The 72089-nt window shown below is 35.2% G+C and overlaps 5 protein-coding genes and 1 pseudogene across 9 annotated transcripts in view; 3 read left to right on the top strand and 3 right to left on the bottom strand.

The window, feature by feature from the left end:
• Positions 1-6923, bottom strand: part of LOC143541094 (uncharacterized) — a 19290-nt gene extending 12367 nt beyond the window's left edge. Inside the window, exons 1-3 of the mRNA XM_077034004.1 lie at positions 6439-6923; positions 4798-5524; positions 1-4620 (exon numbers count right to left, since the gene is read on the bottom strand). The exon at positions 1-4620 is cut by the window's left edge and continues 1256 nt beyond it. Coding sequence (XP_076890119.1) covers positions 1-4620; positions 4798-5524; positions 6439-6794 — 5703 coding nt within the window. The 5' untranslated portion in view covers positions 6795-6923. The remainder of the gene's footprint in view (positions 4621-4797; positions 5525-6438) is intronic.
• Positions 6924-11993: 5070 nt separating this feature from the next.
• On the top strand, positions 11994-17623 carry LOC143541093 (uncharacterized). Of its 3 annotated transcripts, XM_077034002.1 has the most exons (8): positions 11994-12170; positions 13135-13239; positions 13300-13583; positions 13678-13863; positions 13994-14101; positions 14184-14384; positions 14747-16479; positions 17089-17623. In XM_077034002.1, exons 1-8 carry the CDS (start codon positions 12095-12097, stop codon positions 17588-17590), a joined length of 3195 nt encoding a protein of 1064 aa, XP_076890117.1. In that variant the 5' UTR covers positions 11994-12094; the 3' UTR covers positions 17591-17623. The 3 variants fall into 3 exon arrangements, with proteins under 3 accessions (XP_076890117.1, XP_076890116.1, XP_076890118.1); XM_077034001.1 differs by having other exon boundaries at positions 13135-13583; XM_077034003.1 differs by lacking the exons at positions 11994-12170; positions 13135-13239 and having other exon boundaries at positions 13436-13583; positions 13678-13711; positions 13797-13863.
• A 17077-nt stretch (positions 17624-34700) lies between these two features.
• On the top strand, positions 34701-42219 carry LOC143541092 (uncharacterized). The gene is made up of 19 exons (XM_077034000.1): positions 34701-34794; positions 36779-36857; positions 37050-37094; positions 37350-37427; positions 37880-37966; positions 38056-38151; positions 38556-38667; positions 38983-39028; positions 39127-39198; positions 40063-40125; positions 40229-40383; positions 40465-40529; positions 40608-40758; positions 40822-40927; positions 41010-41142; positions 41274-41338; positions 41420-41584; positions 41960-42032; positions 42117-42219. The coding sequence occupies exons 2-19, from the start codon at positions 36854-36856 to the stop codon at positions 42158-42160; spliced, it is 1560 nt and encodes a 519-aa protein (XP_076890115.1). The 5' UTR covers positions 34701-34794; positions 36779-36853; the 3' UTR covers positions 42161-42219.
• A 2929-nt stretch (positions 42220-45148) lies between these two features.
• On the bottom strand, positions 45149-49318 carry LOC143541065 (uncharacterized). The gene is made up of 3 exons (XM_077033979.1): positions 49151-49318; positions 46954-47084; positions 45149-46287 (listed from the first exon to the last, which is right to left on the bottom strand). The coding sequence occupies exons 1-3, from the start codon at positions 49316-49318 to the stop codon at positions 45513-45515; spliced, it is 1074 nt and encodes a 357-aa protein (XP_076890094.1). The 3' UTR covers positions 45149-45512.
• Positions 49319-54371: 5053 nt separating this feature from the next.
• On the top strand, positions 54372-57719 carry LOC143541091 (protein PAT1 homolog 1-like; annotated as a pseudogene). The gene is made up of 4 exons (XR_013136697.1): positions 54372-54524; positions 55165-55221; positions 55338-55413; positions 55510-57719. The product of XR_013136697.1 is annotated as a protein PAT1 homolog 1-like (transcript).
• A 1152-nt stretch (positions 57720-58871) lies between these two features.
• On the bottom strand, positions 58872-65363 carry LOC143541090 (protein FAR-RED ELONGATED HYPOCOTYL 3-like). 2 transcript variants are annotated; one of them, XM_077033998.1, is made up of 8 exons: positions 65186-65363; positions 60882-63036; positions 60736-60792; positions 60156-60224; positions 59982-60050; positions 59827-59895; positions 59696-59758; positions 58872-59263 (listed from the first exon to the last, which is right to left on the bottom strand). In XM_077033998.1, the coding sequence occupies exons 2-8, from the start codon at positions 62991-62993 to the stop codon at positions 59207-59209; spliced, it is 2496 nt and encodes an 831-aa protein (XP_076890113.1). In that variant the 5' UTR covers positions 62994-63036; positions 65186-65363; the 3' UTR covers positions 58872-59206. The 2 variants fall into 2 exon arrangements, with proteins under 2 accessions (XP_076890113.1, XP_076890114.1); XM_077033999.1 differs by having other exon boundaries at positions 59696-59743.
• Positions 65364-72089: the final 6726 nt, after the last annotated feature.

The raw sequence follows: 72089 nt of genomic DNA, 5'->3' as shown, positions 1-72089 counted from the left end.
AAACTTTTCGACGTGAGGTTTCGGGATCGTTGTCATTGGCAAACCCGCATCAGATAATGCATCGATAAGATCACTTGCATTCTCAAAACTAAAATCAGGGAAAATGGCTTGTTTGGTTGATATCCATTGACCACCTCTTGCTTTAGTAAACAATACACGAAGACCAGAATCAGCAATGAAGCTATAAAGGTTCTGCATCATTGAAGCCCATGGGCCTGATGTGGCGGTTGTGGGCCAGAAAGAATAGAATGAATCAGAATACTCGGTTTCCATTGTGAGTTTTTCAAGCAAGTGACCATAAGCCGGTGCAGCAACTTCTTCTAGAAGGTACATGTTCCATTCTGACCTTTTTTTCCCACCACCCGCCATGTCATTTCCAAACCATATATCCCTTCGGTTAGATGATAATTCAAAATACGCATTAACATGCACCGGAAGACCCGTACTTACTGGAAGCGGAAGAAAACAGAACGCCTTACCCACAAAATTCCTTTCAGCTTCCATAGTTCTTAAACATGATGCCACGCAAGCCCATGGAATAAACTTATGAGATTTGCTGTCTTTAGCTTCAGAGGTTCGTTTACCGTGTTGACCATCAAAGCATTCACTGGTCAACCAAATATCTGACTTTTCTTCAGAGGATCTTTTCTCGGTCAACAAAAGTTTTTGACTTTTCCATGGGAGACCCACTTCATTGTTTCTTCTCAATTTGTCAAAGAAATGATTTTTATCTGATCCTCCTCGGTTTTCATACATATGATTTACCATAAGCTGAAATGTGGCGCTTTCAGCTCCAGGTTCACCAATATGTTGCTTGTGGACTTGATGAAGCAACTGCATCTCACTACCGACCCCGTCTTTTGTGTAAATGGATATGGTTTTCACATTGCGTAAAAAAAGCAGTGTTTCCGAAACGACATCAGCAAATGATGATAAGAGTAATGTCACATCTTGAGGTGAGTATGCTTCCTTTTTTATTTGACTTTTTGAAGCAACTTTAGCATTTCTTAAAGGGAATCGAAAGAGTGTACCCGGAAATGATTGTTGCATGTTACAACCAAAGTGAAGAAATGGAGAAAACTGATCAGGAAATTGTTCTAAAATCTTCCTGCCAGCAAATTTAATCCGTAATCCAGGATGAGAAGGTGAGATTCCCGGTAAATTGCACGCGTGAGGATCAAATAACACGATATTCTCCCCAGAAACAAACGTGGGTATGTCTGTAAAATGGTAAACACAATTAAACCCTAAACCGAATCTTCCAATCGCAAACGGTTTCTCGAGTTTACTTTCTTGACCAATTCGAGAAATTGCATATAAATCTTGTGGACTGAAAACCGAGTTATTGAAACAGTACAAAGCAGGCCCCTGCCAATCTGCCATTTCCGGGGATAAAACAGATGAAGTCCCATAATGAGTGTTATCCAAAAGAAAAGCCACCTCAGTAGCTTTAGCATCTTCAGCATTTTGCACAAGCTCAAAAAGTGCGCCGGGCCCGTCTGCATACATCTCAAGAATATGTCTAAGTCTGGTGGTCAAAGCTTCATGTTGACCGAACGCTTCTGCAGCTCCAGATAAACTCACATTCATTGAATCCGCACTCTCGGCTAGTAACATTCTGCGAAGTGAATGAACACCAAGCTTTTCCGCCACATCATTTGAAATGTTACCATGCACGTACTTTTGCACAGTTTTTTTAACATTTATGGCCACATTAGATGCATCAGTTTCTGAACCAAGTAACCATGGAGCATCATTATAAACTAAATCGGTAGCATCAACTAAAATGCATGAAACATCTGGTAAGAAAATCTTAACTTGCTCTTCGTACAATTGGACTTCAGCCAGATGTTGTGCAAGTAGTAAAGCTGCCCTTAGCTCCTCTGAATTCAAAGGAGCTGACCCTTTAATAGTAGACATTCTGCATAAAATTTTAGCATAATCTGAGGGTTTCAAAAACTCCCGGATCCCGAGCTCGAGAAACAAATCCTTAAAAACTGCTAAATCTACAGGTATGACACGTATATAAGGAGCTAAATGCAGAGAACCGTTGATGACAACTTCTTCTGGTGTCGCAAATCCATCTCCTACCCAAATCCATCTAGAACCTTCTAGAACTGCCTTCACAATATCCATCTCATCTGAATTTAACATGTGGATAAGAATGGAGTATATTCTAGGCATTGCTAAAGCTAACTCCTGGCGAAGCTCAGGATCTGTTACAGTCTCACTATTCTTTCCAAGTTCAAGAAGTTGGGCGGCAATAACACTGCCACCTGGCGGTAATGACCACCCGAGGCAATGAGATAGTGATGTTGAAGAACAATCACCATCCAATATCCGCATGCTGGCGGAAACAAGCCATAAATCTGAGTAAAGTCTCACGAGCTTTGGTGGTGCAACCACTGATGACACAACAGGCCATGGTAATGATTGAAATGGAGATGAAACGAGCACCGGGCACCATGAAATTAACCTTAGATCATTCCAGAACTTTTCCAAATCAGATTTGAGATTGCGTGCCCTAAACGCACTTGCAGCGCGTGAAAACATCCGGTTCATTGTTCCCTGATCATTAAGAAAATCAGGTACCCATTTTAAGGCGTTTACTTCTAGATAAGAAAGAAGCACCTTCCCTCTAAAATGGGCCCGTTGTGGATCACTGTGCATTAACCGTTCAACTTGTCGAGCACTTTGTATGATAGCATCAGGAGACACATAAGTCCTTAAACCCAAACCATGTAAGATGTCTAAACTGCTAGATTCTTCAAAAACGCCAGCTGGAAAACTATCAGAATCTTCCAATAGTGCGTATAACTCTTCATTTCTAGGATCATAAAGCTGTGTTGGGCTCTTCAACAAACCACTGGCGCATGGGACAAATTCCAAATTTGCCAGCTGTCCCCTGAAAGTCGGGTCTTCTGCTGACAAATATGGTAACTCCTGCAAAACTGACATCATGATGATGTCACGAAACTCGGGTGGCAAATTTTTAACTTTGTTAAACGCGTATTGCTTATAAAATCTGGCCTTGCCCATGCGCTCGATACCATAATATTTACTTAAAATTTCATCTTCTGTACCAGATGAAGTTTTTATAAAATCACCACAAAGTAAGGATTCATGACACTCAAATGGGGGCAAAAACTTCTCGTCTTCTAATTTAGAGTAATAGATATTTTCAACAGATTCCTCGTCATAAATTCTAAAGATTGGAAGTCGAATACATGATCGTTTATCAAAATCGGACATAATGTTTCCAATATACCATTTTGGATCAAGAAAAAACACACGAAGCTCATCCCTCTCAGAAGCTTCTAGGGTATGAAGAAAAACTTCTTTGATGTCATCATTAGAAGAAACGACGTCAAAAATTGACTTCAAAACACCTGCACCGTCAGCATCAAGTATATAGTTGACCAAATCCGGGTGATCAACGCCATGCTTTGTGTCAAGTATCCTACACCCCACTTTCTGAAGAACGCCCTGCATCTTGTCAGACAATGTATCAACGTTTAACAGTTTCAGTTGACGGGATGGTCTATAGAGGTAACCAGAAACTGAGGGCAAAATAGGAAAATCACCAAAAATGGACAGACTTTTACAATTACCACCAAGATACTTCCAGAACAATTGGAACCATGCTTTACTAGGATGATTATAATTTGATTCTGGATCCCACAAAACCGCGGTTTTATACTTCCAATCAGCAGGTACCACTCTAGTGAACAATTGTAAAAGGAAACCAACATCAAACACGAAGACGTTTGTGGACGGGATCTTGGCAATAGATTCAAGCCTGCTTAACATATTCTGAGGTGTATTTTGATCAATTAATCTATCGGGTACCTTTTGTAAGAGCATATATTCCAATTCACTGCAGATAAAATAAGATACCCCTTTTGAAGCATCAAAGAATGATCCAAACTCACCATTTGCTAAAGGAACCAAAGGCAGATCATATGCATTTGTAACAACATCATCATCAGTCAAATCTTCAAGACAATACTCCAACAATACAAGCTTCAAAGATCTACTTAAACTGTTAACAGCTTTTGATTTCCTTAAAAGATTCCGTACTGAATCAGGAGTGACAACTTTTAACCGCACACTAGATGCAAATTTCAAAAGCATATCCCGCAAGGGGATAGGCAAATTTACAACAGGTAATCCTAGCTGGACAAGAGCTGTACTGAGGTCCTTACTTTTAGAGAACTCATTATCATGAAGAAAAGCCTCTGCTAGCGGGACCCACCTTCCTCCATCAAGATCTGAATGCAAAACTGGACTATCACTAATGTTTTTATAAATTTGCTCGACTAAAATGTTCCATGGCTCCTCAAACGAGCCAGTAGGCCATAAAGAATAATATGAGTTGGTGGGACCCAGGATCGGTTGGACTTGAAGCAGTAAATTAACGAAAGAAGAAGCAACCACATCTTCTAATAGACGCCTGTTCCAGAGAGACCTTATTCTTCCACTTCTGTCCATATCAGCACCATACCAAATGCCACGTCGGTTTGATGACACCTCAAAGTATCCATTGACTTGCACAGCCATTCCAGTCTTTACTGGCAAAGGGAGGAAACAAAATGCCCGACCATCTTTAAGAAGATCATCCTGTTAGACAGAAAAAGATTAAAATAACTTCACTAAAGTTTGAACATTTTTTTAAAGATTTATGGTATTACAGATTAGCATAAATAAACATTCAGTCACGCTATAGTTTTCATTTCATTTAATTCCTTCTGTGATACCATCATATAAAATGTTACAATAGTATAAAGTAAATATTACTCTGGAAGAATTGTCTGAGATGCATGCTGCTACAGCTGCCCAAGGTAGTAGATGAATGTCATGGTCTTTAGACAATTTTGCAGCAAAAGAACCAATGCTGCTGGATGCTGCAGCCATAGTCTGCACTATATAAAATGTATCCACCCTCTTTTGAGACTGATCTCCATTTGCATTTTCACTCAAGAAATCCAGCAAAAATCCATCTGTTTTATTATCTGAAAAACCCATATTTTTGGATAATCTAAGAAGTGCTTGGCGATGCCAAACAGTATCTTTATCAGCTAAACTGATAGAGCAAGAATAAGTTTTTCTAGGTTCAGGCATATCAGTATCCCATACATACATTTCAATAGAAACCACACTTTTCAGAAACAGAAGCGTGAAAACGCCTTCTTCGAATAGATCATTAAACATTGAAGAAATGTCATCCGGTAAATAAGCTTGCTTTGACAGTTTACTGGTTGATGCTTGCTCTTTATTCCTTAAAGGGAATCTGAATATGGTTCCTGGAAAACAAGTCTCCATGTTGCAACCGAAGGCGATGTATGGAGTAAGTTGGTCTCGGGATTTAGTGATGGCTGATGAAGTGACATATTCGATTCTTTTTCCGGGGTTTGAAGTTGAAACATTTGGAAGGTAATCACCTTGAGGATCAAACAGGACTACATATTTGTCACTCACGAAAGATGGCAAATCAGTCAGATGGTAGACCGAATTGAAGCCAACCCTAACAAACAAACAGTTACAGATTTAGTAATAAACAATTAAATTTAGCATAAACGAGCATATATGTTAAGACAATATTGCTTGTTGCAGATTATAACTTAAAAAACCATAATTAGACATTTCAAAACAAGTACACTAAAATATACATTCTTAACATCTTGTTCTTGTAATTAACTTTCTAGTAAGATGACAACCAATAGAATCTAAGAGACGAAAAAAATAATCAACGAATTCCTAATTTGGTTATGTAGTAAATACTAGGGCTAGACGTTTCGTCATAAAGTATCTCTCCGTCAAACAACCCTATTATTTTAGCTCAACATCATTCCACTTCATTAATCAAACACAAAGTAAACACATAACACCACAACACAGCAATCACATAACAAACAACAATAATAACAAATATTAATAATAATCAACATCCATAACACTCCCATGAAAGTCCATTACCTTTATCTTATTCATGTAACATTGTAACCTACTCTAGCAATGTAACATCCATAACACTCCCACAAGCAGATGTCTTTTAGCCACTAACAAAACCTTCAAAAGAGCAACTAATTCATCCTAATTCAATTTGTCAACATGAACTAATTCTTCAATACCATCACTTCATCAAACAATCCTAATTTTCTAGCTCAACATCATTTCACGTCATTCAACTATTATCAATAACATAATAATAATAATAATAATAATAAATATAACCATAATCCTAATTTTCTAGCTCAGCATCATTTCACTTCATTCAACTATTAGCAATCACATAACAAATAATAATAATAATAATCCTAATTTTTAAGCTTAACACTATCACATAACAAATAATAATAATAATAATAATATTTAATAATTAACCTATCCAAATAAACTACATCAACTTATTAGCCGTAACCGAAACCGAAAGCTCACCCGAATCGACCAGTCTTCCACGCCTCACTCTGCTTACCACTTCCACCAACCCTAGAAATACTGGCGAAATCACCTTCAGTAAACACGGCATTATTATACGCCAGTAACGCCGGTCCTTGCCACTGCGCGAGCTTCGGCGACAACAACGAGTCCGTCGAGTGCGTCCGCCGGTCCAGACACAGGCGGACCTTAGTAGCGCCAGCGTCGTCCGCATTCTGTATCAGCTCTTTTAATACTGTTGTGCCTTCGGGATAATTCAATAACACCTCGCGGATTCGCCTGGTTAGATCTACCTTCTGGCCGAAATCCTCCAGCAGCAGTGAATTTGAAATTGAATTTGATTGTTCGTGTTCCATTGTTTGATGATGATGATGAATTGAATTTGATAAGGTCAAAGTCAAAGCATGAGAGGTTGTTATATTATATAAGTAGTTGATATGATTAAAGGAGGTGGGTTTTGATTTTGGTTATTGGTTGTTTCAAGCGGTTGACAAAACACCGCCTTGGTATCATCAAACTTAACTTCACGATTGGGTAAGCATCCAGGATTTATATATTCTTTTTATTTTTTACTTTTTATTTAGTCAGCATATTATTTGTATTTAATATTTAATTTAATTTAACGAGTTTGTTGTCCGCTCTGTCACCTCTCTATTGTAAAATTTAGAGTTCGTTGTCCGCTTTGTCACCTCTCTATTGTAAAATTTATACTTTTGTTCAGTAATTAGTTTATGCTTCATTATTCTCAACTATATGTATGATTATTAACAAGTAGTTTTAATCAAATCATATCTCATAGTTATGGTAAAAATAATAATAATAACGAACTAAAATGAAGATTTTGAGTGGAGACCACAAACTGTCAAGTTCGATGAAAACTTCATGATTGGATAGACATTGAGGGAGGATATATATATAGGGATGGATCTTGCGATAAGTGATATCACAACGAGAAGTGAATATGTAACTCCATTAATCCTTAATTTCACTCAATTTCTTATGATGTTACCTATATGTATGTAGGTTGGTTGTATTTATGTCTTAGCTACATATATTCAAACCTACCTACACACAAATATATGCGTACCTACACACATTCAAACCTACCTTCACACATACAAACGTACCGAGCCACATTCAAACCTACATACCTACACATACACAAAAATGCGTACCTACACACGTACATACGCACCTACACAATAAGAATGGAGTGAAATTATGGATTAATGGAGTTACACCTTCACTTCTCACTGTAAAAAAAACTTATGGAATGATCCAATACCTATATATATATATATATATATATATATATATATATATATATATATATATATATATATATATATAATTACTGGTATTTAATTTAATGAGTTGAAATGAAAATTTTGATAGAGGACATAAGGTCTCATGTTTGAAATTCGGATACGATTTCAATCGAGATTTATCATAGTGGGCTTTCAGGAAACGGGTTTAGCCGAAACATGAGATTATGGGTTGGGATACCCAGTGTTGTTTGCGATTGCAGGCATGTAGGGACAGGGGTCACCTTTGGTTAGTTGGGTTATCACTTGGAATCTAATTATACAACGGGTCTTCAAGAACAATATGTCTCGAGTAAGACAAAACTAGATAATCTACGACCCTTATTAACCCACAGACTGATCTTTGGATTAGGGACTGAGATTACAATTAAATGTTGACCTAAACTTAGGTAAGGAGAAACAAAGCAACGAAACCACCCCGGGTAACATCAGCAACAACTTATTTACTACGATGTGACACGTAACAACAACGGCGCAACGCGTCATGGAAATATCTAGTAGTTATATGACAAAATCGCATTGCCTTTTAGTAATCCTTGTTTTAAATTTAATTATAAAAATTAATGCGGTTATATAACTTTTAGTATATCTATTAAACATTAAAATATATACAAGTATATCGTATCTTTGTTTATGCTGTTATATAATTCTGATTTAACTTAAATTCGTTTTAAAGAATCTCACACTAAGAATATGCATGGTGGTTTAATTAAAAAGTGCATAACATCTTGTAAGATCAATGCATGTATGCAGTGGTCTTTAAATATCACACTTTTTAATAAGCTCGTTATGGTTTAACTAAAAAGATAAATAAAAGAAAAAAATTAGAACAAGTGTGGATTGGTTTGAGATGAAACATATCTCATAGAAACAATTTGCACGTTAATTGGTTGGCGCCGGTGGGTTTAACGCCCAACTTTAACAAGATTGTTGTAGCGTTGAGCTTAATGAAATTAATGTGGCACTTTCGCGATGGCCTTTAACGCCGCCGTCTCTGATAATCATTAAATTTTTTGGGCCGACTACAAAAATTTTTTTGGAACTGTAGTAAAAGGATTTTTATTGAGTTTAAATAACTAAATTTTTAAAGGACTTACTTTGTTATGATTTGGGTTGTGCAATAAAACTGTGTTTATAAAAATAAGCTTAAATGAGTTGAGTAATTGAATTTAAACATTAAAATATTATTTTTTTCATAAAAAGATATAAAAAATTTACGGGTCTAGTGGGATGATCGGGCCGGGGGCCGTCGACCATCTTGCCCTCCTATCCAAGTCGGACATATTAATGAGGTGAGTCCCTCATTCTAGTCATCGTTTCTCTTTGTGGTTTCCATTTGTTCGTTTGAGCTTTCATTTGTTCGTTTGAAAAGTGTTGTTTATGTTTTCACTAAACTGTATTAACAACGACTGGTGGGTTTTTGTTTTCACTAAGCGGGCCCTATTAGGGACTCGTGGGATTATTAAGAAGGCGAGTACCTCATTCTAGTCTTGTTTTACTCGTTGTGGTTTTCATTTGTTCGTTTGGACTTCCATTTGTTCGTTTGAAAAATGTTGGTTTTGTTTTCACTGAACGGGGTTAGCAACGGCTAGCGGGCTTTTGTTTTCACTGATTGGGGCCATCAAGAAGTCGTGTGATGATCAAGTAGGGGATTCCCTAATTCTAGTAATCTTTTCTCGTTGTGATTTCCATATGTTCGTTTGGCTTCCATTTGTTCGCTTGAAAGTGTTGATCTGTTTTCACTTAATTGGGCTAGCAGCGACTGGTAGGCTTTTGTTTTAACTGAATGGGGCTATCAGGGACTCATGGGATGATCAACGAGGTGAATCCTCACTCTAGTGTTCTTTTACTCATTTTGGTTTCCATTTGTTCGTTTGAAAAAAGGTCGCTTATGTTTTCACTGGACTAGGCTAGAGTTGCGACCGGTGGACTTTTGTTTTCACTGAGCGGACTTATCAGGGACTCGTGGGATGATTAAGGACGTGGGTCCGTCATTTTGGTCTTTTTTTACTCGTTGTGGTTTCCAATTGTTTGCCTGGGCTTCCATTTGTTCGTTCGATAAGTGTTGCTTATGTTTTCACTGAACGGAGACAACATGGACCAGTGGGCTTTTATTAACTCTGAATGGGCCTGTCAAGGACTCGTGAGATGATTAAGAATGCGAGCCCCTCATTCTAGTCTTGTTATACTCGTTATTATTATTGAATGATTCTATGTATTACTTAAATCATATTTAAGAAATTATTTCATATAAACTTAACTTGAAAGTAAACCAATCATTCATTTAATTTGTTTAAAGTTTTAATTGTCGGTCTCAAGTAAATATAAATACTTCTTTTTAGTTTGTTGTCTTAAGTTGAGTAAAGTATCCCTCGTTTTAGCTCATTATCTCTTAGAAACTTAAAACCCCACATATGAACCAATTAAAAATAATATTCAATAAAACTTGACTCAAAAATACCTGAAAAGTGTAAGAAATATTTATATACAACATGTATATTTTAGACCATATCAATGTTGAATCATGCACGATGGTTCATGTTGATGAGGGACATCAATAAAACAATAAGTACAACATAACATTCTTTACTCACGACAAAATAAAATATAAAATTCGAAAATAACATAAAGGAAAACAAAATAATAAATTTATTATAGTTTATACTCTAGTTTAACTCTTGTACATAAATTTGATTAAAACTACCGTGTGCTTGTTTGAAAAATTATGTTATAAATTAAAAAAGAATAAAATAATATAACAAACAACAACATAAGAATTGAACCTAGGTGATCAGTTTAACAACCCAACAACCTTACCATCACACCAACTATATTATTTAATTAATAACTTTAGAGCATGTGTTTATATTGAATAACTGTGTTGGAAAAAAATCAAAGTTAGTGAATGACATGTGGTATAAAAATCTAAACTTTCAAATGTACAACACTTGATGCAGGTTGTACAACTCTCAAAGCCAATCCTCTCCCAAAATTATATATACATATATATATATATAAAAATTCGTATAGCAACCTTATAATATGTGTAATAACATATTTGATATTTATCTATCACTAAATCAAATATACTTTTATGATATACCATTTTGTTCTCATTTCCTTAATAAATGGTTGTTGTATTCACAACTACTTCGAGTTTAGATAGTTAAAGTTACTAGATTGAGTTATGGTTGGATTAAGGTTTTAAAGTTAGGATATGAGAGTTGAAGATAATGAGAAGTGTAGAATGTTTATATTAAATATGTATCGAATTAAAAGCGTATATATATGAAGGTATATATATGAAGGTTCCAATATTACAAACGAGTATGTAGTTAATTAAAAGCGTATATATGATTGTAAAAGACCGAATTCAAAGTCACAACAAAGAAACTGACATGCTACAAGAAGTATGACTAGCTCCAAACGTTTTCTAGTTTCCACAATCAAACTCTATATGAAAACAAGCTTTAGATCAATAAATTTTAAATTTATATAAAATATAATTTCTAACATAAAACTAGAAAACTCGTATATAGCGTTAATCTACTTAGAAGTACCTAAATTTCTTCATTAGTAAGACAAGTTTACATATAAACAAATGATAAAACTAACCCTAAAATCAACTAGAAGCAATGAAAATACCAAAGGTGTATGTTAACAAAATTTGATAAAGCCCTCACCCTTTTGGGGAGGTTGCCATAAGAGTTTCTTTAAAGTTTTCTGTTACATGTTTGATTCATGACTCATGTATGTGCTCTGAAGTATAAGCAGGGTGGAGAGACACTAAGGTCATCACGACAAATGCGGTTTGGAAAAAAATAATTGCTAAAACAATAAAAAAAGTACCATTAGATTGCTTATTATGGGGCCTCAAAAGTTGACGTGGCCTCGCCTTAACGTCGCACACATTACATCAGGGCGTTAAGCCCTGCACGGTAAAGGAGGGGTTTCATTGGAAAGAGAAAATGATGGGGCCCAAATGCTTTAACAAGAAAATGTAGGATTATAATTAGTTTTAAATCATAATTAGGTGTACAAACGAGCCAAGCTGCTCGTGAGCTACTCAAGACCTGCCCATTAAAAAACTCGATCGAGTTGAGCTTCATCGAGCCCAAACCCAAACTCGAGCTTAAAAGTAAGCTCGTTTAATAAACGAACCTGAGCTCGAGCTCGAGCTCAGTGTAAGTTAAACGTTTGATTCCCAAAGTTTTGAATGTTATCAGTTCCAGTTTCAACTCCATGAACCAATCGGGTAACTAGGGTTTAGTAACTGCTAATTGATTCAAGCGTACTGCAAACGAAGAGTTGAACAACAGTTACAGGTTATTATGGAGAGAACACCGGCAGCTTGTGCGATGGATTGGAGCATTCAGCTTGACAAAGCCCTACGCTCCAATAACCCTAGTAAGCCTCATTTAAGAGTTACTGCTTCATTATTATTATTGAATATTGCTTTCATATACAGTATAAAGTTTATTCAAATTAGATAACGAGTTTCGTTATTCAATACCTAACTAACATTGTTATGCCTCTGTTACCGTTTTGTTAATTAGTTTGGTGTAAGTTTGAATAGAAAGAATGACATGTGTGCGAATTAGTATGATCATAAATTGATAATGAAGCTTTCTCACTCAAACGAGCCCGAGCTCGACTAGGCTTCAGCTTGACTGGTTTCGAGCTTTTTCTTTCTAAAGCTTGAGCTCGGCTCGTTTGTTATTAATTAATTTATATACATTTTTTATCATATATATTTGAGGAAAACTTCAACGAGCCTAAGCTCAGCTTGAGCTTGTGTGCAGTACTTTAAACGAGCCTAAGCTCAGCTTGAGCTCGACAGTGCAGTACTTTCAATGAGCCGAAGCTCAGCTTGAGCTTGTGTGCAGTACTTTAAACGAGCCGAAGCTCGAGCTCGGAGTGCGGTGTGAAATTAACATGTTGAAGTCCAAAAGAGTTAAAACTTAAAAATACACTAGGCTTGACGAGCCTAAATGATCTTCACATACAAGGCTTGAGCTCGTGTGCAGTACTTTAAACGAGCTAAAGCTCAGCTTGAGCTCAGAGTGCAGTGTGAAATTAACATGTTGAAGTCCAAAAGAGTTAAACTTAAAAATACACTATGCTCGTCAAGCCTAAACGATCTTCACATTCAAGGCTCAGGCTTGGGCTTGATAACTAGACGAGCATTATTTAAGGCTTGGGCTCGATAAGGCTCGGCTTGTGCTCAGCTTTTTATCAAGATGATCTTGAGCAGCTCAGCTCGTTTGCACTCCTTTTTCTCACTGATTCGGTATAGTTATGTGGTTGTATTTGTAGAATAAAGTAGGTTGTATTTGTTGACCTTTTAATAACTGTCATGAATTTTTTTTAGGGAAACGCACAGAAGCCATCAATGAAATTGGGGCCAGGCTGGAATGGTGGAGCAAGGAACCGGAGCTTTCAATGGCTGAATATGACATGTTTGGCTTAATCCCTGGTGAGGATAAGCTATTTGCAAATGCCATTATTCTCCGCCTTGCTGACACATTTGTGTCAGGAGACAATCACACCAAACTCTGTGTGGTAAAGATGTTCTTGTCTGAGTTGAACCACAGGAAAACTAAAACTTTTAACAAGAAAAACAAAGGTTTTATATCAAACTATAAGATACCAAATCACTTGGAACTGTTGAAGAGAATAAAGTTGTGCTTCAACTCTGGTGACGAGGAAGTTAGAGCAATGTCATTAGTTCTCTTTGGCTGTTGGTCAGATTTTGCTAAAGATAATGCTGAGATTCGGTATATTATATTGTCTTCTATTGTATCATGCCATGTTCTAGAGGTAAAAATTATAAGAACATTGTTTATTCTTTAACATAAATTAAAAATTTGAATGCATGATTAATGGTTATTTATTTGTATAAATGTTTTTTAAGGTCAGGGCCTCTTTATTTGCTGCTGGATGTTTTTGTGAGTTTTCAGATGACTTTGCTTGTGTGTTCCTTGAAATGTTAGTTAGAGTGGTTTCATCAGCTGACATGACAGTTGCTGGTAGGCTAGCAGGCGTTCGTGCTTTTGCAAAACTAGGAAGATCTTCAGCACTATCTAGTACGGCTTACGAGGTTTTATATATATTTTTTATTATTTTTTTCAAAGATTAGCATGATACACATAAGTTACGTGTATGACGTAAGCACTTTTCTTGTTGTTTGCTATATGAATTTTTTTAATATGCTCCAAAACACACTGTAGGAGGGGATAAAGCTGATCTTAGGTTTAGTGGAAGATGATATTGTGACAAATATGCTGATTTCACTCTCAATAATTGCTTCCAGATCTGCACTCTTGGTTTCTAAGCAGGTATTACTTTGTTCTTCATACTATTTTACATGTCTTTTAATTTACTCGATAAAATTAATGTGTGTATCACTTCTTGGTTCAGGTAGATTTGCTTCTAACATATTTAAGCCAAGATAAGTCAATGCCACTAAGAGCGACATCATTAAGATGTCTAAATATTGTTTTATCAAGAAGTCGCTTTCGTTTTTCTCCTACAACAAAACTGATGACTGCAATGTTCAACATACTTAATGAAGAACTCCCACCAGTGACACAGCATGATGCGGTTCATATTTTGTATGAGGTTGGTATTGTGCTTGAGTCTTTGAATATCTCATCATATATGTTGTTATAGGTGTGAGTTTGACTCATTATTTATCGGGTTATGTTTATTACTTTAGAAGGAAACAGGTTAAACGAGTCAAAAGTTGGATAAAGTGTATTTTTAATGCATAAAACTTCCTTAATGATTTAGTTCAAGAAGCTCGATTGCTATTGAAATAACTTTGTTTTGGTCAAAAAGTGTTTTGGGTCAACCCAACCCGTTTTGACCCGTTATCCAGCCTGCTCATTTTCCACCTTTATATGTCTTTACCATCATTAATATATAATGAAAGTACTAAATGCTATGGTTATCATTTCTTATGTATTTGAGGGAATTTGCAGATCATGATGTTCAAGATATTAAGCTTCAGCTGTTCAGAAATAAACGAATGTTTCACCAAGATTTTAGCTATTGTTGAGAACGTAATGCAATCTCCATTCGTATCAAACAGACTTCTTGCCATGCATTTTCTATCAGATATATCTGTGAAGTTCACAAGAAAACCAGACATGACATATGATGAAAATGATAAAACTTTCACATCGCAAACGATTTCATTTCTCATGGATCGCATCACTTTGCTAACAAACTCGGTTTTAAATCTTAGTCAACCCAACATAGAAACAGAGCAAGAAATTTGGAGCTTATTTAAGATAATCAACCTTATGCTTCACAAATCCCCTAATATTGGTGAACTTGCTATAAATAAGCTCCATCTCTTTATCAAATGTCAACTGAATAAGGATCATGGAACATTCGGGTCAAAGCTTGCGGTTTGTGTATCAAAAGTGATCAACAAGTGTCTAAAAAACATGGTCAAATATGGAACTTTGACTAGCCAAATCCAGAATGTTGTGAACTTTTTGATTCATGATGTATGTGGATGCAGTTATTTTGATTACTATGTGCACATTATCTATCATCTTCTGTTATTTAAGCAAATAAAAGAATGCAATTCTGATAATGCATACATGATTGAAAAAGAAGTTCTTGCACTAGAGAAAGCAAAGAAACTTATGGAAGTGAAAGATTATTGGTCGGCTTATAAAGCTGGAAAATACGCGTGTTTTAACGGGGCGTGGTTTACAGCTGCATTTATTTTTGGAGAATTAGCAACAAAAGTTCATTCTGATTCCTTCCGTCAATGGCTAACATCTTTGACTTTATTTGCATATTCAGAAATGAAAGTTCTATATTGCAGTTTACCAAAAAAATGGTCAACTCTGTTAAATTGGTTAGTCAATAACCGATCTTCATTACCGATAACAGGAGTTTTAGGTGAAATAAGCAAACCAACAGATGACAGTACTGAAAATCTTGATGGGGTTTGTAAAATTCTTCAGGTTTCAAAGGAAATACTGTTGTCCAATGATGTCACGCCATGTGGCCGACACTATTTTCAGATTCAGTTTTTGGGTCTAAGGACAAATGTTATGGAAATTGCAGTTCATGTCTTTAAGCTTTTGGGTACTCATACATTTAGCAAAGGGCAGAACAGTCATTTGCATGATGGTGGTTCATTGGCTCAACCGCTTACACAACTATCCACCCTGTTAGTGAAACTAGCACGTGGGTATGATCTAGTTGCCACGTCATTTATGGGCATGGACCCCACAAGCACAGTCACCATATCTGCTTATGCATTACGCTGTTCGGTTTTGGCCTTTATTACTGGTTTTTGTCTTTTCTTTCAGTTCGAGAACGCTAATTTATCTAGTGATTTTCATTCTATGCTTATACATGACCTAGTGGCTCGGCTTTGGTATATAGACCACGAGACTAGTAAAGAGCTTTTGTTGCTTTTAAAGACTTGTGTTGGTCAACCTAAGATCTCATATGGTCAACAGTCCAAAGCTCGGTTAGAAAATACATATGGAGTAACAAGTATTATAAAGATTTGTCAATTCGCGGTCAAGGGAGTTGTTGACTTGCAAAATGCTGCAAACAGAATGCATGAAAATGATGACGAGATTCGATTGCAAATAGTTAATGATGGATTGGAGCTTCAGCTTGATGTTTTAAAGAAATGGTTGAATGTCTCATTTACGACCCCAACATATTTCTTCAGTTTAAGGTATGTCAAATGATTACATCCTCTTATCACTTGATAATCATGATCTTATTATTTATGAACACGTCGATTTGGGTTATGTTTTATATCGAACTGGTCAAACAAGTAAAATAAAAAGAATTAGCTTAGAAGAGAACAAGTTAAACCAGCCAAAAGTTGTCAAAACTACACCCGGAAATTATGAACCCCTTTTGATACTTTTTTTCTCTTAGTTTTAAACCCGAGCCCATATTTGTCTTGACCCGAGCGGAAGTAATACTTTTTTCAGGCTACCAGGTTTGAGGTTTTGACTCGAAGCGTCTTTTTTCTAGGGTTAACCCAAGTTCCATTTTGGTCAAAATTCGTTTTGAACCGAGTGAAACTGTTACTTTTTCAAACAACCGGTTTGACCTGAAACGTTTTGACCCGTTACCTGACCCGGCCCACTCGTTTTGGCAAGGCCTGCTAAATAATCATATTTAAAAAGTTATACTGTTATGAAATAATATAATCGTATAATCATATTTGACCCACTAATTATACAAAAAGGTGAACTAATTAAGTATTTAGGGTTTCTTCATTGAGCTTTTTAGTTTACATTCTGTACTGATTAAGTTTACATACAATTTACAGGCCTCGTGTTTCTTGTCAACTGTTTGCCATGAACCGAGACTCTGGAAATGGTGCAAAGATCTCTGTCCCGCCAGGTCATCAACTCCATCTAGATCTATGCCTTCAGTTGAATAACATTTTACCAGAATCACAAGCTCGGATTACCAAGCTGTATTGCATACTTCAATGTAAAACATCTTATCAACAACTTAGTCAAAGTCAAACAAAGGTGAATATGCATGATTGGGCTGATGACACTGCTCTTGAACTAAATGACAAGCTAGTCAAGTATGTGAACAAGCATGGGAACGGCGAGGATGTGCAGGTCACAGAATCAGTTGTTTGTTTTAGACCTAACCAAAAAGGTCAAGGATTCTCGACTTGTGTGCTTGATGTTTCTATGTATCCTTTGGGTTCGTATGAAGTTAAGTGGCGTGCGGGTTGTTTGGACATTGATGGCTGTTATTGGAGTCTGAATTGTTTAAGTTCTGGTCCAGTTTTTACTGTACAAAAACCTTGTTAAAAGCCACCTAGAAGTAGTGTAGTATCCTAGTTTTTTGTATATTAGTTTGTGACTACTTTATTTATTAAAATACTGTTAAATTCTCCTTGATGATGTATTTAAATTTTTACATGGTTTCACTTTTATTATTGTGAAAATCTGGACTCAAATGTTGGGTATCAAATCGGAAGTTAAAGGTAAAGATATAGAAAAAAAAAACTTTTTTTCTAATAAAGCTATAAAATCACCCTTTTTGGTATATAATCATTAGTTTTCTCATACAAGCATAATTTTATAATAATAATTAATTTTGTAAAAAAAAGAGAGGTGTATAGCATTATAAATGAGTTAAATAAGAAAATAATTTTTATCTTTCGTTTCTTTTTTTGAAATATATACTTCTATTAAAAAACTTGTGAAAAATAATGGTGAAGCTAACATGACACTTATGTCGACAAATAAGTAACAGAAAACAATTTGTAACTTACTCGTAGTTTTCGCTTGACTTGGCAAAAAAAAAGTGAAGTAAATTCAAATCAAGCTAGCTTCTTGGTCGGATAATCCACAATGTGAATGTGTGCAAACGTATAGAGTACGTTTGCTTTCTCTATATATAATAAAGGAAAACAGGTTCTGACACGCGTGTCACCACCACATGCATTTGGGACACGTGTCACAACCAGAATTCATTTACTATCGTGTTCACTAAAGAAGATGTCCACGCCTCATTTTTCACAGAGCTTTGTTATGAATAAATAGTTCAGGGGCTTATTAGTCATTTTACATACTTGTAATACTTGTTTTGTTTGTAACAGATTGGTTAAATACTGTTAGTTGTTAGTAGTTGAGGTATCGATGAAATGAATAAGCTTCTCTTCTAACTGTCTTCTTCTTCTTCATTTTATCGTAACAGTGGTATCAAAGCTAACGATTCTCGGAACGTTCTTGATTCATATTACCGATTCGTTCAATTCATTGAAATTGATAGTTAATTCAATCAATTTCCATTTTTTTTGTTTCAAACCCTAGAAATTGATCATTCGTTCGTTCAATTTCAGTCCGATTTCAATTCAATTCATCAATTGATCTTCGATTCGATCAATTTAAATCTAAAATGGCAACTCGTCAACAAGAATTAGATCACATAGAAAAATCAACAAAGGATAATGTATAATCAATTCAAACACAACAATTGTTGTTGGAGGAAAATTCGAATCATGTCAAGAACCTGCAAATTTAGATGGCAGAGGTATGTACACAGTTGAGAGAGATGAAGGAACTTATGTTACACAATAACAGAGGTAACGATCAGAGATTGGTTAGATTGGGTCGATTAGATTTTCCAAAGTTTAATGGTGAAGATGTGGAAGGATGGCTATACAAATGTGATCATTTCTTCTCAATGGATAAAACACCAGCAAATCTTAAAGCCTATTTTGCAGTGGTAAATCTTGAAGGTCCAGCACTACAATAGCATCAAGGTTTTATGTCAAGTCAAACAGAGTTATTGAAGATATAGTGTGGGAGGATTATGCAAGATCTATTTTGAACCGGTTTTCTACAAGATTATCTGAGAATCCTATTGAAGACTTAAAGAAAACAGGTACTTTACAAGATTATTGTGAGGCTTTTGATGCATTATTGAATAAGGTTCAGCTATGTGAAAATTATGCTGCTGGATTATTCATTGCTGGGTTAAAACCTGAGACAAGATGTCTAGTTAAAATCTTTAAACCTCAAACAATAAGAGATGCTATCTCTATGGCGAAACAACAAGAAGTGGTTTATAGCACATTATTTGGCAGTAAAGATGTTAGGAAGTTGAACCCTATTCCTATGAACAGTACTACCCAAGCGAAGTTCAATAATAATTCTACTGCAGTGACACCTTACAAATCCAATTTTAACTCAACATCTACCTTATCCTTGTTACCAACTCTTCACCCCAATAAAATGATTAAACCGGTAAGGAAGGTATCTACAAAGGAGGCCGAGGAAAAGAGGGCAAGAGGAGAGTGTTTTTGGTGCCTAGAAAAATACACATCAACCCATAACTGTAAGTATAAACAGTTATATGTATTAGAAATTGGGGCCAATGATGAGGATGAAGAATCTACTCCTGAGGAGGTTATAAATGTACAAGAAATGGCTATGGATCCTCAAATATCCATTCATACCATTAATGGTGTTCCTTCTTTCAACATAATGAGGGTTATTGGCACTATAGGAACTAAACAGTTGCACATATTAATTGATTATGGGTCAACTCATAATTTCCTCAATTCCAAACTTGGAAATAAACTTCAATGTCCAACCAAAGAGGTATCTTCTATGATTGTTACAGTGGCAAATGGTAATAAACTACCTTGTGCAACTCTTTGTCAGAAATTTCAATGGGTTATGCAAGGGGTATGGTTTAAATCTGATGTGTTGTTGATTCCTTTAGATAGTTATGATATGGTGTTGGGTGTCCTGTGGTTGCAAACACTGGATGACATTGTGTGGAACTTCAAAAATCTAACTATGCAGTTTAAAGTAGGGAATCAAAAGTTTGAACTGAAAGGAACTTCTAATCAACCTATGTCCTTATGTTCTATAGAGAAGCTGAGTTCTATGTTGGTTGGGGGTCATAATTTTTTCAATGCTCAGTTGTTTAGTGTTCAAAATAGTGTGGATGGGTCATTTCAGCATCAAGCTAAAGTTAGTAAGTGCAGTCTCATAAGTTGGTAGAAGCACTTTTACAAGAATTTGAGGATGTGTTTGATATTCCAACTACTATTCCACCTCCTAGACCCTGTGATCATAAGATAGAGTTGATAGATGAGACTGTCACAATTAATCAAAGGGCGTATAGATATCCTATGGGGCAAAAGGATATAATAGAGAAAATGGTACATGAGATGAGGGATATGGGTATCATAAGGGATAGTGTGAGTTCATTTGCTTCTCCTGTGGTTTTAGTTAAAAAGAAGGATGGATCTTGGAGGTTCTGTGTGGATTATAGGAAGCTCAATGAGAATACAGTCAAAAACAGATTTCCTATTCCTTTGATCGAGGAATTAATAGAAGAATTAGGAGGGGCTGAGGTGTTTTCAAAGTTGGATTTGAGATCAGGTTACCATCAAATCAGAATGCATAAAGATCATATTCATAAAACAGCTTTTAGAACACACCAAGGGTTGTTTGAGTTTGTAGTACTTCCTTTTGGATTGACTAATGCACCTGCCACCTTTCAAGGTCTAATGAATTACGTATTTCAAAAGCTTTTGAGAAATAAAGTTCTTATATTCTTTGATGACATTCTGGTGTACAGTAAAAATATACAACAACACTTGAAAGATTTAAGGGAGGTGCTACAATTATTCAGGAGTAATAAGTTGTTAGCCAAGAAGTCTAAATGTAGTTTTGCAGGAAGTAAAGTGGAATATTTGGGGCATGTTATATCTAAGAATGGTGTTGCTACTGATCAATCTAAGATTGAGGTGGTTAAAGAGTGGCCGGTACCTACCACAGTTAAACAGTTGAGAGGGTTCTTAGGTCTAACAGGCTATTACAGAAGGTTCATTTCTTCTTATGGGTCAATTGCTAAGCCATTGACTGCATTGTTACAGAAAGATTCGTTTAAGTGGTTTGATCAAGCCCAGAATGCATTTGAACAGCTTAAACAAGCTTTAATGCAGGCCCAGTGTTAGCATTACCAGATTGGTCTAAGGAGTTTGTTATAGAGACTGATGCATCTTCAAAAGGTTTAGGGGCAGTTCTAATGCAAGATCAACATCCTTTAGCCTTTGTTAGTAAGGCTTTGTCAATTAGGCAGTGCAGTCTCTCAGTTTATGAAAAAGAGTTAGATGACAGTTAAACATTGGCATCAGTACTTGATACTTAAACATTTTGTAATAAGAACTGATCAGAAGAGTTTAAAACATCTGTTGGAACAAAAAATCACCACACCATTACAACATACATGGTTGATCAAATTGATGGGATATGATTATGAGATTGTGTATAAGAAAGGAACTGAGAATAGTGCAGCTGATGCTTTATCAAGAATTCATGGTACAGCCTTATTTCAAATGGTTTTGTCATATTATGAGCCACTATTATTGGGAAAATTAAAATCTAGTATGGCTAGTGATGTGGTAGCACAAGAAATTATTCAGAAGTTAATACAAGGAGAGACGGTACGACACATGACTTGGGATGGAAGTGTATTAAGAAGGAAAATGAAACTATGGGTTCCTAAAGATGTATCATTAAGACAGGAAATTCTATCACTTTGTCATGCATCTGCTCAAGGGGGTCATTTTGGAATACACTCCACTTCACAAAGATTTAAGAGTATGTTTTATTGGAAGGGTGCTTCAAAAGACATTAAACAGTTTGTCAAAAGGTGTGATACTTGTTTAAGAGCAAAGTATGAGACTGTAGCAGTTCCTGGGTTATTGAATCCTCTTCCCATACCTACATTTATTTTTACAGATATCTCTATGGATTTCATTGGAGGGTTGCCTATTTCAAAAGGTTATGATACTATTTTAGTGATTGTGGACAGATTCACTAAATACGGTCATTTCTTACCATTAAAGCATCCTTATACTGCAACAACGGTGGCTCAAACAATGCTTGACAATGTCTTTAAGATACATGGTTGTCCATTAACCATTGTGTCTGATAGAGATGCTTTATTCCTAAGTAATTTTTGGAAGGAATTTATTAGAATGCAAGGAATCACTCAAGCATTGTCCACTGCGTATCATCCACAAACGGATGGGCAAACAGAAGTTTTGAATAGGTGTTTAGAGACTTATCTCAAATGTATGGTGATGAGTGAGCCTAAATCTTGGGTTAAATGGCTGTCATTAGCTCAATGGTGGTATAATTCTACTTGGCACTCTGCTATTCAAATGTCTCCCTGTAAAGCTTTGTTTAGAGTTGATCCTCCTATTCACCTTCCTCATATTCCTTTAGACACTAATGTGGCTGTAGTAGAGGATCTATTTCAAACCAGGGAAGTTATGCTAACTACACTGAAGCAGTCACTAGACAGGGCCAGGAATAGAATGAAACAGTTTGCTGATAATCATAGGAGTGAAAGATCTTTCGAAGTCGGGTCTTGGGTGTTTCTGAAGTTACATCCCTATGTTCAGACTACATTGAGAATTCATAAGTATTCAAAGCTATCCCCAAAATACTTTGGTCCATTTCTGATTTTGGATAAGATTGGTCCAGCTGCGTATAAATTGGATTTGCCACCTACTTCACAGATACACCATACTTTTCATGTATCTTTGTTGAAACAAGCTAATGGACCTCCTGATGTAGTGCAACAATTGCCTATGGGTTCTAATAATGAGTTGCAGCCTTTACAAATCTTGGAAAGGAAACTGGCTAGACAAGGAAATAGACAAGTGGTAAAATTCTTGATTCAATGGAAAGATCTTCCATTGCATGATGCTAAGTGGATGAATGCTGACGAATTTATGGTCAAATTTCCTACTTTTTCCATCTGATTCTTGAGGTCAAGAATGCTATATGGAGGGAGTATTGTTATGAATAAATAGTTTAGGGGCTTATTAGTCATTTTACATACTTGTAATACTTGTTTTGTTTGTAACAGATTGGTTAAATACTGTTAGTTGTTAGTAGTTGAGGTATCGATGAAATGAATAAGCTTCTCTTCTAACTGTCTTCTTCTTCTTCATTTTATCATAACAAGCTTCCTCTGGATAAAATTCTCTCAGCCTTTTTGAGATTTTCAAGAATTCAAATTTTGAAAGAAATACATATCAGTCTCTCTCTCTCTCTTAACCCCAGATCTACTTTCCTCTTTTCTTTCTACTGATATTTTCTTTGTTTCTTTATCACTGGTTCGGAGTAGAGAGTTGATCTGATTATATTCTCCTGAAATCTTCGTCATCGAATATCACTGGCAAAGAAATATCGAAATCGAGGGTCGACTATCTGGTTTTCGTTCTCAGATCTGGTAAATATCGAACACAATTGATATTGGTAAATATCACATTCTCCTCTCTCCTTCTCAGATCTGGAACCCTAATTTCCCTATTTTCCATAATATGCAGGTGGAGCTTCCACTTCATCTCAGATCTTATGCACTCAAGCAAAATCCGCTTCAGTTGATGGCCGATTCATCAGATTCTCGCTCATCAGGTTCGTATTTCGGACTTAAAGATAACGTATTTAGATACGCAAACCTTAAATTATTTGATTTTTTTGGCAATTCTAGGGAAATTAGACGAGGTCTCGTGGTTTGCGGATGGAAATATTGTTTGATTCAGAACGAGTTTCATTCAAAAACTGTGTATGGAATTCGTTAGTTTGTATACCTAATTAAATTTTTACCTGAAACCCTTTTGAGGTATTTTGATTATTGAGAGTTTTGCACTGTTATTTTGCAGACAGATTGTTTGGACCGACAACAACTATTAAGCAGATTTATGATGTAGCAGCTCAGCATACTGTTAATGGAGCCATGGAATGAGTTAATGGTATTTTTTTTTGTGTTTTTTTTGTAATTAGTTCAAATGAAATTGACGAACATATTTCTTTTATGGATTTAGTGTTTTTTTCTTGGTCTAGGGATTTCTTCTTAATTTTGGTATATGGGTTTGTGGGTTTGGGTTAAAGATTGGATTTTGAAAGTACCCTTTTGATTTTCTTGATCATAGTTGATAAGGTAAAGATGTGATTTTTAATGTTGATTTTCTTGAAATTTTTAGTTTTTGGTTGTGGGTTTTTGATTGGATGTTAAAATATCGGATTCTGGTATAAGCGTTTTGAGTTTTTGGTTAAAGATTGGATTTTGAAAGTATTCTTTTGATTTTCTTGATTAGAATCGATAAGGTAAAGAATGATCTTGATCGTTGACTTTTTTCTGATTTTGAGTTTTGGGTGTTTGGTTTTTTGATTGGAAGCTGAAAGTTTGGTGTTGGATTTTGGAATCTGGGTTGTGATGTGTGATTGATTTTGAAAATGGGTTTTGAATTTTTTTTATTAAAGATTGGTTATTTAAAGAATTCTTTTGATTTTCTTGATTATAATTGATGTTGAAACTTGATATATTTGGTTTTGAAATCGGGGTTGTGATATTTGATCAATTTTGAAATGGGTTATGAATTGGATTTTGTAGTATGCTTTTGATTTTCTTGATTACAATTGATATTAAACCTTGAAAGAATTAAAGGATCATTGGATCGGTTGATTGATTAAATTCATGGTTGACTCAGGATTCAAAAATCCTATGGTTTTGGATTTCTAATATTGTGTTGATATGCAGAAAATATCAAGAAAATTTGGACACCATGAAGAACATTTGATGTGGAAAAAGAAATAAACCGATTAATCACAGAAAATATAGCAGATGCCCATTCCTGTAATATCTTTTCTAGATATTTGTGATACTTAAGTTCATATGTTGGTTTATTTCTGTTATATCTTTATAACTTTTGATGTGGAAAATATTTGATTTACATTAGTTATACATTCAGGGAGTACGATGGCGACCGGACAAATATTTACCCGTACCACACAAGCATTGTTCTATAACTATAAGCAGTTACCGATTCAACGCATGCTTGATTTTGACTTCCTTTGTGGTGTGTCACATTTACTTAACTAACATTCTTTTTTATTTAACTTTAAATATTTATCAGTTAACTAATGTCACATAAACTTTTGTATTATTGTTTTAAGGGCGGGAAACGCCTTCAGTTGCGGGAATCATCAACCCTGGTGCCAAGGGATTTCAGAAATTATTCTTTGGCCAAGAAGAAATCGCCATACCAGTACATTCAACGTATGTTTTACATATATATTTCTGATTGTGATAACATAATAGTTAATAGCAAACTATTTTACATTTTACATTCATATTGCAGCATTGAATCAGCTTGTGCTGCGCACCCTACTGCTGATGTATTCATAAACTTTGCATCATTTAGAAGGTTAGTTTTAAGTTATTATAAAGCTTTAATATTTTATTATGATTATTGATATTTGGAAATGTATACGGTGCGGCTGCTTCATCAAAACTTGCTCTAAAACAACCTACAATTAGAGTTGTCGCAATTATAGCTGAGGGTGTTCCCGAATCAGACACCAAAGAGTTAATTTCTTATGCACGGTTGAAATAACTGTGAATCCCTTCATCATTTTAACAAGTTAAGGTCTACATATTTACTCTTTAGTAGGTTTAATGTTTTGGTCAACTTTCCAAAAGAGTGTATGAACCAAAAAAAGCTTTTGTGAAGTTTTGTCCTTATGCTTTTGTTTTTTTACCTTTTATTTGAGCAAGTGTTCTTTTGAGTTCACATTGGACAACAAAATTAAATCACAAAGTTGGGTTATGCACCACGTGACTTTCATTTCTATCACTAAGACCAAGTCAACAATGTCATGAAAGTGATATGTCATAAGCATTGGTAAATTCAAATATCAAATCATGAGTTCATGACATGTCATAAGCATTGGTAAATTCAAATATCAAATCATGAGTTAATCCAACCTATTTATTTATATAACTTTACATTTAGTTTATTAGGTTATTTATATATAAACTTTACATTTAGTTTATTAGTTGATTAAAAAAACCATGTTAAAAATATTTTATATAATCTAATATTTCAATTACATAATTAAGTTTAGGACTATTGGTTTTAATTGGTCCCAAGTATTTCATTTTTGCCGGCGCTGGTCCCAACTATCACTTTAACTGCCAACGGTCCCAACTTTCACACATGTGTCTGCCATCAGTCCACGACTAACCGAGTACTAACTCCGTTATGTTTTAGATGACGTGTCCATCCTACGTGTTAAAAAACCTTGACGTGGCTGCCTGCGTGTATATTAATAACAAAAAACCCTTCTCCTCCTTGAATATATAATAATATCAGCAGATGACAATTTAATACATATCCCCAAATCGATATCTCCAATCGATCGAGAACCTAATCGATCAAGAACAACCCCAAATTAAAACCCTAATTCAATCATTGAATCGATTTCACTCCTAAGTCCTAATCCTAATCACACTCTACTCGCAATGAGTTCATCATCGTCTTGTACATCTGCTAGTAAGAGAAACCCTAAAATTGTTAAAATTGATTTACAGGGCAATGTCTACTGCCACCACGATTTAATTGCAGTTTCTAGGATTGCTGGTCATAGAAGTTCTCGAAATGGGGATGAATTCTACAGCTGCCGTTTATGGCCTGTATGTACATTGTCTAGTTTACTGTTTTCAAGTTAAATTTATTACATGAATTCCTTCTTCTTTTGTGGCTAGAATCAAGACTGCAAAATGTTCATGTGGAGAAAAGATTTTGATGTCTTCTTAAAGGAATACAGTTCAAAAAGAGATCAAGAGATAAAAGAGATGCAAATAGAAAATTTAAAGCTAAAGAACATGGTGTTGGAAGAAGATAACAAGAATTTGAAGCTTCAACTCTCATTGAAAAGGTCCAATTGGAAGAGTAATGTTGTTTTAGGTTTAGCAATTGTTGTCATAGCACTATGGTGGAATGTAAGATGTTTTCTTGGGACCCCTTGGCTATCAATTTCATGTAATTTGTATTAATGTTAATGGATGTTGTTGTTCTCCATATATAGACTTGATTTGTAATGGATGTTGTTGCTATCAAGTACATATAATCTGTAACAATGTGTTGGTAACCAAAATCAAGAAAATGTAACACTTTATGCAACCAAATCAAGAACTAATTGTTAGCATGTTATGTAACATTACTGCACAAAATGGTCAAAATTAACTTCACAATATGACCAAAATGACCAAAATTGCATATCAGACTAAACTTGACTTCAAAATTACCATAATGCCCATAACATTTACCACCTAGAAACTAAAAAGAAAATCTACCATTTAATAAATAGAAACTAAAAAGAAAATCTACCAAAGCAAGCAAACACTGGTTTATGTGTTTTGTGAGCACATAAAACCCACCATGAGTGCTCATGTCTGCATAACAGATTGTGCATAAAGTTAACTGCATGACCAAAATTGCATATCAGACTATAATATGACCAAAATAACAATATGACCAATACCACAATATGACCAAACTGACCAAAATGACCAAAATATGACCAATACCACAATATGACCAAACTGACAAAAATGACCACAATATGACCAAAATGACCAAAATGCCCATAACAGATTGTGCATAATAACAAGTCTGCAACATTAACCAGTCTGTAACATTACTTAAACATAAGTTTTTGACATAGCTAACCATTAAAATACTTAAACATTCCAAAATACGTTACTTAAACATTAAGAAGTCTGCAACATAATCCTTGTCATATATTAACCATAAACCATCAAGTAGCTTTCCTCTTGCCTTTGGCCTTTGTGTTTCCCCGTGGCCTTTTAGAACTTGTTGATTGTTGTGTTGGTTGACTTGACTCGTTTGTCATCCTCCGTGGCCTCTTAGAACCTGTTGACTGCTGTGTTGGTTGACTTTCTAGTGTGGCTTGAGTTGACCTTGTTGACCTTCCCCTTGCAACAGTTTCTGATGTGGCTTGGTTCTTAGATGTCTTAGGCTTTGTACAAGTTCTAATGTTATGACCACTTTCTTTGCAGTTGCTGCAACTCATTTCTCCTCCATGTTTTGTCAATTTACATGGGTTCTTAGGATCTTCATGGGGATCTTTCTTTCTTTTTGTCTTTGGTCTTCCAGGTTGACTTTTGATGGGAGGAGGGTCCAAAGGATAATCAACTTTTGGCCAATACCTTTCACTAGGAAAGGGTGGAATAGTGTATGAATATGATCTTAAATATGTATCCTTAAGATAACAATCACTAACAAACTGTTTAGCATTTCTTCCAAGAAACCCAGCAACTGAACAAACATGCTTACATGGTATACCTGTAAATACAATCTTTGTTATTCACCTTTGGAAGACCTGTCATAAATAACTTAATTATTGAATTATTGAACGATAGTTAACATACCTGTTAAGTCCCACTTTCTACATGAACATGTCCTGTTATTCAAGTCCACAGCAAGATCATCAGCAAAATCTTTAACTTGGAACACATTATATGCTGATGGGAACACTGCACATTTATGGGCCCACTTTTTTGCTCTATCAAGTTTTTTTTGTATCCTTGGGCACACAACCACATCTTCAGCTAACATTTCAGAATGCTTAGTAATTATCCTAGTCATTGTTGTGAGCCTAATTGATTCTAACATGTCTATAATATGCATAGCTCTTGCCTCAACTATGGTTCCATTAAAAGTCTCAGCCATGTTACTCACTATGACATCACAACATGTATTACCCTTAAGAAAGCACCTTACAAAGCAATTAGGATTCTGTTTCATGAAATCATCCACTGCATCATTTGATATTGCTCTCATCTCCTTGATAGCATCATTGAAGTCAGGCTCATTATAAGCCCTACATGTCTGCCAATAATACGTCTTTAACTCTTTACCCTTAAACTTCTTTTTCCAATTTGCAAAGATGTGTCTTGCACAGTTTCTATGCTCTGCATTTTTCCAAATCAAATACACAACATTCACTAATCCCTGTCATATAAATATAGAGAAACTTTAGACATCTAGAACTTACAACTTATAACTTAGATATTAACAAAGTAAGGTCATACCTTTTGTTGGTCAGAGATAAGTGTCCAGTCCTTTCCACAATCTTGGACATCTAGGCATTTTCTTAGTTCTTCCATGAACCATTCCCAACTATCATTAGACTCACCTTCAACAACAGCCCATGCCACAGGGTACATTTGATCATTAGCATCTCTCCCAATTGCAGCCAACAACATACCACCTAAAAAGGTCTTCAAAAAACAACCATCCAAACACAAAATCTTCCTACAACCTTCCAAAAACCCCCTCTTCACCCCATCAAAACACACAAATAATCCAAAAAATGTCTCCAAGTTTGAACCTGGGTCCTGGGTATTAAACCCTGGTGGAGTAGTTACCAAATTAAAGGTTGAAGTTGGATTTATTTGTTTCAAAGCTGCCAAGCAGGACCCAATTTTACTGTAGTGCTCCCTCATTGACCCGTGAAGCATCTTAAATGCACAATGCTTGGCATTGTAAGCCAACCATTTACGTATAAGAACCTTATATTTCTCTTTAACTGCATCCTGGATCTCTTTACCTTTCTATAGAGGTTTAGCTTTGAATAAAGGCAATAAGTCTTTAGCTATAAACTTAGCAGTCAATTGTCTATTCTTTACCATGTTTCTCTGACAATTGTGCTTACTATTAACAGTCTTAACCATATAGCAACTCTTGCCCTTGTGAAATGAACATATAGACTAAATGGACACCCTTCCACACATTTGACACCTACACGTCCCCCTCTACTCTTGTTACTTGTAGAAATGTAAACATTTCTACCATTTGTGACAGCATAATTTGAAACTGCTTCTTTGAAAGCTTCCCTAGTGGGGAACTTTATCCCAACAACCCATTTAAACTTAGACCAATTAGTTTCTTCACTTACAACTGGAACATTTTTTTTTTGTTTCTTCCCTCTTATGTCATCATCTTCACTCTCTCCAGATGTGTCACTATAAGCATCAGAATCTTCAGCACTACTAGATGCTTCTTTAATTGCATCAGCGGATTGTTTTAGACACTCTTCAAGTAACTTCTTTTTTGTTTCAAGATCTTTCTCATTCACCTCTTGTAACTTAGCAACTGAACCTATCCACTCATCATCATCTTTCTCAGATCCATCATCATCCAAATCATCAAATTTATAAGACTCATCATCAGAATCATCATCTTCTGAACTCTCTAAATCTGACCTACCACTCTCTATTTCATCTTTATTTGTGTCAATTGGTGGTGGTTTAAGTGTGGTGTCTTTAACCTTAACTAGAGATCCAAGTGATAAACTAGTAACCTTAGCTGGTGATTTAAGTGTTGAAGTTGGTGGAACTTGTTTTCTAGCTGTGAACTTGGAGTACCTCTTAACCTTTGAACTAGGGCTCAAGCAAACTTCTGGTTGGCTAATGGGCTGGGCTTCATATATATTTTGTTGGGCTGGAGAGAAAATGGGCTAGGCTGGAGACTTAATGGGCTGGTCATCAGAGATAATGTGCTGGGCAGGAGAGTTAATTAGCTGGGCTTGAAGGTGACTGGTATCGGTTGTGGTTTTCCTTAACTTATCAGTTTGAACATATAAAACCAAACCTTGTGCAGACCTGGAACTAGAACTAATCAAAGACAACATCTCAAATACTTCTTTATCACTAACTAATAGCTTTAAACGACCATCACCAGGAATCTTGCAATACAACCAAAGACCATCTTTCGATTTATATGAACCAAAATCCTTTGCATAATCCAATAACTCAAAGTATGAAAGTTTGTCAACATCTAACATTAATGAAGTTTTTTTTCCACCAACATACCTTAAAATCGGTGGTGCAACTTCAAATGCCCCATTAGTGTGGAAGGAAATACGTACTTGATTATCCATTGTTAAAATTAGGGCTTCTAACCTGTTCGATCGATTGAAGATGATGATTCAAATGCCACACAACAGATTTTGTAACCTGTTCGATCGATTGGGTTCTTGATCGATTGGGTTCTCGATCGATTGGAGATATCGATTTGGGGATATGTATTAAATTGTCATCTGTTGATATTATTATATATTCAAGGAGGAGAAGGGTTTTTTGTTATTAATATACACGCAGGCAGCCACGTCAAGGTTTTTTAACACGTAGGATGGACACGTCATCTAAAACATAACGGAGTTAGTACTCGGTTAGTCGTGGACTGGTGGCAGACACATGTGTGAAAGTTGGGACCGTTGGCAGTTAAAGTGATAGTTGGGACCAGCGCCGGCAAAAATGAAATACTTGGGACCAATAAAAACCAATAGTCCTTAAGTTTATGTACATATTATATAAAACTTGTCATGAGCTTCACATTTTTTTAACAACAAATTTTACACATCTATGCTATTTTACACTCATAAACTAAACTACGTTTTTGTCTAGCTTTGCGTTGGTTTGTCATTATTCAAAGTATTAAATCTTTACATTTTTATTTGTATGAAAGATATTAATCATATTACTCACTCCGTCCCTTTGAATTTGTCCACATTTCTTTTTTAGTCTGTCCCATTATAAACGTCCACTTTCAAACTTTATTAATTAATTTTCAAACTTACCCTTAAAATGCAATCATTCCAACTTTCTTAAATTTTGTCTTTTTATATATGTCAAGGGCATTATAGTAACTTGTTAAGAAAAAGATGTAATAATTCAAACTTTCTTAAATTTTGTGTTTTTCAAACCATGACACTTATAGAGAGACGGAGGTACCTATTTTGCACAAATATTGCGTGAAGACTATAATTTGACTCATTTCAGAAAAAAAAGATGATTCATTTTGGCATTTTCAAGTTTCATCGAACATTCTCTTTCACCGTGGGCTTCAAAATTGACAAAAGAATGTTTCTGGGTTGATATAAAATCAAGAATGAGAAGTACAAAAGGAAGTGGAAGGCACATTGTTTTTGTTCTTATATCTTTAACGTTTAATGTATAGTAGAACCTTTAATGTATTGCAGTTTCAACTTTTTTCTTAATAGATTCAAAATATTAAAGACATTTTTTATAAACTATATATACCAAAATATCAAATTACTGCTTCTAAATTTGAGACATGGAATTTTGTTTTGGTCAACACCGTAGTAAGTTCTATACATGCTTTACACAATAACAAATTTAACATTGAAGCAAGACGAGTTCAAATCTTTTCATTTCATTTACTTTATTACATCTTATTTCTATGTTTTAATTTCCATAAATCATTTTATTTATATGTTTAAAATATATTTTTTTCAACTCAAGTGCCACACCACCTTAATATTTGAAATATTGTGTTTACATAAATCATAAAATGGTAGACTTAAACTTCTATTTGTTGAATATCGTAGTAATTTGGAACTGGTGTTCTTAAAATAAAAATTTGAAAAGGGAACCGACACGTCTTTATTTTTAGTTTAACTTGGTTACATGTTAATTTGATTTTTTAAAAACTCATACATCATATTTATTAATATGTTCACAAATATTTTATACTTTTTTTACTTTAAAGGACAACAAAAGTCTATAAAAATCTCTCTTTTTACTTTTTTGACTTTTCAAAATTTGATTTAGTGGGTCAACTATTGAGACAAATGCATATTTTTAAACTTTTTCATCAAACTATTATGCAACACTCTTATCAAGACATATACTTCATGCTTTGTTTGATACATACCTAAAATAAATATATATTAATACTATATTTTGTTTAGTGGATTAATATATATTTTAAATGTTTGTCAAATTGTGAAACATACCTATTAGTAAGTTGGTTAATGAGAATTTATTTGAAAGTCTATTCTCATCCGATTCAAGATTAGCGTCTGTTTTTTAAATTTAGTGTTTTCAATGTTTGATCTGACATCCAACTTTAAAGAGGATACAAGTTTCTGTCAAATCTTCTAGAGAAATATTTATCACAAAGCTTCTAGACTAAGATATGAAAGAAAGGTTTGTAAAGCGGAGACGTGAATTTCTGTTTGGTGAACCTGTGGTGTTGACACAACAACAAATGAAAACCAGAAGCTATAAATGTCCAAGCCTGTTCATTTGAGTTACTTCGTTACATGTTAATTTGATTATAAAATTTCATATATCAAACTATTACTATGTTTAAAAATTATTTTTACAAAAAAAATGTATAAAAAAAATGATTTATAAACTTGATAGGAAATTTAAAATTAAGCACATAAATAAGATAAATTAATTTACTATGTTTACTTTATCCCTTTCATATTTCAAGTTAAATAGTTTTCAAATTGTTAACCATAATAATTATGATGTAATTTTGTAAATGATAATATGTTTGAAACTTTTTTGTCACCCGATTCAAAGGTCAAAATAGATTATTCGATGCGAAAAATCTTTAAAAATACAAACATCAAATTCTCTATAATAAGGTGTTTAGAAATTAGTAAATGAAAACTATAACCTATATCTCTTAACACAATATATTTTTAATTGAATTTTATGATTATATGTGAAATTGATTTTTATAAAATATACTTATTTTATTATATATTGTTATTAATATGTTTAAGAAAAGAAATCTTATCAACCCGTGTAGCACACGGGCATATCAGCTAGTGATCATATATCATATGGTATTAATGTGTGATATCGAACCCAATACGTAAGATATTCTTGTAATCGTATTAAATATAATATCAACTTTTGGTTACCAAAACCAATTCTAACCAATCACAAGAACAAAAATATATTTTGAAATATATGTATCAGATATTGTTGTTTATAGAAGTATATGTTTCTTTAATAAAAAAAAATACATCTACGTCCAGTTTAAATCACATCAATTCAAAGTTTATGCAAACATATAAATGAGTTATAACAGGCAAATAAGACAGTTCAGATAACTCGTGCTATAAGTGTTTTATAACCAGATCGTAACTTCTTTCGAAATCCGCTCGAAAATAATACAATATTCGTTTATCAAACCTTTTATTATCTAATTTTACTCGAATCTACCAACTCATATAAGTTTTCAAACCGGTTCGACCTTCTTCAAATAAAAACAAATACGTCTACGTCCAGTTTAATTCACACCAATCCAAAGTTTACCCAAACGAATAAATGAGCTATATGAGGTAAATAAAATTGTTCTAATAACTCATGTTTTATAACTTGATCGTAACTCTACCGGAATTCTCTCAAAAAGAGTTCGTTACAATATCCATTCATTAGACTTTTTATCATCTAATTCGACTTGAACCTATTGATAACGCGTAAATAAATTGGCTATAACTGGTAAATAAAACTGTTCTACTAACTCATGTTTTATAACCTGATCGTAACTCTATCGAAATTCAATCGAAAATAATTCTTTTAACAATATTCGTTTATCAAACCTTTTATCATCTAATTCGACTCGAACCTATTGACGAACCATACATATTTTCGACCTTTTTCGAACTGTAATAACCAATCAATAAGCCCAATGAAGGCGGCCTACATATAAACCCCACCGGTCCAACGGGCCAACTGTTAGTGGCCTCCGTGTTTCATTTTGCGGCTTTTGCCCTAATTTTGTAGATTTTCATCAACACTCTCATCGGCATCTCAATCGGTGTATCTGTTTCAGCCGGTAATCCTTGCAACTCTCTCGGATACTCAATTACTGCTTCTGTTTCACGCGTGTGAAGGTTTTAGGTTAATTATTGCATCTGTTAACAGATTTTAACCTAATTGATGATTTGAGTGCTGATTTAGCTTAGCGAACTTGTGTATAGCTTCTGATTACTGCATGTGAAGGTTTTAGGATAATATTTGCATCTGCTGTTCGAATTTTAACCTAATTGATGATTTGAGTGCTGATTTAGTTTAGCGAACTTGTTTATAGCTTCCGTTTCACGCGTGTGAAGGTTTTAGGTTAATTATTGCATCTGTTATTCGAATTTTAACCTAATTGATGATTTGAGTGCTGATTTAGTTTAGCGAACTTGTTTATTGCTTCTGATTACTGCATGTTAATGTTTTAGGATGATATTTGCATCTGTTGTTCGAAGTTTAACCTAATTGGTGATTTGAATGCTGATCTAGTCTAGCGAACTTGTTTCTAGCTTTTGATTACTTTATGTAAAGGTTTTTGGATGATTTGAATGCTGATTTAGGATACTCGTTGTATCTGTTAGCCGAATTATAGTCTATTTGTTGAGTTTATAGCATATTTAGTTTAATGAACTTGTTTATAGCTTCTGATTTCTGTATTTGAAGGTTTTAGGTTAATTAATGCATCTGTTATTCATACTTAACCTAATAGATGATTTAATTGATGATTTGAACGCTGATTAGTTTAGCGAAGTTGTTTACAGCTTCGGTTTCTTGCATGTGAAGGTTTTAGGACAAGAGTTGTATATGTTAACTGAATTATAGTCTAATTGATGATTTGAATGCAGATATAGTTTAGCAAACTTGTTTATTGCTTCTGTTATTTGCATGTGAAGGTTGTAGGTTAATCGTTATATCTATTATTGAAATTCTAACCTGATAGATGATTTGAATGTAGTTTTTGTTTAATAAACTTGTTTATTGCTTCTATTTTCTGATGATTTTTACGTGTTTGTTTTCGGAATTTTAACATAATTAAGGATTTGAATGCAGATTTAGTTTAGCGAACTTGTTTATTGCTTCTGTCTTCTGCATGTGAAGATCTTAGGATAGTTATTGTATCTGTTCTGATTTTTAACATAGTTAACGATTTGAATGCAGATTTAGTTTAGCGAACTTGTTTATTGCTTCTGTTTTTTGCATGTGAAGGTCTTATGATAATTATTGTATCTGTTTTCGGAATTTTAACATAATTAATGATTTGAATGCAGATTTAGTTTAGCGAAGTTGTTTATTGCTTCTGTTATCTGCGTGTGAAGGTTTTAGGATAATTATTGTATCTTTTTTTTAATTTTATTTTAATTGATGATTTAAATGCAGATTTAGTTTAGCGAAGTTGTTTAGAGCTTCTGTTTTCTGCATGTGAAGTTTTTAGACTTTTAGGATAACTGTAGTATCTGTTATCTGAATTTTAACCTAATTGATTGTTTAAATGCAGTTTTAGTTTATTTATCTTGTTTATTGCATCTTTTTTCCGCATGTGAAGGTTTTAGGATAATCCTTTACACATTTGCTGCTGAATAAACTCTGTTAGGATCAATGATATATTTTATCAGTTTTAAACTCACGTTTGTTTGTTTTTTTTCCGTTTAATAATGATAAACAACTAATTCTAAAAATTATGTGATATTTTAGGATACTTTTTGTATGTTTTATTCTAATTTTAACATAGGAGATGAATTGACTGCATTTTTTGTTTGACTAATTCATTTATTGCTTCTGGTTTTCACTTTGTCTTTTTGTAGTTTGAACACTTTATTTTGTCGTTATATGCTGTTATATACCTTATATTGTCTTCTAAGTTCATCGTCATGAGTATATATAATTTATTATGAACGAATGTACTTTACATGAACAAATTTGACATTTAGTGACAATTTTATAACAATTAAACATTTAAAAATTATGAAACCTAAATTTATACTTCCGCGGGAAGCCTAATGTATTTTTTTCTCTTTCAGGGTGACGCCAAGCACTTACTCTTTATCAACCAAATTCCATTATCGTGCAGTAAATCATATTCCCAGCTCACTAAAATGGGTAAGCTTCGGTTTTTTGTTATGTTTTTATTTCGCACATCTTTGCTAGACCTTAGCTCTTGTATTTAAGTTCACTATCTTTGACTAGATCGTGAATGTGATCTAATTTCAGTTTGTTTTGAGTATAAAATTCTCTGATCGTTTAGTGTAAGTAGATATAAGTGTGTACTGATTTCTTTTCTTCCATTTATAGATAATATCGAGGACGACATTCGTGCATTGCAGCTTGACTCATCTGGTTTGTTATTTGATATGATTCAATCGACATTTGTGGTTGTTTTTTTATTTGTACTCTCTATCTTGAAGGCTGATTTGGAAAAGTTATGTATTGATCTGTGACATGCTCACTTATAGAACTTTGTATTACTTTTGTGCTTTTTTAAAAATTCTTTAAAGTAGATTCACAGTGCTACTGAAAATGATGGAATTTTAAAGGGTATTTGAAAGTATTGAACATTCTGTGATGTTTTTAAATTATTTTTTTAAATGCTAGCTGAAGATAGTAATATCGTGCCTAATGAGAATGGTGGAGAGCCTGAAGAATTAGTGGCTTCTGATAACGTGAAAGAAGGTAAGAAGAATTTAGCATTTTATATAAGTGCCACAATTGATGATGAACCTAAGTTAATGTGCAAATTTACGTTGTCATATGGTGGTTTACTTGGTATAGCGTTAAACAAAGTTCAAGACCTAGAAATGATGAACCTGATGTCACCTGCTGTGTTAATTCATTTATTTTGTTTTTTTGATGTCATTTCATCATTGCAAAGTCCCAGTAAATAAAAAGTTAAGGAATATATGTGTGTGTGAGTGTATCAAGTGTTAATTGATACATGTCTATGAGAGAACAGTTTCTAAACCGTCTCTCTTTTTTTGCGTTAGAAACAATTTTTGACACTATTCTCTACCGTCACTCTCTCATTGGTTGTTATTGTGTGTATACAGAACTATACTGTTTGGTTCACCCTTTCTGACATGAGTGCAATGTTTGATTGTTATCGTGTATACTTTTTATGTCTGCAGATTTGAAGGATGAGTCACATATCGCTGCCCACACGGATGAAAATGCTGACAAAACAGAGCATACTGAGCCAACTGCTGTGGTTGAAGGTTTTTTTTACTGAAACTGTGTCTATACTTCCTAAATTGCCCTAACAAATATTGTGATCTCTCAAACGAAGCTAATCATTGGTATGCAGTGAAAGAGCAAGGGACTGCTGCTTCAGAACCAATTGAGGAGGAGGTCGAAAAGGAGAAAAAGAGGCATTTGAATGTGGTATTCATCGGTCATGTTGGTAGGCTGTTATTCTCTTCAGTAGTTTTTTTGTAGGGTGTATGAATCGAGTTTAAGTACTTGATTTTGTTTTGTTATTCGTTTTCTTTTTTGCCAATTTTAGGCTCAATTTGGCTTATGATTTCAATTTTGATTGTGAATTTTGCTTCTTGTGGAAATGATTGATTTGCACTATTTAGAACTTTTAAAGGCAGTCATATTAAACATAGTTTCATTTTAACTTTGTTATATTTATTTAGTTATTGGTCCACCATCTTAACCAACTATGTCAATATCTATCCTGAGTTCATGCTCATCTGTACTATTTTATAGAATGATGAGCTGGTTTTTAGTAAAGCTACCCGACCGTAAAGACTCTTGCATTTCATCATCTGATACATTTTTGTTTTGTGATATGGGCTATAGATGCTGGAAAGTCAACTATTGGTGGCCAGATACTATACCTCAGTGGTCAAGTTGATGAGCGAACAATTCAGAAGTATGAGAAAGAAGCCAAGGATAAGAGTAGAGAGAGCTGGTAAGCTTTTTCTGGAGTTTGAGTTTACTTATTCTTGACTATGTTTTTACTTCTATATCTTGGTTGTGTGTTGTTGTAAGCTGTATTGTTCCACATGATTTATCGTTTTCTGAATCCAACTTACATATAAGTGATAACTCATATTTCCACTTACTTTTTTGTCAAATAAAACTTCATGTTTCTGTTTTGACTTGAAAGAAATGATGTTTCATGTTTGTGATTTTTTTTCTCGGGACTTGCATGGTTTTGAACAGAGTGCGCTGTTTCAATATGCTTATTTATGTTCACTTACCTCCCACTTTTATTTCATACTAGGTATATGGCATACATTATGGATACCAATGCAGAGGAGAGGGTGAAGGTACTTATATCCACTTCACTCATTTGAGACAACGTTTATTCTTGTTCTGGTTTATGCTTGACCTTTGTATTACTTCAATGCCAAATTGTTCATTATAGGGTATTACAGTTGAAGTTGGGAGAGCACATTTTGAGACAGATACTACACGATTTACTATATTGGATGCACCGGTAACTGCCTTTACCGACTTTGATGTAGTGAAATAGGAAGACTACAATGCTATCCTTGGTTTTAAATAGCGTGAAGCGCTCTGATGCGTTATGTCCCAAAATTCGATGCGTGATGCGTTTTGTGCGATGCGAGCGCATCACGTATCTGATGCGTTCTTTGTTAAAATAATTCTAAAAAAATAATTATACATGATATTTTAACATCTTAACTTTTAAACTTTAAAAAAATAAAAAAATATGGGTATATAAACATTAAATGAATAGTTTTGCTGATTGTTTACCCAAACTAAAATTTAGCTACTAACTTGGAAACGTGGGTAAAAGCAGTAAACGAAAATTCTGCTGATTGTTAGGCCCAATATATTGTATATATAATGTATTAAATAAATTGAAAAGCCTTTAGTTCAAATTTACAACTAAAAAGGCTTCATGTACAAGTAGATGATAACAATTTTAAGGTTTATATAATTATATATCAATTTAGCCGCCACCTCCTCCTCCATCTCCCAACCTTCTACATCGATTCTTCTTTATCATCATCTCCAGGTAAGTAATAACTTCCATAACTAAAAGATCCAACCCAGTTTTCAATTGAAAAGGTCCGATTCTAGCCCTAATTACACGTTGAGCGCATTATGCAAAGGGCCGCAATATGCGAAATCAGGCGCAATATTGGCGCAACATGTAACCCCAACGCATCGCAGCAGTTGATGCGCCCAAGACCTCGCATCAGCGCATCATCGCAATATGCGCGCAATTTAAAACTAAGATGCTATCTTTTATATTATAATTATGAGAGAATGAGAGAATATCTAGTTTATTGGCTCACTATCTTGTGCACATTGATTTTTTTGATGATCTCAGGGACATAAAAGTTATGTACCTAATATGATCAGCGGTGCTTCTCAGGCTGATATTGGTGTACTGGTAATTGTTTGTTTCAGTGCAGTCTTGCTTATCTGTATTGTGATAGCTTAATTATATGTTTTGTATCTCACTCTTTCTTGCTTTTCCACACACACACACTCAGGTTATATCTGCTCGAAAAGGTGAATTTGAAACAGGATATGAAAGAGGTGGACAAACTCGTGAACATGTTCAACTTGCAAAGACTTTAGGTGTTTCTAAGCTGCTGGTTGTTGTCAATAAAATGGATGAGCCAACTGTTAACTGGTCAAAAGAGAGGTACTTTAGCCATTTTTACATTTTTTTTAAATGCATTACAGAAACCTAATTCCTATACTCACCACCACACTATTTTTATAGGTATGATGAAATTGAGTCAAAAATGATTCCCTTTCTGAAGTCTTCAGGCTACAATGTTAAGAAAGGTAAAACTGTATATACTTTATTACTTTTTAAAATATTTAACGTCTGTTAATGTTAATATAATCTTTTAATGGTTGCAGATATTCAGTTTCTTCCAATATCTGGTCTTAATGGTACCAACTTGAAAACAAGAATGGACAAATCGATATGCCCATGGTGGAATGGTCAATGTCTCTTTGAAGCCCTTGATGCTATTGAAGTTCCTCCACGTGATCCAAATGGTCCATTTAGGTATTACTTCAAATTTTCTGAAAGAAATTAAGTTTATTATCTAACTTGATATTTAATTACTAGGATGCCTATTATTGACAAGTTCAAGGACATGGGTACTGTTGTTATGGGAAAAGTAGAATCTGGTAGTGTGCGTGAGGGCAATAACCTCATTATTATGCCAAACAAGGTACTTTTTCCAACGACTGAACAGAATATTTACTTTTGAACAACAATGTTTAAAAGGGCGTGTTTGTAACTTGACTTTGCAGGTTCAGGTGAAAGTTCTTGCTTTATATTGTGATGAGGACAAAGTTAGGAGTGCAGGCCCTGGTGAGAATTTAAGGGTTCTGTTATCTGGGATTGAAGAAGACATACTTTCGGGTTTTGTTCTTTGTAGTGTCGGTATGTTTTTTTTACTAGAATCAATATTAATACAAATACCATATTAGTAAGGTCTCCCAATAAAAACAGCTTATTTTTCTTTGTTTACTTGATTATCACTCTTGCATGATTGTATTTAATGTTTTATGCAGAAAAACCAATACCAGCAGTTAACGAGTTCGTTGCTCAGTTGCATATTCTTGAATTGTTGGATAACGTATGAAACTACCATCTCTTATCTTTGCTATTATAGTTTAATTATTTATTGTTCTGATTTATTTCTTTTTTTGTATTTTAGGCTATTTTCACTGCTGGTTACAAGGCTGTATTGCACATTCATTCTGTTGTTGAGGAATGCGAGATAATTGAGCTGATGCAGCAAATTGATCCCAAAACTAGGAAACCAATGAAAAAAAAAGTGCTCTTTGTGAAAAATGGTGCGGTTGTTATATGCCGTATTCAGGTTTGTTTTCACACAATTATATTATTATTTTTAAATGTTATATTTCTAATGAGGCGTTCTGGATGAAAAGGGTAAAATTTAAATTTATAATTAGGTTGGGTTGACTCAAAACGTTTTTATTTGAACCAGAATTTTAAATATTAATAAATAGTGGTAAATATGATTACAACTGTTACTCCATATCAGTAATAATATTACTCATTTGAAATTACCCTTTACGTGAAATTCTACCTGCTAACTCGTATTGGACCAGTTATTATTTGATACGCACACACACACACACATATATATATGTTTTGAAGGTATAACAATAAGAACATATTATTATTTTTTAAAAATATGCTCTTATGGTCTGTATTCGGATATTTTTTTCAGGTGTCTAATATAATATGCATCGAGAAATTCTCAGATTTCCAACAGCTTGGGCGGTTTACTCTTCGCACAGAAGGTAAAATCTGTTTAATGTGTAATCTCGCATCTGTCTTTTACCAAATGCAGAATTTTAACAAAACGAAGGAACCTTTTTGTACAGGGAAAACAGTTGCAATTGGAAAAGTTACAGATCTTCGTGCATAAACAATTTTGGGAAATATGGTAAATGTTAAGATTGACAGTGTTTCACAACTCTAAATTACAATGAAAATTGTATTTATTGCAATTTCATCTTATTTTACGTTTTTATTAGATGCAGGAAAGACCGGTTCTAGTTACAGAGAAGCTAAGCAGGGCAAGGGTTTTTGATATGTTTTGGGTTTCCAGTGATTTCATGCTGTGAATTATACAAGACCAGATGAGTGATGAGCATAAAGTTCAAAACTAGAACCATGCTTTTCTTAAAAATAGTTTCTTTTCTAGAAACTGCCAAGATCAGTTGATTATAGATACTTGGCTTCTTGTTATTTCCGACAATGTAATCGACGCTTTATTGTGCTATACTTTTGTGTTGTGTGATGGGACCTATGCTCATGGTTGGAAGTTGGATTATACTATAAACTGAAGTTGATCGGGAGTTTTTTTTATGCTTTAATTTTCGGTAATTGGCTTTTAAGTTTTTTTTTGTTTTAATTTTCTTATATAAAATAGCCAATATATTTTAGAGGATTAGGCATGATTTGATAGACCTAAACCTCTCTGAGGACATGGTTGAGGATAGGAATTCGTGGAGAAGTAGAATTAAAGTTAAGGATTTTTAGAGAGAATTGAATACCTTAGGGCTTAGACTTAACTTATTTAGGTCATATACCATAATGGTATTTCCCTTACATACTTTATTATTATTATTATTAGCTTTTATATTGCGGTTAAACTGTGACCTTTTTATTAATATTATTATAATTAGTAGTAGTTTTTTATATAACTGTTAAACTTTGATTTCCTTTTTTTTGCTTCATACACATGTTCTTAGAGCCGAGGGTCTCTCTGGAAGCCACCTCTTTATTCCTTTGGATAGAGGTACGGTGTGCGTACATCCCACCCTCCCCAGACCCTACCTATAGCTCTACTGTCGGTGGGATTTTACTGGGTATGATTGATTGATTGATTGAAAATAGCCAATATATTTATCTAACAAAAAAGATGTGCCATTAAAATGCCCTCAATTATTATTAGTCCGTTTTAGTTGTAATGGTTATGGGTAGAGGTGCACAAGTCGGGTTTTTCTAATACCAGTGTTCGGGTATGAAATCGGTTTCGGGTATGATCGGATATTGAGAGAAATCGGGTAGGGTATTGACGAGAATAACTCAACCCTATGTACCCGGGTAGGGTATCGGGTTCGGGTATTGGAACCGGGTACGATCTAGTATTAATACCCGGTTTTGAATTTGTAAATTATTTATTCATTTTTAAATTTGTTTAAAATTTAAATTTGCTTTGTAATTTATAAAAATAATTAAACTATATTACAAAAACCATAAATCCACTTAGGTACAAATTATTTACTTAATAATATGCATTTTAAAAAAACTTGAACATAAAAGTTGTGAAGTAAACATAAAAATATACTATAAAAACTCATGTATTATTTTGGGTATTAGAAAACTGTTATCGGGTATCAGGTATAACCGGCTATGGGTATGGGGTATGACCGTTTCGGGTATTTACGGGTATAAATCGGGTACGGTTCCGGGTACGGGTATTGAGCTCAAAAAGCATACCCTATCCATACCCTACGGGTAGGGTCGGTTCCGGTTTCGGGTATAGAATACCCGGGTATAAAAAAACCGGTTCCAGGTATTTTTTTTGTTCCGGTTCCGGGTACGGGTTTTTTGTGCACCTCTAGTTATGGGTAAGAACTAAGAACTCCACAGCTAATCATGTTTAAGTGGAAGCAAAATCCTAGAATGGATAATCCTGTAGGAAGTTTCCATTCGAACAACCAAAAACAAATCCAAAGTCCCTAGTTAGCAAATCGAACAATATTGGTTGGTATGAGATGCAAATATTGCTCATTTCATGAATTATGAGAGCTATTTTACAAATAAATATTTACCAGAAGACAAAAGGTTCATTCTAAAAATGTCAAGAGTGGTTTCTTCCTGCTGAAAAATGAATACAAGTAATAAACTCATCAACAAAAGAATATCCCGTTTCAAAAGACTCAACCCCTACTCACATACATACCAAATAAGAGTTTACAGACGTTGGTTGAATGTGAATCCAACAAGTTGGTTTTTCAATGCTAACTTTTACGAAGCCTGGTTGCAAGTCAGAAGAGAACAAACAACATAGACCCCACCAAGTTGAATATTGCTACCCTGAGAGGAGATGATTTATGGCCGACAAATCACCCATGTGTAAAGTAGCCACCGACGACTACTTTGAAGCCAATGTTTATAGGGGTATCTCAAATAATAAAGAAGGAAATTGTTGGGTTATAGATTTGATCGAAATCCCAAAAAATCCAAATGAAAATGAATTACAAGAAGATAAATCCTCTCAAGTCTCTCCAAAAGATATTATGGAAAAATTGAACGAAGACAAAATCTCTTACCAGGACCACCAAGGCCTAGCGTAAACAATACAAATGGAAATTGATGGTCCAAGCCGTAATTTGTGGAAGAAGTTCTCAATAATTATGTGTGTTGTGTAATATTTTATTAACAGTGTTTTAAGTGTGGTTTGAGTCTAATCACTCTTTTTAAGTGGTTAGTTGGAATCAGTCCACATGTGTAGGTGGGCCTTATGTCATGTATTTTGTTTTAGAAGATTAGTTAGCTTTTTCTTGCCTATAAACGAAGGTCTGCCCTCACTTGTAAGACATCCCTCGAAAAAAATAAAACTTCTTCCATATATATATATATATTATGTATGTAAGTTCTCTCTAGTTCTCACTGGAGTCCTCTCTTGAGTCAGCACTGCCTCTTTCTTTTAACGAACATATATGATATTGACAATCAAAAAACCACAATAATCGATTGACTAGTGTGTTTGCTCTCATCAACATGAGCTGTTAAGTGAGACGGGGATGAAAGAAAACCCGTTTTTAGGGCATTCTTAGAGCTCGTTTCGGCCCGATAAGGGAAAAGCTGAGCAAATGCTTATATGGCCACGTTTTTGACCCGCCATTCTGGGTGCTCATAGTCTCATACAAACACCGCTTAAGAATGACAATTCAACTCACAAATCAACAACACGACTGCAAACTTCGCATAAACGAGCCTTCATAATTCATATTACAACTTCAATAAAGAATATTATGTTCATAAATTTAACACTTTGATTTCAAAATAACTCAACAATAACTAAAAACATATACACACCCATACAACCTTCTCCCTGCATTCCCCAATAATACACACTCCTAAACATCTAATATTCAACTTTTCTATCTAAATGTATACTCAACTCCCCAAAAAAAATATATATATAAATTCTTTCTATTTCCTTTTTCCCGCCAATTGATATTATATAAAAACAATTTAATTCACTAATCCATAGCCGCTTTACTCTTCCGACCGCTCATTGGCTTCGGCAAACCATCAAACATCGGGCGTGTAATGGCGGCTGTAGACAACGCTTGAAGGTCAACAGTCAAATTCAACATGGAAGTTGGCCAAATTGATGATGTGGATGTACCATTAGTATTGTTATTACCAGTCAATGATTCTTGAAAGCTTGGTGAACTTGAAGACTTCTTCACCCCACTAAAAGCGTCGGTAATCACTGAATCACCCAGTTTTAACGGTGGCATGTTTTGTGGTCCGTCAGCATCACTGGTGGATCGGCTGGCAGCTTTCGGTCTCAGCGCCAAACCCTTCCCGGCAGCAGGTGAAAATGCAGTGGCAGTGTTGGTGGTGTCGGGTTTGAGCATCGTTTCCGGGGTGTGATTTTGGAGATCGATTTCTGATTTCCGCCTTCTCGTTAATATATCGTACCATGAATCTGAATCGGATTTTTTACCATTTGTGACAGGTGTGGTTTCATTGTCTGACGAGCCCATTTCTGATAACTCGCAGGCTAAGCTTTTACATTTTCGGTGAAGACCATGTGCCGGGTTGGAAGGTTCAGATTGTTTTGTCCCGTTCTCAAATCTTTCGTTAATACCGTTTTGATTTGTCAATTTAAGACCGTAATAGTCTCGTAAAGCTTCCATCGATGGCGAAACGGTTCGTGGGGAAGAAGATGATAGTTTTAAAGATTTGATTGAGTCAAGTAAGTCAGAGTGTCTATGGTTCGGTGGCGTCGTGTTGGGCCTTCTTGGCCTGCAAAAAAATTATTAAGTTAGTGACTTGGATCATAATACTTGCCATCTCAAATTCTCAATATGGGCCCATTTATTTATAAATGGGTAGATTTGGGTATGTTTTATGTCTTAACTCTTAAGGGTCAAAGGGACGGAAAAATAATTAACTAGAAAGGATACGGTCAAACTGGTCAAAAGTCACCCAAAGTGTATTTCTATTTTAACTACAAAATTTAGATTCTTGTTGAAATAAAATCAACCTATCTCATCCCCTGTTTTAATAACCACAAATAACTGTGATCAATTATATATAATATCAAAAATGTTTATCAGGTGCAATTTGATTAGCTAACATAAAAGTATGATGTATCTTTTATAAGCTACACACGTGCGTTCAAAATAATCTGTGTGCACTAACAAAAGTTATGAAAAACTTAGTATAAACATTATGATACGTTATGGTTTATGACTTACAATATACTAAATGAGATTCTGAGACGTATAAGTAAAAATTCCTAAGATAAAACGGTGAAACTGTGTATTAAGTACAAAGTAGTGTGTAACAAAATTAACGGCACTCCCTCCGACTAAATTTAATATGCATGATGTGTAAAATGCATAAAATAGAGACAAGGTTCATTAGATTCAAACACGACTTCAAGGATAGGATGTGATGTATAGGTACCCGTGTGTCTCATGTCCATTTGACATGATGGGAGAAGGTGGATGCCGTCCTGGTAGTGGTATATGAAGTGTCTTGTGGGAAAACATTTGTAGATCTGTTGTCAGACCATTCATCCTTTTCACATCAGCCACCTGTCATAACATGCAATGTTAAATACAATAAAATAAAAGGAAGTTATAACTAGCATGCGCGCATCTAAACGTAGACATAAATATCTATAAAGTTACCATATGCCCTGGCTTCATTTATATAATATTCTTTTGCCATCATTTAAACAGATAAATAAAATATCCCTATGAGTTCACTAAATCAAATGATTCACTTTTTCGATGGTTGATTTGTTGTGATTCCAAAAAGATTTAAAATTACACTTCCGTAAAAAGTATGACAAAAACGCATAATGCTTGTTGTAAATAAGTACTTCCTCAATTGGCTAGCGTCCTCAAATCAGTTTACGTCACCAACTAACTTAGAATTTCTCGGAGTCCCAATAATAGTTAAGAGCCAAATCTGAATAAGTTAAATGTTCCTAACATATTTGTCATGTGATTTTGGAGATCGATTTCTTTTGTCTGGAATAAATTTTAAAGAGCCCGCTTGTTAGTTTGTATTATGGAAAATGGAATTGTTAGAATTGCTTACTTAAACATTGTATGCTTATAAACAGAAGAAAATAATCAGCTTAAGGTAGACAATTTCCACCAAGAATAACAAATTGGAAATAAACAGCGGGAAACTGCTTATTGAACACATGACATTTTACCCTAAGAAAACCGGATAAAGACAAGCACTTTTCTTCATCAGAACACTCAAAAAGTGGTTATATGTTTGTGAAAGAGAGGATAATATCATATTTATCTGACAAAAAAATTATAATATGAAATACACCCATCTCCTATTCTTGACATAACTACCGCTCTCTTAAAACAAAGGCTATTAGAGTATAAAGTGTAACGAGATAAAGGGCATAAAGTGTGTTTAATAGCAGTGGTGGTGAAGACGATATTAATGCTTTTTGGATGGACAAGCATGGTTTTTGTCATTCATTTTAAGAGGCATACATAGATCGCCACTATAACAAATGCATTAGCAGACAAACCAGTAACTGATTTTCGTAATTTGTAAAACAGTAAAGTGAACTACCTTTTATAGACAAGAAGACACATTTTAATTGACAGTGCTAACTTTAACCAAATTGGCATAAAAATCAATCAAAATATGCTTTCTTTCTAATCACTTAATCTTCATAATGCAACTTTATTCAGCAACCGTATCAAGCTAAATGCCTAAACACATGATAAAATCACAAAACTGTTAAATCTTCTATTCTAAATTCTAATTCCTCAACAAACTTCTTCCTACCGACACATTTTCATTACTTTCAGAGCATGTACACTCAAAAAAAAAAAAGAAACACACCTAACTTCCAGAAACAAAACAACATCAATCAATCACTTATTCTCACAATGCAAAACTTAACTTGAACAAGTTAAACACATGATAAAATCACAAATTTGCTAAATCTACAGTTCTACCGACACATGTTCATTATTATCCAAGCATGTACATTATATAAAAAGGAATGTACCTAACTTCCATAAATAACATTAAAACACTTCAAACACCACAAATTCATTATCACAAGTACAAAAAGTAAATAAAATATTTATAACAAGTTAACAACAACAACAACATTCAGTTTCTAATAAATAAAAAATAAAAATCAAATAAATAAAATCTTAAATACATATAAACGAAAACTCCCTAAATTCTCTCAAGCCAACAGATTGCATTATTTGTAAATGGAGGCTTCTCATGCATTTGACCCGAATTCACAGGTATGGATCTTACAAAACCCATATAGTACTTAAACGGGTTATAACATCTCAATAAATTAAAAATTAATCTCACTAAACTATTGATGTGAAATTCCTATAAAATAGGGATATACTAAAAAAATATAATATGATTTAAAAAAAAATATTATTTCTACTTAAAAAACAATTATAAGTGGGTTTTGGGTCTCATGAAACTCATATAACTTTTAAACCGGGTTATAACATCTTAATTATTTGTAAAACCCTTCTATATTCAAACTCTAACTTTCTTACAATAAATAAAAATATTAAAAACGAATAATGTAAAACAACCCCGTAACACGGGGATAAAAACTAGTAAATAAATGAAGCAAGTTTACCTCAACACCATACTTAATTGCCACACCAGCTAACGTATCGAATTTGGTGACCGTATGCTCAATATATCCCAAACCGCCATCACCGACACTCGAACCACCGCTGGAAGATGAAGTTTTGTTGTCGGAATAACCGGAAAACACCTTCGACGGTGACGGCGATGATTCCATCAACAAACAAACAAACAAATAAACCTCGATCTAACCGTTGATTCCAATAATAATCATCACAATCTAGCCGTTGATCATCATCATCATCGGTAGGGGAATTGAATCGGATAACCAAACCCTAACCCTAACCCTAACGGTAACGGTAATAGTAACGGTAACGGAAACAACTGATGTGCATTGATCGGATAATAATAATAATATAGAGGAAGATGAATTGGATTAAAGGAATTGGATAATAAGTGAATGTATAGAATCAATTAACAACGATTAACTGTTTGTTTGTTAGTTGTAGATCTGGAGGTGTATGTATGTATTGGTGAATACGCGTACGGAATGAAACGTGTATTGAGAAAAAGTATTATTATAAAGTGTGTGTGGGAATGAAATGAATGAAGAAATGAATTGAGAGGTAGAGGGAGAATAAGACACGTTGGATGTTGCTAAACTTTTAATATTTTTGGCCGGGTATAAAAGCATCTATAACCACAAATTTGTAAGAACCGTCATATCAGATTCTAAACTTTTCTCAAAAACTTTCATTTTATTCTACAACAACAAACTTCTACAAACCTCATAAAAATAATATATAAAATATATGTGTATATAATATATCTACATGTGTATGTGAGATGATGAAGAGAGGAAAGGTTGTCCACCTCACTAGTTTACCACTAGTTTGTAGGAACAAACTTTGGCCATTGGACTTTGTTCCACAACAAAGAATTTTGTAACAACCAAGTTCTTATTACGTCACGTAGATCCAAACCTTAGGTTTAACACTCCGTTGTAGATGCTCTTGTAGTTGATGGAGTCTCTATTGAGTCGTTTTGATAATTAAAAAAAATAGTGATTAGAGCCCAATCAATAATTACCTTATTATTATTAATTATAAAAAAACAAATAAAAAACCCGAAATCATCTTCCACCCATCCCCCCTTTAGACACCACCCCCCTCCATGACGCCCTGGAGGGTGGTGTTCCCAACGCTACAGGGGCTTCATGAGAGTGGAAAATGTTCAATTACGCATGGTCTAATAATAGTAATAGTAATTAACTATAAACTGAACAAAATACTTGTCCTATGATCATTAATATTAACGAAATAAAAATAAATTTTGAATTTTATTATAACACTTTTAATGAATGTTTATTGAACACCTAGATACATAACTAGTGTTTTTTTTTCGAATGACAAATTTACAATGTCTAACAACATAGTTTAATTTGTCATACACTGTATACATTAGGGTGTCGGATGCCAAAAATAAAAAACAAGAGTTGCAACCAATAAAACTGTGATGATCACAAAGATGCAAACTGCAATTAACATTTTTAATAATTTTGGCCGGGTATAATATTAAGTAACTTTAAAATAAAATAAAAAAAGCCTTCTGGTATTATAATTAATAATATTAAAAAAGAAAAAAGTGAATTTTGAAATCACATTTTTTTGTATGTGGGTTGTATTACTAAGTATGTAAGATGTGTATAGTTTAATAGTTTAATTGTAACTTAGTGTTTAATTATGTAAATGAGGTAAATAATTATGTAATTGTTTGAAGCAGAGTGATTGTATATAAGATATGTTGAAGAGCGAGCTTCGTATTTAAGGTCTTCTAATTTTAAGTCTTGATTGTGTTCAATTTGCATTCAGTTCTTGTTTTGCATCACATCTCTCTCGGTTCTACGTGTCTTGAGTTTTTATATTTGAATTTTGTGATTATGTATTTCATGAATATGAACTACACTTCATTTCGTATTTAAAACATAAATTAATACGTTGTAGTGTATTCGTTTCGTATAGCTTCCAATAATTTATTACTTATTGTCGATTTGTTTCCACCACACTATATTCATGACAAATTTATTTTTTCTGAAAGTGCATTGTATTCATGACAAAATCGTATTCTCTAAAGATAATATTGGCATATCAAACTTAGCTAAATTCGAGTAGCGTCACAACTTCAATGGCTCATTGGTCATTCAGTAATTCAAATGACTTTTCGAAAAAAGAAAACTAATTAGGAAATAACTTAATCTATTAGAAGGGATAAAAAACATCCTTTAAAAAGGTTTATTTCCGATAAACTTAAATGGCCCAAACCATTCACGTGAACATAATAAATTTTTGTGGAGTATAATAACACCATACGAATTTTGTGTGAAGGGGACCAAAACCTATAATGATGTTGATACATGTATATGTTCACATTTCAATAAATTCCAAATTGCATTTTTTTTTTTGTCCTTTAGGCAAAGGATAAAATATTAAAAAAACCAATTCATAGACGTGTTTGCTATTTATTTTCAGACGTTTTTATGATGTGTATTATATAGAAGTTTTGTTACAAGTTAAAAAATATTACTATACGAGTACTAATTTTAACAAACCACACCCCGAGCCATTTAATGTGTATATATCAAACACCGATTAGTTGCATATATAATCTCCACCTTCCATCAAACAAACCATTATGCGTTTAATCTTTTAACTAACAATTCTATAAATCACAAGTAAATCTCACTTTGTCACCCTACAATCCAATTTATCTCATCAAACGAAGGACACCTTTACACACAAAACAATCGATTCAATCGCGATAATGAATAAGTTATTTATGGGAAAATAAATGGATTGAATAACAACAATTTAACTATAAATAATGTATTTCTTTCTTTCACTTATTCGAGTTAATGACATGGCTTCTCGAATCCCTTCAAAGGGGAAATGAGACGAGGTTGCGGAGATTGGAGTAAGGGTGATCGGTAAGGGGATATGGTGACCCTAGGAAATTTATAATCTGTTTTACCGTTTAATTAAAAAATAATAATCATTTTGAAAAGAAAAAAAAATACTTATTTCTTTAATAGCAATTAATAAAAAATGTGAAACTTGTTATTGAATAGTGTATGAACGTTTAAGTGATGATGTTTCTCGTAAGTTTCTCTAATTTTATCTCAAAACACTTAACAAATACAACGTTTAAATGATGATCACTGGCAAAAATAACTAGGATTTAATTATTAAACTCTAAGTAGTTGACACATAACACGTCACGTCATCAAAAATTAACGGAGTTTACAGTTTGTTAAATTAATGTTATTTGTCACAAAACTGAAAGTTAAGATTGCTACTATTCAGATTGTTAATAGAAATTATCATTAACCATTGCTTAATTGTCTGGATAATTAAAATTCAATTTTGCCAGCAGAGGTGTTCAAGGTCCATTTATAACAACTTTGGATCTCTGTATGACAATTTCTACGCTCGAAAGTCTAAACCAATTCGGGCTTTTCAATTACGAAACCATGCATACAGTAGGCTAAAACAAAAACCATCCAAATTATCTAAACATAACATACAAAGTTACGAATAATTATATATATATAATATAAGAAAATAAAAATAATAAATATAATTAAATCATAGGTCCCATTCGGTTTTAACCGGCTGGTTTTGATATAAACCGTATGCCAAACCATTGTAGCCAGCCGACCGAAAGTAAAAAAGAAAAAAAAACGACCGTGAAGTTGAACCGATAACCGGTTTCAACGATTTTATGATTTCGATCCAAACCATGAACAAACCAAGATGTGGGCAAATAAACCGGAAACCGACCCGACCCGAAAATCGAGCTGAAACAGAACCGGTTTGAAACTGATTATGTAGAAACCGGTTTGACACCGATTAAAACCGTATGTTTGGAACCGGTTTGTAATGTTTTCCACCAAAACCGACCAAAAACTGGTCATAACTTGATTAAGAAACCGATTTTAACTCGAACCGAAACCGATCATAATTCGATTTTAACTTTTATTGATAAAATCAAAAACCGGTTTCAATCCAAACACGTTTTGTGTTTTAAACTGATGCGTGCACCTCTAAACTCACCCCTGTTGGTTGGCCGGTGCTGATATTGTAGTTGTTATAATAAATAATAGTAATAATAATATTTTGACACTATCATATTATTCATATCTTTTCTTTTGTTAGGTTACAAAAAATGAAATGATTGGGTACCGACCGTAATATTATCACTGTAAACCAAATCCAATTGCAGCTTCATCTTCAACTTCACACGCTAACTCAGCTTCTACCTGTCCGTACGATCTCCGATCAATCAATATTTTTAAAAAAAAAAAAATACGGCACCGTTTTAGCTCACGAAACCCTAACTTTTCGCCATGGAGAGATCTGATAGTCAAGGTTCGTTGTTAGCTGGCCTGATTCTATTGCTGTTGCTTGATCGTGTTCGTGTTTAGGGTTTGAATGATGAATTTGTGTTAATTGATTGAATTAGTTGTGAATTTATATTGTGATATTGTTATATAAGGTTTGATTTTGATATGATTCTGTTTGATTGATGAGTTTGTGTTAGTTGATTGAGTTAGTTGTAAGTTAATAGTGTAATATTGTTATCTAGGGTTTAATTCTGTTTGAATGATGAATTTGTGTTAATTGACTGAGCTAATTGTAAATTAATAGTGTGATATTGTTATCTAGGGTTTGATTTGGATATGAGCCTGTTTGATTGATGAATATGTGTTAATTGATTGAATTAGTTGTGAATTGATATTGTGATATTGTTATATACGGTTTGAATCGGATATGATTCTGTTTGAACGATGAATTTGTTTTAATTGATGGAAGTGATTGTAAATTGATAGTGTGATATCGTTATCTAGGGTTTGAATTGGATATGAATCTATGATTGTGGTTGAATGATGAATTTGTGTTTTTTGGTCGAACTAATTGTAGATTAATAGCTATTTCAGCTTCTTATTGAGCGTAGCTGCCGTAGCAGTGTAATATTGTTATCTAGGGTTTGATTTTGATATGATTATGTTTGCATGATGAATTTGTGTTAATGGATTGAATTAGTTGTGAATTGATAGTGTGATGTTGCTATTTAGGGTTTTATTTTGATATGATTCTGTTCGAATGATGATTGAAGTAGTTGTAAATTGATAGTTTGATATTGTTATCTAAGGTTTGCTTTAATCTGTTCTGTTGTTCTATGAATTTGCTTTCTCATAGTTTTTAAATTGTTTGGCAGATGATAGACTGTTTGATGCTTCACAATATGCTTTCTTTGGTCAACCGGCTATCGACATGGCTGACTTTGGGTGTTTAGAAGAAGATGGTGGTGATAATCCTGCAACTGGAATTGCTGACGATGAATACCATTTGTTTGACCGTGAAGAGGTAAAGTTTTCCTAGAAATTTAATGATACTTGTTCATTATTGTTTATCACAATAAAATTATTTACAAGTACTGTAGTAATTTGTAAATGAGCTATTTGAATGAAGTTACAAACTTGGTTTTTATTCTCAAAAGAGGTGCCATACTTGAATTAAGTTAGAATGGCTTGATTTGGATATGAATACAACTTGAATTTGAATTTGAGTTTATTTAGACTTTAAATTTATAGATCTGCAGAATGCATATTTGAAGTTAGTGATATAACTTAATTGCACTTCAGTTTACTAACACAATCAAAGCTGACCAATACAAGGCATTATGGATTCATGTCATGAAATTAGTCTTTAACATGTTGGTATGTGTGTGTTCGTGCTGTGGCATTGTGCGGATAATATTATTACCACTTGTTATGTCAATATAACTGCAATATTGATTGTTTACAAATGATAAACTTTGAACACGCTGCATTCTGCTGGGAGGATATGAATAATTAAAAATTGGGATCAAATAGATAGAAGTCAAAAGCAAATTCTAATTATTGTATACAAATATAAAAACAATTACTTCTTGATGGTTCTTTAATGCAGTTTTTTAACTTTTAGTGCTAACATAACTTATTTTTCTAATACGTTTTTTTCACAGGATCCGGGTGTAGGATCTCCATCCGATTTAGACGATCTGTCAACTATATTTTCAAAGGTTAGTACAATAACTTTTTGTTCTTTTTTTATTATTTAGTTCAATGCAAAAGTCTTACTGCGTGAGGGTTTGTATGTTAAACTGATTGAATGATATAATAATTTTTTATATTACAGTTAAACAGATCAGTTAGCGGACCTAGACATCCTGGAGTTATTGGTGATCGAGGGTCAGGATCTATTTCAAGAGGAAGTGAGTACACACATGTGACCATTATTTTCTCAACATCTCATTATAGATTTTAAGAAATACTTGTTACTATTAAGGTTCATATTTATGTATTTTCAGGTTCATCTGCATCTGACTGGGTACAAGATAGAGACTTACCCGAGTAGTTAGATCAACACATATCCGACACAGAAAGCAGCCAGGTCAGCAGAAGATGGTCTTCACAATCACAGTCACATCTTCTAGATTCGAAACCTTTATACCGTGCATCATCATACCCTCATGAAAAACACCAATTTTTCACTGAACCCGTACTTGCACCGAGCTCATCATTACCTTCATTTTCTCCCGGTAACAATCAACATTCACATCTAACCCGTCCATCTGGCATCAGTGGTCCCAACACACCATTTTCAGACCCAAATCTTTCACCTTTAAGTGGGTCCCATCATTTGTCTCGTTACAGTGGCAACCGTACCCAACTGCTCCATCTGGGCCTAGCCCAGTTCACTCAAGCCCAAAACCATTGGGCTAACCCTAACCACACGTTGCTTCAAAACGGGGTATTATCACCACAGCATTTTATCTCGCCGCATTCTTTACGGTTCAGCCCGTTTGCGCTCCAACCGCCTTACTCATACGACACTATCCCGTCTCACTCATTGCATTTAAACAAATATGTGTCGCCTGGTACACGCGAACAGAGAACAAAACAAAAGAGTAAACGCGGGTCACGGGTTTCTCGACAGGGTTCAGATAGCAGCAGTCAGAAGAATGATAATAATAACAATATATGCCGGGTGCAATTCAGATCAAAATATATGACATCTGAAGAAATTGAAAGCATTTTAAACATGCAACATGCATCAACGCATAGTAACGATCCGTATATTAATGATTACTATCATCAGGCTTGTCTTGCCAGGAATTCTTCCAGAGCCCGTTTCCACCTGGCCAAATCAAAGATTCGCAACGCGCACGTAACGGGTCAGATTCACAGGCTCATATAAGTGTCGATTCACACGGAAGGGTTTCATTCTCGTTAATTCGTCGGCCACAACCGCTTCTTGAAGTGGGCTCATTATCCGGTTTGGGTGATAACGGATCAGGGTCGGACCCGAAATCGTTGGAACAAGAACCGTTGCTTGCAGCTAGAATCATGATTGAAGATGGGTTTCCTGTGCTTGCTGATGTGGACGACATTGACCGGTTAGTCAACTCAGCCACAAGATGGCGGTGTTCAGGCGAGACAGAGGCGGAAGATTCTTCTAGAAGGTTTAGCAGTGGCTCTTCAACTTGTGGACCCGCTTGGTGTAGCAAACACGTCTTCTGGGCTGGGCCCGAAAGATGATATTGTGTTCTTACAGGTCGTAGCGCTTCCCAAAGGACGGAAACTTATTTCCAAATATCTTCAACTTCTGTCACCGAATGGTGACCTGGCACGAATTGTATGCATGACCGTTTTCAGTCATTTGAGGTTTTTATTCGGTGGACTTCCGTCAGAACCCGAAGCATCCGAAACCGTTACGTCATTAGCAAAGATAGTGAAAACATGTGTAACTGCCATGGATCTTAACTCGTTAAGTGCTTGTTTGGCTGCTGTTGTTTGTTCACGAGAGCAGCCGCCACTTCGCCCACTTGGCAGTCCAGCTGGCGACGGAGCATCGATTGTTCTAAAATCGGTTCTAGAAAGAGCTACTCAGCTGTTAACAAGTGCGGGCCCGGGCTTGCAAAACACAAACCCGGCACTTTGGCAGGCTTCATTCGATGCGTTTTTTGGGCTTTTGACGAAATACTGTTTTAAGTAAATATGACAGTTTAATGCAAGCGATGTATGCACAAGTAGCACCGAGCAGTGAGATAGTGTTGTCGGAGGCTGCAATGGCGATTAGTAGAGAGATGCCGGTCGAGCTTCTTAGGGCTAGTTTGCCTCATACAGATGATAGTCAAAGGAAGATGTTGGTTGACTTTAGTCAACGGTCAATGCACATCGGTCGGTTTAGCGGTGGTCATAAAGGTGATGGTGGTCTGGTTGCTCCTGAATCAGTGAGTGTGTGAGTGAATAAAAGGTTTGTTGGATATTCTCATCTGCCAGTTGAAGGCGGTTTTATAAGTCCTGTGGTGGCTGATGTTTGTTTGTTAATGGATGGTTTATAAAAACACTAGGTCATAAATATTGTGTGCGAACCGGAACTTGTTTTTCAATTGGTTCGGGTCTGTTGGGTAGTTTGTTTGTACAGGTTCTGCAAGTTTGTATGAATTTTAACTTTATACAGCTGTTTCTTTGTGTTTTGTATATAGAACCCCAGTCAAATAAGTAATAATCATATGGTGTTAAGTGATTTTAGGACTCTAGATCAAGCTTTTTTCATGATTAAGGTTGAGGTGATACCATCAAATCCATCATAGATAATAAGAGGTTAAAAATGACCAAAGGGGTAAAAACGTGAAGCATTTATTGGTGATTTTATTTTATTAAATCGACTTAAAATCGAAACTTTTGTTATCTTTTATGTACTTTTTTATTTGAGAGAAGTTATACCATAAAATCGAAATTTTTGTTAAGTCTTCAATTTTTCTTAATCAATAAAATGATTTTTTTTTTGTTAATATTCGATTTGAAATTGCTAAACTCAACAAAATTATAATAAAATAATAAGTAAACGGGCAACAAGCTATGTCACGACATTCTTTTGAATATGGTAATTCAATTATTGAACCCTTTTATTTTAAAATAAAAGAGTGTTGTGGATGTTAAAATGAGACGTGTAATTATTCACATGGTGCTTATTAGGGGTGTACACGGTTCGGTTTGGTTCGGTTATTTACATTAACCGAACCGAACCGAACCGATCGGTTATCGGTTCAGTTTGGTTAATTTCGGTTAATAACCAATATCAAACATGGGCTAAAATGTTGCTTACAAATACATGAAATGAATGTAACTATATGAAATGAAGGTATAAATATATGAAATTGAGATATTAGTACATGAAATGGAGATATAAATACATTTATGATAGTATTAAACAACTAATACATATAATACATGAAGTAGAGAAAAAAATGCTTGAAAATATGAAAAAAAAAAATAAAAAATGAAGAGTTCGATGCAGTTCAGTTAATTTCGGTTAATTCGATTTTCGGTTTGATTTCATCAGTTTTTGATTCAGTTGGTTATTTCTCATCCCTAGTGCTTATCAAGTCATGTAATAGTGTGACTGTATACATATGTTGCGTAGTTTTGGGACGTATACATCCCTTGCACTAAAAATACACCTATCGCGTTATGATAACTTCGTACCCTTCACATGTAAAAATCCCTTGTAATTTCTTGTACGAAATGACGAACATATATGTTTAACTTAATGATAAGAAACGACAAAGCTCTTCCTAGTTAAGCTAATACTGGCAAGTTACCAATGCCGTCAAACCAAATCTAAAACGAGTCAAACCAGGTTCAACCAACGTATACATTTGGCTTAATACATCTCAATACACAACCTTTATACAACAAAATACCTGTTTACATATATCTCCTCATTCCAACTTCTGGAACCCTCACATTAGCACCGCACCTTAGTGCAAAAAGTAATCTGTAAATACACGATACATCAAATTTTGCAAAATAACGCCTCAAACACGGGTTTCTCTCTACCTTTCAAGTTTCTTCTGTTGATTGATTTGGTCCGCGGGGATAAAATGGTAAATTTCTTCAATAACAGTATACTGCCGTTGGATGTGAAAAGCATTCTTGGCGAATGAACACGTTTATTGGTTGATGATTTAGGTAAAGCAGTTGGAATGGATGATAAGCTCATGTGTGTCTTGACCCGTCATCATGCAATTGTGGGGTCCGCACATTCGGTTCCTCCTATGAGAAAATAATTTTAAAAGTTATATTTTTCAACATGTTTATATATGAATTCGTTGATTTAAGGTTATTTTTGTTCTAACAGGTCAACTTTATATAACAGCAGAGCTAACTGTTTATATAAAAAACTGGACAAGGGTTTTTGGGTCAACCTGACCCGACCCAAAATTAAGAGTTTTGATCCAAACCCATTAATAATTGTAGTTTTAATGCATAAAAGCCAATCCTATTATCATTCAATTAATAGCATATTTAACAGTGTAACTGTTCATAACAAATTTTAGTTATGAGGTGTTTGGGGTCAACCAAACCTGACCAGACCCAAAATTATGTGATTTGATCCAAACCCATTACTACCCGTTATCCGCCTAGCTGGCCCATTTGAAACCTCTAAACTGATAAAATATAAAAAAAAGTTTGCAAAACACCAACCCGAAGACCATATGTGAAACCTGGTGTCCGAAAGAAGTCCATTTGTCCCTGAAAGCAAGAATTCTGGACTGCTATTATATCACAAGATCAAAAACTGTCCCAAAATAATCAAATACTCATGAATAATATACCAGGCTTTGAAGGGTTGGTGGAGCCCCATAGTAGCTCTCGTGATTTGGTGCTATGGAATTCAATTGTCCCTATAGAAATCAAAAAGAAAAGTTTACAACTGTAAGCAATAAGTAACAATAAGTAGAACATCAGAGCCGATAATTATGATAATTACCAGTCCCTGAATAGTTTGTGGATTTCCATAAAAATTCTCTCTTGAAGGTGCCATCAAGTTAAGTTGAACCTACATAAACCACATAAACACATTTTATTATTTATACTTTAAGATCAAAAGATATTATATACTTTTTCTTTTTAAATTATGATTTGATGATATATGAATTCCTACCATTCCTTGCATACTTTGTTGCGCGCCGAAATAACCATCCAGAGTCACTGACCGTGAGCTCAACTTGTCCTGTGTAAAGCCGATTTGTGTACTTTTATTAACTCAATAATATACATGAGTATTTAATATTATATCAGATAAATAGCCTCCAATTGATTCCATTTAGAGACTACCTCTGAATCGGTCAGAGGAAGAGTCAAGAGTGTGCTTGGTTCACTAAAAAGATACCTATTAATGGCTCATGGAGCCTCTTAATGGTTAAGTTTCCCTAACTTTAATAGAAACGAACAATTTTGTAGGGTAGTAAGGTTGTTTGACCTCTTTCTGTCAAGTTCCTTTCTCAACTTATAAAAAAACTGTCTTAACTATGACTATAGAAAACATACTATTACAATAATAATCTAAGTTTTTATATAAAGCCAATTTGCAAGTTGTATACTAGTGTGCGTTAACGACACAGTTTTGACTATGTTTGGCTCGTTCCTTTTACCCTATATTTTTTATTTACCAATTTGGCTCGTCAAGTTAAAACAATTTATGATGATGAATATAAACATGTAAGATTTAGGTAGAAGCAAACCAGCTGCTGCAAGCTGTCTTGGGCTCCAACTGCCATAATATCCTGCTCTGAGCTCAACTTTAATAAAATTGATAAAAACAATATTTGCAAAATTAGCATAAGATCAGTGGCAACAATATAAAAAAAAGTAATGATAACCAAATAACCTTCTTTTTCTTCATGGGATTCTTCTTTTTATTTGCACGCATGTTTCTGCTTTGATTATCCTCTTCGATTCTTAAAACACCCGAAATATTTGAGGTACCAGGTTCCATAACATTCTTATTTGAGTTATTTACACACACACAACCTGCAAAAATCTCTTCAAGTGCACGAATTGCTATATTATAGCTTTCTTGAGACAATGATCCTTCTTCACCCAATTTAACCGCTTTTTGACATAAATCATTGTATCTTTGAACCCGATTTTGCACCAACTCACACTCGTCTGTAATTAGCCCCCGGTTTTTAGCATCTTTCGTCCACCGTTTGAGAATATACTGAGGCGGTATTACAGAAAGACCACAGTAAAATTGAAGAACAATTAATACGTGTCTACACAGATAACCCTTTAATTCAAATAGTCGACACGTGCACGATACTTCAGAAGTCAATTCGTTATGATAAACAATGTTTTCAAAAGTCTTTTCATATTCCGGAACCCGATAAGTAATGACCGTATCCACGTGCGCATCTTTTTTAGGCATACACGCAGACGCACCCAAAACCTCACTTTGAAACTTCTTTAAAACTGCGTGCGTATATAAACTCGACACGTGTTTTTCAAATGGTGACGGTGATTTTAACGCAGGCGGTTTGTTCCATGCATCCGAATCCGCTTTCGCTTCCTCTTCGTACCGATCTTGAATAATGCTTTCGTATTGTTTAACGAACTCTTGCACACTCGTTTTCTTATGTACGTACTTGTCAAAATAACAATTTACACTCTCAGACCGTTGCAAAGTCGACATTCCCGCCAAACAAACATCGCGCATGTAAACCGGGACCCACTGCTTACGTGTCTCATATAACGAATTCATCCAATCACCATCTTTGACCCCAAGCCTATCCACCATTTTAATCCACCTTTTATCAAACTGCTCGTCAGTCCACGATCGATAAACACACTTTTCAAACTTTTCCATGAAATTATCCTGCTTTAATGATTCAGATATCCTACCGAATATATTCCATAAACAAAAACAATGTTTTGAAGTCGGGAACACCTGCGAAACAGCAGATTCCAAACTCTCATCTTTATCAGTAATCGCAACTTTCGGGGCCCGCCCATTCATTGCAGTTAGCCATGTCAGCATAGCCCAAGAATAAGTGGAAAAACTCTCGTCAGACAGCAAAGCGCACCCAAGCAACATAAACTGGTAATGCTGATTAACACCAACAAACAGAGCAAGTGGCATTCTATATTTGTTTTTAATATAAGTCGTATCGAACGATACGACATCACAAAAGTTTACATAATCATATCTGGCTTTTGCATCCACCCATATCATGTTTTTCAACCGTAGATCTTCACCAACATCTATCGCGTAAAAGAAATTTGAATTCACACTCTGCATCTGTGAGAAAAACTTGCATAAAATATTAACCTCTCCCGGTTCTAACGCCATGTTACGTGACTTATTAAACAGATTATTCAAATCGTTTTTCAACCCGACAACGTTTTTATACTCTGCAAACTGTCTCGCCATTGCAGCATACATCTTTCTTGTTTGTTCACTAACCGCTTGTGCGGGTAACAGTTCATGATTATGATCCTTCTCAAATCTATGAATAATCCATTTTCCATCTGACCGTCTTTTTACATGCATGCTTGCTTTACAATCTGTTTTTGAGCACATTCGTCTACCAGATGATGCATTTTCTGGGTCGGGATTGGTTCCTTGTCGGCTGCGTGGTCGGTTAAACGATTTGTCGTGTTCGCGTTTGGTACCGTATCTGGAGCATGCGAATTTTGCGTCAATGAATTCGCGTGATGTTTTTGAACGGCGACTGTTTTGTATTGCAGTACTGAAGCCCATGGATCTTGCATATTCTTGATAAAAAGAATATGCTTCACCGTGTGATTCGAATTCCATACCGGATAATGGCTCCAGGTTTATATCTTCTTTAAAATCTACCATGTCGGCTGATGGAGAATTTATAATAATATCTTCATTGTGAATTTTGTTTTCATTATCAATCAAATTGCTCAATTCTTTTGCATCTTCTTTTTCTTCCTTATCATGGTCTCCAGATGGGAGCCTAAGATCAATATCCATAGCAAGAATTTAGTTTTTTTCAGTTGATTCTTCTGGTTGTTACCTACAAGAAACAGCTGAATATCAACAAATGAAAAACAAATTAAAATTTGCATCACAGGTTATACTATCATGCTATGATGCTAATCGCCTTCAATTCTGGCCAACAACTCCAGTGATTTCTGTCCTGAATGAGTCGAGGTGTAAAAACCTGTCTACTTCAAAATTTAACATATAAAAATGTGCGCACACACACACATATATAATTTCAATTCGATTAATCGCTAGTTGGCACCCCACCGACCGACTAGCTCCTAGCGAGTTCTACAACGCTACATACTATTGAGCCTTTGTCCTAGAAGTTGGCTGCTAAGATAAACCAATAATACTTTTACTAATATCATAATTGTAAGACAACCTTCTAAGTTCTAGCAACAAACTTCATCTTACCTAGACAACCTTTAAAATGACATCTTAAAGGGCAAGATAATTATTTATATAATTATGAAATGCATGATCGAGTAATGTATATAGCTGATTGTTCCAGTAACAATCAATTAACCAGCAGCATTCAAAAGAGAGAAACAACATTCAGAATCAGAGAGCATATCAGTATAAACTAGGGTTTCTAATAAACATTTAATGTGTTAGTGTGTTACATAAATTTACTTCAGCATTCATACACATAAATTACACTCACAGTCATGATTAGGTGTTTCAAGTAACCTAAAAACCTAGTTCCACACATAGCAATAAAGCCTAATTCAACCAACACACCTACAGTTCACTAACTATATGCAACAATCAAGCAACACAAACTAAAAAAAAGAAGTTAAAGTTAATCATTAGCCTGCATCACCAAAATTCATCCAAATATCGAAGAAAAACTCATAAATCCAGCTCAAACTCAAAACATGATCACATACGGAAGCATAATCAAAATCAGAAACTACAAAATGAACGCTCCGTATAGGGATGAGCTCGGTACAGTACCGGTACCGAAAATACCGATCCCGAAATGCTTGAATTCTTGGTATCGGTACCGGTACCGAAATATTCGGTTCGGTACCGGTACCGAAGGTTAAAAAATCGGGAAATACCGATACCGGTACCGGTACCGTACCGATCCCGAAACTCAAAACTTTGATACCGATACGGTACCAAATCGGTACCGATTTCGGTACCGGTACCGAATTTGCTCATCCCTACATATTATGTCGGTAACATCTACACTGATGAAACCTAGGGTTCCTATTGAGCATTTAATGTGTTACTTGAATTTCCTTCAGCATTCATACATATAATCATGATTAGGCGTTTCGAGTAACCTAAAAACCTGATTCCTGAACATGAATGCTAAAACTACAAAGAACAAATAACAAATAACAATAAAACCTCATTGTAAATCGTTTGGATGTTTGACAGTTTAAAATAAAATCAATTAATCTGATTCAACCAACCAACTTACAGTTACTAACTATATGAAACAATCAAGCAACAAAAGCTACAAAAACAGTTAATCATTAACCTGCATCACCAATTCATCCAAATCTCGAAAAAATCCTCGTAAAACCAGTTCAAATTCGAAACACGATAGTATACAGACGCATAATCAACATAAGAAACTACAAAATCGACGCTACGTAACATCATATCGTACACTGATGCAACACGAAACCTAATTCCACATATAATCATGATTAGGTGTTTCGAGTAACCTAAAAACCTAGTTCCACACATAGCAATAAAACCTATTTCAACCAACACACCTACAGTTCAGTAACTATACGCAACAATCAAGCAAATCAACAATCAAGCAACGCGAACTACAAAACCAGTTAATCATCAACCTGCAACACCAAATTCATCCAAATGTCGAAAAAGTCCTCATAAAACCAGTTCAAACTCGAAACACAACCACGTACGAAAGCACAATCAACATCAGAAACCACAAAATCACCGCTCCGTAACATCATATCGTACACTAACGAAACCTAGGGTTCCTATTCAGCATTTACTGTGTTACTTGAATTTCCTTCCGTATTCATACATATAATCATGATTAGATATTTAGGTGTTTCGAGTAAGTAGTGACCTAAAAACCTAATTCCTGAACGTACTACAAAGAACACACGGCAATAATAATTCAACCAATTCACTAACTATACGCAACAATCAAGCAACACGAACTACAAAAACAGTTAATCATCAACCTGCATCACCAAATTTATCCAAATCTCCATAAAACCAGTACAAAATGGAAACACGATCGTATACAGAAGCATAATCAACATGAGAAAGTATAAAATCGATAGTCCGTAACATTATATCGTGCGTAGATGATGAAGTTTATATTATGTATATATGTATATATGTATGTATGTGTGTGCGAGTATACCTGATGGATGTATGTAAGTAACGATGGTTGAATAGATCTGGTGCACGCGAGGGTGTTGAGCGAGTGGATTGACGAACTTTTTGGCCCAAAATTGAATTAGATTTTGTTTGTAGCTTCACTCGCTTTTGCCCAGTTTCTCTTCTCGTCTCTATGGCGCGTGACCCACCCACCTTCTTTTTTTAGATACTATCCACCCGACCCGACTCGACGGGTAAATAATATATTCATTGCAAACAAGTTCTGGGTTGTTCTTCGGGTTAAGATATTGGGATTCGAGTTTTTCGGTTCCGTTTTTCGGGTTTCGCAGATGAATCTATTCCCGAGTTTCATTTAAGGAGGGAAAGGAAAAGAAAGGAAAGGGTGAAAAGGAATTGATGTGTTCTCGAGTTTCATTTAAGGAATGAAATAACAAATTGTGTGTTCCCGAGTTTCACTAAAGAAAATAAAGGAAATAAAAGTAAAGGAAAAATGGGTGAAATAAAGAGTAAATGGTGGATGATCTCTTTCCATCCAAAATGAAAGGAATTGAGGAGAGAAAGGAAAAGAAAAAGAAAAAGAAAATAATAGAAAGGAAATGAAAATGTTTCATTTCCTTTCCTTTCTTTCGTTAAATGAACTCGGGAACACAAAATCTAGAGCCCAAACACAACCGATATCCCTCACGGGTTTTCGGTTTAGGTTTGGATTGGGTTTATTGGGTTTTGTGTATTTAAGGAAACAATAACAAAAGGTTCAATATAATTAGGGTTGGTAATGGTTCGGGTATTGCTAATCCAATTCCCATACCTGGTAGTAAAATCGTGTCCCGTACCGCACCTGATAATCGTTGGGTATTTGTTAAATATTTAGGTATATTCGTTAGTTTGTTAAAAAGAAATCACGTGAATAATTTTAAGTATATTTTTTTTCTACAATTATAATTATCATATACTGTTAATTTACATATCAACTATCGCGATTAAACTATGATGCATTACATATACTATCGTTAATTAATAATATCATTACAAGTTTTATATAATTGTATGTATTTAATTCATAAAATATAAATAATATCATTAAATACATACCTGTAAAAAAATTTTAAAACTTATCTCATAGTTTAAGTTAAAGTTCCATGGTTTGCATTGGTTTTAGTCTGGCTTATGGTTATGCTGGGTTGCAATCAAAAGTAATATGCTTAATTTGAATATGTCATTAGTTCCATAATCAACTAATTCGGGTAACAAGTGCTCACCTAAAACCATATAATTTTCATCTAATTCGTTTGGTTTTAGGTTAAATATGTTTTAATGAGTTGTCTCTAGAGGTTATATGATATTCAAAGATGAATTGGTGATGATTGGACATAGTTCATCGAGGAGTTGGCTTGAGTCAACTTAGACTCCGGTTCGAGCACATAGTTAAATAAGGCGGCTCAATCTTGCTCATTTATTATTAATTTAAATGTGACAAATACATGAGGCCATGTTCGGTTGTTGCAAGACTTGTGAAGATAAACATAATGCTAGAAGACTGAAACAAATGATCAAAATAGAGACATTTCAGACAATCGAAAAGTCTCGATATCGAATTTGCCCAAAGAAAAAAAGTTGTGTTTTCATGTACAAAAATAGTAGTTGAAGAAACACTAATTGACCCCAGGCAGATTACGGATAATCTGGGGGTTAAATAGATGTTTCCCACGAGGGGTTAGGTCCGGCAAAGATGGTTATTCTGATGACCTGCAAAACAGACACCGTGAGCTCGTCACTGAGAAGGGGGGGTACCTCCTTGTGACCACCCTCCGGCGTGAGAATCAGACTAGATTGCTCTTGAATATAAGTGTATATTAAGAGATTGCTAGAGAAGATAAGATAATGAGATATCAGATAATGTAATGTAATGTGTCCATACCATTCCAAGGTGTTGGAATATTTATAGCCGAAGGTAGGTTTCCAAGCAGGTACAGCCGGCTAAATAGTATTCCTGTTCTGCCAACTGTGGGCTACGCACGTGCCATGCTGGTGGTTGGTGGGTAGGCAGCGGCTGATAGTGACCAGGCCGGCTGTGTACTATTCATGTTCCACCAACTGCAGGCTACGCACGTCCTCCGACAGGTTGGTGAGTAGGCAGCGGCTGATAGTGACATACAGTACAACAGCGTGCTGCTCGTCATACTGTTGTCAGTGAGCTGTCGTATCTTTGGTCAGATCTTTTGTCCATACCTCGTCAGGTACAGTACAAAAGATCCTCCAGTATCGTACGGACTGGCTCATTTGTGCGGGAGTGTTCCCGGCTTGCTCACTCCTTCTTCAGGTGACATTACTGAATTATTTAAGAGTTAAGTGCCTTGTGCGTGTAGCCTTGCTGCGCGGGTAGCCTTCCCTGATGGCTAGTATCCGTTGCTGCGGGAACAGGCGGAGTACGTCGACCATTGGGAGGCTTTTCCTGCGGGAACAGCTTGCGTACTGCGCGTAAGGACGTCACGTCTCTGAGCATGGTGGGTCCTGCGGATCCAGTTGGTTTCTGCGCAGACGTCTCTTCAAGGTGAGTCTTGCGAGTTTAGCCTTTGCGCAGACGTCCCTGTTGAAGGTGAGTCTTGCGGGTTCAACTGCGCAGACGTCCCTCTTTGAGGTGAGTCTTGCGGGTCCAGCTGGGCTCTGCTGGGACCTACCTCTTCAAGTCCCCCCAGTCCAATGTTCTTCTCATGAATTGTTAATAAGTGAGGTGAACTTTTGGACTTAAGCAAAGGGTTTTGAAAAAGGTTTTAGTTTTAAGGTTTTCCATGAGGATTCTTCTCGCGGAAGTCCTAATGTCACGTGCAGAAATTCCTGACTTTTCTGCTTGATCTTTGGGTATGATGCGGGTAGGTCTGTAACCTCCTCGCAAGTCAGGAGCGTTGAGTTCCACTTGTATAGATTCTCCCTGAGGTTTTGGTAGTTTTGAACATAGTGATCAATTATGTCAAAACAACCAATTCCATCTTGGAGCTTCAAACAATCTAGTTCTCGACGTTCCCGCTATGCGGGGATGTTATTCCCGTTTCCGCAAGCATGGCCCAGAAGATCCTTCTTGGTTTCAATTCCCTGCGGAGTGCTAGGTATGTGAAGGGTTTCGCCTTGACACTGTACCCGCACTCGTCTTATAGTTACTTTACTTCCAAGGTATTCCTGGCTTCAATTCCCTGCGGGTGCTAAGTATGTGAAGGGTTTTGCCTTGACACTGTACCCGCACCCGTCTTATAGTTACTTGGTTGCCGAGGTATTCTTGGCTTCAATTCCCTGCGGGTGCTAAGTATGTGAAGGGTTTTGCCTTAACACTTTACTCGCACCTGTCTTATAGTTACTTGGTTGCCAAGGTAAGGGGTATAGTCCCGCTTACTTTTGAATCTTTTTGAAATTCGAAGAGTTAGTGAAAGGATAAGAACAGTCCAAACTGTTGAAACGTCGTCCGACGGTTTCTTCTGGCAGTGTCAGGACGTGCAGGAAGTTATGACGACGTGACAGTATATGGTCATTCCAGACGGTTTTTCTGGCGCGTGGGCGCGAGTTTTCGGGCGCGTGGCCGCGAAGTTTACGGCACGCGTCCTGTCAACAGCTGTTGCCAGCTTGCTTTTTCCACGTGTCATAGTTTCATTGCACCAGCGTTTTCCTCTCTCTTCCGCATTAAATTCATCGCATTCATTGCGATGAGTATATAAAGGGAGGAGAGGTTGCATCTCAACTCACAGTTTCACCTCTTCTTCTTCTAAACGATTTCCGGCGAATACTCTAACTTTTCTGTCGAGCATTCTCCTGAAATCGTTCTTCTTTACATCCAAAACATGTCTTCTGTTCATGATCTTGAGGCTACCGCCGAGGATTCTGACGTGTATGCCGAGAATCCGTCGTCCACGTCGGACAAGGATGACAAGAGTACTGCTGGCGAGTGCCAGTGTGCTCTTCCGGTCGACCTCTATCAGTACGTCGTCAGGAAGTTCATGCTCTAGTATTTCGAGCCTGAGTTTCCTGCACCTCATCAGACGGTGTACGATGCCCCCAAGGGCAAGATCTGAAGAGGTAGGTCCCAGCAGAACCCAGTTGGACCCGCAAGACTCACCTCAAAGAGGGACGTCTGCGCAGTTGAACCCGCAAGACTCACCTTCAACAGGGACGTCTGCGCAAAGGCTAAACTCGCAAGACTCACCTTGAAGAGACGTCTGCGCAGAAACCAACTGGATCCGCAGGACCCACCATGCTCAGAGACGTGACGTCCTTACGCGCAGTACGCAAGCTGTTCCCGCAGGAAAAGCCTCCCAATGGTCGACGTACTCCGCCTGTTCCCGCAGCAACGGATACTAGCCATCAGGGAAGGCTACCCGCGTAGCAAGGCTACACGCACAAGGCACTTAACTCTTAAATAATTCAGTAATGTCACCTGAAGAAGGAGTGAGCAAGCCGGGAACACTCCCGCACAAATGAGCCAGTCCGTACGATACTGGAGGATCTTTTGTACTGTACCTGACGAGGTATGGACAAAAGATCTGACCAAAGATACGACAGCTCACTGACAACAGTATGACGAGCAGCACGCTCTTGTACTGTATGTCACTATCAGCCGCTGCCTACTCACCAACCTGTCGGAGGACGTGCGTAGCCTGCAGTTGGTGGAACAGGAATAGTACACAGCCAGCCTGGTCACTATCAGCCGCTGCCTACCCACCAACCACCAGCATGGCACGTGCGTAGCCCACAGTTGGCAGAACAGGAATACTATTCAGCCGGCTGTACCTGCTTGGAAACCTACCTTCGACTATAAATACTCCAACACCTTGGAATGGTATGGACACATTACATTACATTATCTGATATCTCATTATCTTATCTTCTCTAGCAATCTCTTAATATACACTTATATTCAAGAGCAATCTAGTCTGATTCTCACGCCGGAGGGTGGTCACAAGGAGGTACCCCCCCTTTTCAGTGACGAGCTCACGGTGTCTGTTTTGCAGGTCATCAGAAGAACCATCTTTGCCGGACCTAACCCCTCGTGGAAAACATCTATTTAACCCTAGATTATCCGTAATCTGCCTGGGGTCAATTAGTGTTTCTTCAGTAGTAATAAAGATTGAACGGATGATTTCAAGTTCCACACCATCAATCAGGCTGTTAAAACTATCAAACTGTTGTAACATAACTGTGAACTAAACTTCGTAAATCTCAATTTGACTAAACACACCAACTTGTTTCAGTTTAAAATTCGAACAAATTTAATGATTTATGAACACCAATACACCATTGTTCATACAAGACATACCCAACAGCCCAACTTGTTAACATGGGTCCGGTGTGGGTCCCGTTGTTCAATACAAGCAATATATGTGTATTTGATTAATTTATTTATTTAACTTTGCTTCTTATTAAAGCAAAAAATATGAGGGTGTGGTGCAACAGTATCCAATATATTGTAAGATTTGCATACAACGAAGATGTTAAAAGTGATGGTCAAATCTTTAAGGTCAAACTATTATTATTTATTTTTTATCATATAAAAACGAACATGTTTATTCAAAAAATTGCATATTTAAATCTGCATGCATAATAAATGGTCACCGACAATTGTTTAACAAGTTAAATAACTACTATTTAATTTGTTTTTGACACTATCTTATATATAATATTTGTTATTTTTAATTAATTAAACTTTTCAAAAGTATATGCCCGAACCTTGGCCTTTACTCACGGAAAAGCAGCTTAGCAAAGGGCAAGAATTCCAAGTTTCCAACTACACAAAATTTAATATTAAGTTAAATATTAAAAAAATTATCCTAATTGGAAAATGTATGACATTTTATAAATTGATTAAATTCTAATTATTGTTCTTTTCAGAATCGGTAATATTTTAAAAACTGTGAGCCACTTTAATAGTTTAACCTATGCTCTTTTTAATATAAAAAGTTAGAAGAGATTAGATGAAATATAGAAAAATGCGAGAAGACAAAAACAAACCATTATTTCTTACAATCTACCATTTTTATTGCAACGCTATCGATGTGTAATCAGGGCCGGCCCAATAGCTTTAATGAGCCAAGCTAGGTGTAACATCCTTGACAAACACAACATCGTCCCACTCTTAGGCTATCTCACATCGATCGTGGATAAGAGAGATCCTTGGTTCATAAGTAATGTCCTGCCTCTTAACATCACTAACGCGTTTTGGGCTTAGTTGGTTGTGGAGCACATGAAAACTTCACGGTTAAGCGTGCTTGGACTAGATTAGTACTAGGATGGGTGACCACCTGGGAAGTCTCTACCTGAGCAACCAAAAACAAAGCCGTGAGTTCCCGGATGGGCAACCCATCGGGGACAAAGCAGACAATATTGGTGGTACGAGAAGCCGGGGTGTTACATATGGTATCAGAGCCACTCTTGTGCCCTTCAGGATGAAGGGACATGCCTCATTGAGGACGATGAGTCCAAAGGGGGTTGTTTGTAACACCCTTGGCAAACACAACATCGTCCCACTCTTAGGCTATCCCACATCGGCCGTGGACAAGAGAGATCCTTGGTTCATAAGTAATGTCCTGCCTCTTAACATCACTAACACGTTTTGGGCTTAGTTGGTTGTGGAGCACATGAAAACTTCACGGTTAAGCGTGCTTGGACTAGATTAGTACTAGGATGGGTGACCACCTGGGAAGTCTCTACCTGAGCAACCAAAAACAAAGCCGTGAGTTCCCGAATGGGCAACCCATCGGG

Source organism: Bidens hawaiensis, unplaced genomic scaffold, assembly GCF_021521415.1.
Source record: "Bidens hawaiensis isolate Kalapana, Puna unplaced genomic scaffold, B.hawaiensis_p1.1 tig00012467_1, whole genome shotgun sequence".
NCBI lineage: Eukaryota > Viridiplantae > Streptophyta > Magnoliopsida > Asterales > Asteraceae > Bidens > Bidens hawaiensis.
This window is presented reverse-complemented; position numbering and strand designations above follow the sequence as displayed.

Coding starts and splice junctions, on each gene's coding strand:
- LOC143541093 (XM_077034001.1), top strand. CDS start 12,095: ATGGAGAGAACACCGGCAGCTTGTGCGATGGATTGGAGCATTCAGCTT. Junction 12,171..13,134: donor CCTACGCTCCAATAACCCTA/GTAAGCCTCATT, acceptor AATTTTTTTTAG/GGAAACGCACAGAAGCCATC. Junction 16,480..17,088: donor ACATATTTCTTCAGTTTAAG/GTATGTCAAATG, acceptor TACAATTTACAG/GCCTCGTGTTTCTTGTCAAC.
- LOC143541092 (XM_077034000.1), top strand. Junction 41,339..41,419: donor TTCTTGAATTGTTGGATAAC/GTATGAAACTAC, acceptor TTTGTATTTTAG/GCTATTTTCACTGCTGGTTA. Junction 42,033..42,116: donor GTTTACTCTTCGCACAGAAG/GTAAAATCTGTT, acceptor CTTTTTGTACAG/GGAAAACAGTTGCAATTGGA.
- LOC143541065 (XM_077033979.1), bottom strand. CDS start 49,318: ATGGAATCATCGCCGTCACCGTCGAAGGTGTTTTCCGGTTATTCCGAC. Junction 47,085..49,150: donor CAATTAAGTATGGTGTTGAG/GTAAACTTGCTT, acceptor ATGTTATGACAG/GTGGCTGATGTGAAAAGGAT. Junction 46,288..46,953: donor AATGGACATGAGACACACGG/GTACCTATACAT, acceptor ATTTTTTTGCAG/GCCAAGAAGGCCCAACACGA.
- LOC143541090 (XM_077033998.1), bottom strand. CDS start 62,993: ATGGATATTGATCTTAGGCTCCCATCTGGAGACCATGATAAGGAAGAA. Junction 60,051..60,155: donor AACAAAGTATGCAAGGAATG/GTAGGAATTCAT, acceptor TGGTTTATGTAG/GTTCAACTTAACTTGATGGC. Junction 59,896..59,981: donor CACAAACTATTCAGGGACTG/GTAATTATCATA, acceptor TGATTTCTATAG/GGACAATTGAATTCCATAGC.